The sequence below is a fragment of the Coffea arabica genome, chromosome 9e, assembly GCF_036785885.1.
Source record: "Coffea arabica cultivar ET-39 chromosome 9e, Coffea Arabica ET-39 HiFi, whole genome shotgun sequence".
Lineage (NCBI taxonomy): Eukaryota > Viridiplantae > Streptophyta > Magnoliopsida > Gentianales > Rubiaceae > Coffea > Coffea arabica.
In genome coordinates this window covers 2,391,822-2,463,910 of record NC_092327.1, presented here as the reverse complement: position 1 = coordinate 2,463,910, position 72,089 = coordinate 2,391,822, and the positions used below count along the sequence as shown (strand labels likewise).

Sequence of the window (72,089 nt, the reverse complement as noted above, 5' to 3'; positions counted from 1 at the left end):
TCGATTTCTCCTCCTTGCACGCCAGTTGATTTTTCTTTTTTTGCTTCCATTTTCCTTTCCTTCCATCCGTCCTTCAACTGACACCACCGACAAATGGCCATCGTCAGATCTAATTTTGCTATTCATGTTTCTATTGAATTTGGGATTAGTTTGAAGTTGATAGCATAGCCACTATGTGATTGATATGTTGAAGGCTTTTGGTGTTAGGTTGGGATCATTGATTGACAATTTTTCGTTAATATTTTGAGACTATTAGATTGAGAATTTTTGTTGTTATTTTGCGCTCTATCTAATTGGAAATTTTTTGGTGTTATTTTGGGATCATTGAGCGTTGAAATTAGTGATGATTGGTGATAGAGTTGCTGGTGATTCGTGGCGATGGTGGAGCTACTGGTGATCGGTGGTGGTACTGATGATGATTGGTATTCACCGGTGTCGTTGACCATTTTGGTGTTATTGACCAGTTTGGTAGTGAGCAGGGAAGAAATGGAGAAGGAAAATAAACCAAAAAAAGGAAATGACAAAAAACTGCAAAATACTAAATTGTCCTTGACAATGTCACTTGAAACTCACTTAATACACGCGTGTATCACAAACTCCGTTAGTTTGGATGCTTTCTATCCAAGTTCCAAAGAAGTCCAAAGTATAGGGAGGTTATGTGTGGGTTTTTAAATAATGAGGAAGTTTTATGTACAATAGGTAAACCACAGGGGGTTTTATGTATTTTACCCAAAAAGAAAAGGAGAAGCTAGCCAGAAAGACGTCGACAAGAGTAGAGGACTATGCCTATAATTTCCAGAAGGTAATGTCGCTGAAACAAAGAGAGGTGCATATGATTTTAATGCGGACTTCCTAAGATTTAGGAGATGCCACTTTCATTTACTCTTATCACCAGCCGTTTTCCTTCTTCCCTTGCCACTGCAGTTGCACCACCACCACCGCTACTCCCCCGACATGACTATCAATTCACGTATGTTTTACTTGTAATATGTAGTACTATTATATTTCACCATTCAGAACTTGATAATGCACCATGCATACACAGTTAATATGCCCAGAAAATAGTAGTACTGGTTATCTGTTTGAGATAGACCTCTGCATCTTATGGGCTTGTCGGTAGTTTTGCTGAATTCAACTTGTCTGCCATTCATGCAATATCTCCTACTGTGTGTAGTGGGTGTTCTGACTCAACTGGACCACAGCACTATATTGAGTGGCAAACATGATAGTGAATGTTAGCTAGTCCCAGCAATTTATAAGCAACACCAATGGCATTGGAGAGGGTGTCGGCAGGAAGGCAGGCAGGTAAACGTCTTCAACAGGGTTGGGATTTTGCTAGTGAAAGCAGCCCTTCACTCTGCTGGTGGGATTTCGTTTAGGGTTTGGAAAGATAGAGTTTTCAAGTGTGTTGTCCGAATTTGGAGAATAGGGATGAAATAGGTCCTCTATATTTGAAGTCAACAAAATAATTGATTTGCCAAATTTACTCGTAAAAATTGGCGCACGTATTAGGTCCATAGCTAATTGCAGATAGAATTGGCTGGAAAAGACATCGAAGGACTACAATATGAATCACTGTTTATGTGTGTCGAATTAAAATCGCTCGTTTTTTCATTCGGAAGGACTGAATTTTAACATCTGCAATATGTGAAGGAAGATTTATGCAATTTTTCCTATTTTTGATTTTGTTGGGAAATAAAAAGAATATCACAATTCTAAGACCCACATAAGACATCTCTCTTGCTAGTTCCTTTGGCGTATTCCAATTTTTTATTTTTTTCCTTTCACACACATGCAGTATGCGGGAAAATGGATTAGACTGAATCGAATTTGCTTTCGGGATTTCAAAACCATGAAATGATATTTGAAATTATTGGGTTCTATGAATTTGAATTTGGTGTTATCAATATGCAAATCTACCTTAATTTGCCAAATGGGTATTTGTAGTTGAATTTATTTATTTTTTTTTTTTTGGAATTTATTTATTTATTTGAGCATTGAACTTGGGCACCTTTTTGTTTTTGATATTGAGGTTTGTCATCTATCATACAAGGAAACAAAATATTAGATGAACAAAGACCAAGAATTATGGTGATGAATGCAGCAATTGCATGTCCCTTCGCTAGATTTCGTGATGGAGGATGATACCATGGCTAGATGTGGTCCTATATTGGTGTTAGCTAGGGAAAGAAGGAAGAAGAAGAGGTTTGGTTTTTTTGTGGGTAATTCAGGCCTTTCATTATAATCGTCAGCTAATATCATTCAACGTTATTAGGTCAACATTAAGTGACTAACGGTAAGGGTGTACTTGTTATGATGTTTTGAGATTTGAGAACTATTTCGTAGTTTAGCTGAATCTGAGGGTCTGACTTGTAATTTGGTCAGACCCTCAAGGGAGGTAAATATAAGTAACCCTCTTTCTTATCTAAGTTTTCAAGGATTATTTTGCTCATGTAATTTTTTTTTTTGATAAAACATTACAAGATATTTCATTCCCGTTGCGGATTTAAGGTGGGTGCACCGCCCCCCACTATCCCCCTTAAATTGCTATAGTATTTATAGAATTTTGATATAATTTCAAGTGTGTTCTCGAAACTTTCTTATAAAGGAAGTGAAAGAATTACGTGGTGTTCTAAATTGATTCATGAACTAATATTCTAAAAGCATATGTGAGTCACAAAATTCCATTTGAAGTGACCTAAAAAAAGACTTTTCATTTCAACTTGTTGGTGAATATTTTTTTTGCTTAAAAATTTAGAAAAAGAGTAGTTAAAAAATTTTAGTGTTGCTTTTACCCCCACTGAGAATTTTTTCTGGCTCCGCCAGTATTTCATTAATCCAAAAATTCAGAAAGTATAAATAAGGAAACAATAGAAGGTGAATTTCTCCACCATATCTCCAAGTCATCAACAAACTTAGGATATCTAGCCAACTTATGTGCCATGTTATTGCAAGATATTGGTACATAATCAAAGTGCAAAGAATGGAACTGATTCTTTGCAAACTGGATATCATCTGTCAGAGGACCCAAATCACAAAGATCTTCATTCTTCTCATTTAGCATCCTGGTAGTATTTAAAGAGTCACTTTCAAAAATGCATCTGCTTCAACCTTCTTACACACAGTCCAACTGATTTTGTGGCCTCCATAATCTCAACTACTTCTGGAGGTTGTAAACCATCAAATCTCTTCCACAAGCCAACTAGAAACTTTCCTTCATACTCCCTGACCACTGCTACCACACACAGGCATTTAACTATTTAAATAAAGCACCATTAAAATTTTTTCTGCTAATGTAATTTTGCTTTTTGAGTTGGAAAACATAATATATGCATTGAAATATTTTGTATGTGATGAAATCTATATAATCATAGCAAAGTTAAAATAGCTTGGACAAAGTTAAATCTTACATTATTTTAGTGTGGACAAAGTGGAAAAAGAAATACATACTTGACCTAATGGAGGTTTATTTGTAAGTTATTTTTTTTCCTTATTTCATAAGCTAATGTCCATTAGCTATTTTATTTTATTAGTCAATGGTATTAATTGTTGGTGTTCTATAAATTATCTTTATCAACCATTGATTAAAGTCCCCGTGTAAATTTTGTTTCTTTGTTAGCTAAAAGTTATAATATCTCCTTAGATCGACAAACAACTATGTTGCCTTCTTATTGTAGGCGATCTACTTCTTTTTTTTTTGTTGTTGATAAAATATAGTATTTCATTGCATATTATCTTTGCTTTAATCACGAAAAACACAATGAACATGTCACAGATACTACTAATATGAAAAATCATTGAATTTGACGGATCTAGAAAATACCAAAAATTACACCGTAAAATTCCAACGGATCAGATAAATCATGTGCAGCCCAACGAATATCTGTACAAATCAACACTATCAGATCTACTATTTAATTAGTTCAAACTCAAAATCAATGCTGAGATGTGACAAAATGACCGAAAAAACTTCAGATCTGACATATAGATCTGAAAAAAACATCTTAGATCTAGTAAACAAACAAAAAAACTCCCACCAAATGTTAATCTACTGGAAGAACAAACATGTTTTTAACATTTCTTTCAGCTCGTGCACTTTAGGATAGACAATTCGTAAACCAATTGTCTAAATCAAACATTTTATTATGCAGCCTGACAATTTAGTCCGGCTATAACGTACAGGAATTCAGAATCCCCTCCCAAACACGTAAATACTATTACATGATAAACAATCTAGGTTTCATGACTTTCTTCTTATCTCAAAACTATTTGGTAATGACTGAAAAATCTTATTAATATAACTGGAATGACTACTTACGTCATCATAGAACAACATACTGTGATTTATCTAAGACAAAAAATATACTGATAATTATTTGTGATTGTGATGGTCCAATCACTTTTTCCCAATTCTTTAGTCCGTACTAGTTTAAGATGACCAATTAACTTGTGTACGTAATTGGTTTGAGAATACATCGTCTTACTATCATTAAATTACTAAGTTCAAGTCTCCACATATTTGATTTTCCCAATTAAAGAAATTTGATTTTCTTTTATTTTGGAAAGGAAAGATCACTTTAATGTGGACTAACTGCACATTGCACCAACAATAATTTCAATGAATTCCACTTTGCATACTCAATTTTTATTTTGGACAACATTGCACCTTAAAAGTAATTAATTGCGGTCACATTGCACTTCACACTTCTATTTTGAAGACTTCAAACCTTTTAAGTTATCAATTCATCACAAATTTCAGTAATTTCATACATTACCATTTAAAAATATAAACAAATAATATGCGCCTATATACTATGACATTTTTCTTAATTCATTCTGAAAAAGGGTATGAATCCTTAAGAATCTCAAAAGATGTGTTAAGCCACATCATTATATCTAGTACTTTCAACAAGAAAAGAAGCAATTGAAGTGATTTACTGTGCTAATAAATGTTAGGGGTATAAAGTGGCCGCAGCAAATATTAGGGTGCAAACTGGAATTATTCCTTAAGGTTTTCTGAACTAAACTTGCAGTCTTGAATATGTGAGTTCTTTTTTTTTCAAATATGTGAAGTTGACTCCAATGTCTTCGAACATCAGGAAAGCAATTTTCAGAGGTTGGAACAAAGTCACTATTCTCTCCAAAGTATAAACAAAGAGTATACTAATATTTAAATTTATGAAGCAATATCAAACTGCAAAAACTTATAATTATTGTGTTTGGATAATCATGATTTGGCAAAAAATTATTTGTTTGCATTACAACCACAATTTTCAACACACCTTTTTATTCATATAAATCATATCACAAAACATATTACGGTAATTATTTCAAATAATCTCTTATCCAAACACATGCGAAATATCAAACTGCAAAAACTTAGTAAATCCAAGAGATTTGCCGACAAGAGGCACATTTCTAAGTACCATATGATCAATGAGGTGCGCCACCTTATTAGAATTCATGTAGCAAACAAGGATTTCAAGTGAAGACTGACATACGGCACGGTCCAAGAACACTAAAATGGTTTCTTCTCAACGAATTGCACATGTAAAAGAATAACTAGAAAGTGATAGATATAGAGGTTGTATGATTTCGAGTTTGGAATCCAGGTTATTCTGTCTTTTTGTTTTTGGAAGCCGGGGGACGTTCACATTGGCCTCAAAAAAATGCCTTGACCGAAAAACAATACAAACAAGAATAGGAACGAAACAAAGAAAGCCGAAAAGTACTCGCAAGCTTATGGTTTGAAGAAGCAATTAGTCAATCCATACAGAGATTCAGAAATGAGAGCCATGATTGTCTTATTTGGGGCCAATATATATTTAAGTAAAATTTCAGGCTTTTACAATTTTTTTCTTTCTTTGTTTTTTTGGGATTTTCTTTTGAGACCATAAAATCTGCATTAGCTGAAAACGTTATCCATCTTATTGAATGTATGGTTTCTTGTTGGAAAGGTTACAATAACATATTTTGTTAGTCGTCTGGTTTAGCCACTTGGCGCCTCACAGGTTCAAATTTTAAGCTTTTAGTTTTTTTTTTTTAAATGTACATTCAGATTTATATAGAACAAAACTTGAAAGTTATTTCAAAAGAAATAATCTAAACAGCAGCAGAATCCATTGCTTTAGTCCCATACTACATTAAACGTGAAATAGTCAGCTGGCTTGTCTTTCGTGCTATATTTGTCTGATATTTCCTGCACCAAAAGGTTCTAATATACCATCAGTTCGATGTTGAAAATATTTCTTGACCTTGCATCACCTTACTACATCGGATTGACATCGATTAGAACCTACTTTGACGAAGGGAGATGCAGAAAGTATACTGTATTTATGGTCCAATAGCGGGATCCTTGAAGATACATCATTCACACAAGAAATCCACAAGATAATACCTAATCCAACTGGCTATGAGCTGATCAATGAAGTTTCTGTCTTAACACAGAAAAATAAGGAAATGGACACACAAATAATATATTTGTTCTGTTTTTCTTTTGTGTTAGGTCAGTCGTATATATTTTACTGTTCTAGTATATATATATATAGTACGATAAAACGTTCTAATGGTAATAGCACTTTCTAATGGTAATAGCGCTGTAAAAACCTGAATAGAGAAATGCATATTATGCGAAATAGAGTAAAGGGCTAAATTTGAGTGGTGCAGTTCCTGCATTGAGTACTAGGGAAAAAGGGAAAACGGGAAAAGATAAGAAAAGAAAAGAATATTGCTGTTTAGTTAAACAATCTCGACAGTGGTTTTATTGCATGTTACTGATGTGTTATGAGTGATTTTCTTTTCTTTTTTTTAAATCCATGCCTGAAGAAAAACACAAACATACAAGTAAATCTGTTCAAAACAAACAAAACCAAGTGTTTCCATCAAACATATATATTAAGTCACATAAGCATAAAAAAGAATGTAAACAAGCCGGCATCTAAATACCAAGTAAACTGATTCATTACATAGAGGCAAAGTAACACTAGCTAGGTACATAAAATATCTGAAACTAATGGTGAAGATATTTGATGGGTGGACGCTTCACCTGGGCTTTTCATATCTCACATAATCTCCCGGTTACTAGGCGAATCGATGAAGTTAAAAAAAGAAGGATAAAAAAAAAAAGAAAATTAAAAATTGACCTTCATCCATAAACTACAGACAAGATATCAATGAGGGGTTAGATTCACCATTCAGGGCTCTTGTTTAAAAAACATAGAGGGAACTATGTCCTGAAGAAGCCCATAGTCATGAAACTGAAGCTGCTGAAGTGGGGTTAGATTTTGCTGATACATAGAGCTAGTATTGGCACTAGCCTGGCTGTAAAATTGAGGCATCTGAACAATCAGTTCTTGTGGAAAATTTGGTACCCCTAACGGCATCGGTGTTAGCATGGAAGGAGGCAACATTCCGGCCACATTTCCTCTTAGAGTTGCTGGAACATGGTGATTGTGTGTTCCTTCATATGTTGTGATCACAATTGCTGGATCTTGAAACGATCTTTCGACGCGCTTCTTGACCGGACATTTTTGTGTCGTGCAACGATAGTAACTCCTACAATGACAATGTGAACAAGAATAGACAAGCACCTGTTGTTAAAGCAGATTTTACACTTGCAATATAGTGCATTTAGACAATTGAGGAAGTCAACAAATACAATAGATTAGTAAAGGAGATGAATGTGAACATCGTGTTGGAATTTCACAAGCAAAGACTAAGTGTTTCCGTCTTGTTAGGCAACAAATACTGCGCCAAGTCTTTGCTAAGAAGAGCAGGAAACCAAAGACCAATCCTAAGAGAGCATGATTTTGAGGAGAATATTGTTAAAGAAAACAGAAAGTGAAGTATATGATTTTCAAATAATTGCCATGTTAATGAATTTGTCAAATTACTGGAGATTTTAACAAATGAAAGTACCTTGGATAAGGGCTATTCTTGACAGCCTTCTGTCCATATTTTCTCCATCTATATCCATCTTCTAGATGATCTACCTCACTTTTTGTCATGAAAGCAAAACGCGGCTGTCTTTCCTTCTTCTCCCCTTTCTTCTTAGGCTTGTTCCTGTTGTTATATGAAATCAATTTTGCACCCATACGAAACTAACAATTCCATATACATATCAAAAAAGAAAAGAAGAAAACAAATGATTCCATATATAAAAGGATTTTTTGTCTTGGGGCAAAGGAAATGACCATGGGAACATGCAAATGTTGACTATAATGGCTGATAATGAACATCTAACATGAAGATTATTCAACAACAAAATCAAATGCTGATTATGACCTAAGTATGTTGCTAAAAACACTTTTTGAATAGTTGAACAAATAGCAAAAGGAAATAGAAAAAAAATACCCGTGTTCTAAATAGTATAGAGTAGAACCAAAAGTAAAATAAGGAATTCAGAACTTACTCTTTCTTGGGGCTAAGAGCATCTTCCTCCTGTGTTTCCTTCAACTGCTTATCTTTCTTTCCCTTGTTTGAATCTTCATCACCGACCGCCTCAGTTGAAGAAGAGGAAATTGAAGAGTTGGGTGTAACTGGAGTTTCATGACTAGCACAGGCTTGATGGTCTCCTGCAACCTCAATAACAACTGGTTTTTGCTCATCTTTGACTAGAGAAAATGCCTCAGAAGATGATGGCGACAAGCCAAAAGCTCTGGCAAATGTGCCCTGATCAGATGATCCTTGCAACAAGCAGTCAGTGAAGCTCATGTATGCGGGATCAAGCATGTGTGAACTGTTTAATACTGAAGAATTATCAGTCAAGGAGGATGAAGCCATGTGATGAGGGAAAGGAAAATTAGCACTCATGTTTATGCTGCCATGTCTGTCATCTTGATAGGGTTGATGGTAGTAAAGATCTCTGAAATCTTCAGACATGGCCAAGAAATCAAGATTGAAGTGAAAGATGATGAAGAAGAAGTAAGTGAAGAGAGGAAGAGAAGAAGAAGAAGAAGGACAGGATTGACAAGAGCTTTGGTAATGTGTCTTTATTTAAGCTTTGACAAGCAGATTTGATGAGTTTTTTTTTTTTCACAATTTCTTTCATTGGAGAGAGATTGAAACACAACTGCCGACCCCACTTTGTAAAGAAGGTTTGAAAAAAAAGCTGAGATCAGTGTATTTTAGGTGGTGGCGTCTTTGTCACTACAAGAAGTACTTGTCATCACATTTTCCTTCTAATTTCCCTCTTCATATTTACAGCATGAAAATTCAATTTTTGGAGCTACTTTTGAGCCAAAAGTAGCTTATTATACGTAATCATCGAGACACAATTCTCTGGAAAGGTTTTCTTGCATTCAGACAAGTTTAGAGTCAATTTGAGATAATCTCCGGCCGGAAACAAAATTTTGAAAAAGATTAAGTGCTGTTTGACGTACAACAAAAAATAATTAGAGCGGTTGATTTTTGTCTAAATGTGTTAGTTACCATTTTTTTTGGCATTCGAAATGTTCTAACAATATAGATTACCAAAAGATTAATAAGACATAATTTCACTTGATGACCTTAAACTGACAGAACTAAGCTTAATATCTTGAAAAGAGAGACTTTTTAAGCATTTGGCTAATTTCTCCAAGTAGGGAGACAAGCGGCATCTTTTAGTTTAATCCAAGTTCAGTCCTAACAAAGGTCATTTGACTAACTAGGCAGGTTAGTTGAGTTCTCACTACTGATATTCAAGCAACCTAAATTATGGCTTTTGTTCTAAATGGTTTCTGCAAATCAAGATATTTTACTATAATATCAAGTTACTATTTGTCCCATTAAGGGCTTTTCTTTTTCTTTTTTTTTCTTTTTCAGTTACTCATCCTTTTAAGGATTAATAATAGTAGTAGTATAACCGAGAAAGTTTTATTTAGGGTGAAATTTTACCAAAACAAATTAAGAGGCTAAAGTCAGCTAAAGGCTTGCAGTAATACCACGGCTCAAAAATAAATGCCAAAGCAACTTCTCTATAAATGTCAACTCCGTTCTCTTAAAAATCCTAAGCCTACCCTTCAACCTTTGAGAGGATACGTAAATGTCTATATTTGAACAAAAAATAGTTCTAGCATTACAACTTGAACGGTGACAAAACTCAAAAAAAAAAAAAAAAAAAAAATTGAACGGTGACAACATCATTTGCGAATTTAGTAAATTGATTCAAGCCCCAAATACCACCGAAAAATAATAATGTGTTTGGATAGAAGGTTATTTGATAAAAAGATTGTGTAAAAATTTTCATACTATAGTACTTCAGATGACGTGATATACGTAAAATAGAAGATTGATTTAAAGATATATTTGCAATTTAACTGAATTTTATTTTTCAAAAATATTGACAACCCAAAACAACAAAAACTACTCCTATTTGTATTTAAGCGTGAGTTATCAAGCGACTAAAACCCTAATCAAAATAGAAATTTTTGGAGGAAAATATGTGTCAATATGTCCTAGTTGAGCTCTCAAGGTGCATGTTGTGGAATGGCAAAAGTCAACGATGACTGTGGGGCAAATAAAGGGTTCAGTCACAGGTCCTCTTTATCTCTCCCTCTCACATAGCCCGACATAGCCCGGTCAATGTTTCAAACTTTGCTAAATCCAATCCATCTTATTCTCTACGACTATAATGAGCGGGTATTTTGAATAGGATGGGCTTAACACGTGTCCCCACTCGGCACCGTCTTTTGACCGTAGCCGACACGAGACTTGGCACGTGGGAGATCCTCCGTGGTTAGCTGCTGCCTATCACCGCCCGGTCCTGCTGATAGAGAGCCGACGTCATGGGACTCTGGTCACGTGCATCGCACGTGTTAATAAAAAATTTCCTTTCTTTTTTCCCCTTATTTGTTAATGTTGGTAGCATATATATATATAAAATTTATTTCATCTATTGAGGAATATTTGTGTGGCAAGTGGGACTATATGAAAAATTGGTCATTCTATTATGGTAAGTGGGTACTGTGATTACTAGTCAAGCTATTGACATTTTCCACAAATTCTGTTTTATTACTCGTTAATTATTAACGAATTGATGGCAATATTGGTACTTTAATCTGGTTTGTCAAAATGATTTAAATATACAATCAAAAATGATATAAAATGACATTCAACGTTAAGTAATTGTTTGGTTACATAAAGAATTCTTTTATTGTCTTCAAGAAATTATGTTTTTGTATGTGATCTTGCCCCTCTTATTAATATTCCATGACTATGGTTATTTACTTTATCCCGAATCATTTGCAAATTTGTGCATTCAAAATTTTAATTTTACTTTGAGAGGTTGAATAAGAAAGTAAATAACATTAATTTGAATATTAAACACTATGTGAATTAGTGGATCATAGAGTCAGAGTCATGGAACATGTGTAATGAGAATTTTTTTTTTTTTTTTTTGGGTCTAAGGCTTAGGGAACGATCACTTTGGTGTTTCAAGAAACCTAAATGTCTCTCTATTAACTTGCTCAATATGAGACAATAAAATTAGTAGAATGATCAGCAATTATTGAAACAACATATTGAAATTTAAGGTCTAATGGCAAGCTAACTCAGAAAACAACCAAATGTGCTGTTGGCTAGTTAATCTCATTCTTTTTTTTCCTTCTTTTTTTTTTAAAAAAAAAATAAAGAGAATCGAATCCAGAACCTATTAATCACTTGTGAAATATCTTGCTAATTAAACTACATTCTTTATCAAAAAATTTCCCTTTCTCCAGTAGTATGTTCTAGTTTTTGGGAGGAAGGTTGGGTTGGATGGTAAAATTGGACAGATTATAAATAAGAGATTTCAAATTCAAAACCTTCCACTTAACCAAAAAAAAAAAAGGTTCTAGTTTTAAATTTTCAAATTCTTCTCCTTCCCCAAGTCAAATTTGATTTGTATTGTTTCTTTTTTTTATTATTATTATGAAGAAACCAAACAAATATATAGATATGCTTACAAATAAACCAAACATTATATATATATATTTGTTTACGTGTTCACCATTGTATATTTGTATCTTTGTATTATCTTGCTCTTGAGGCTAGCATTCATTCTATTGCATATCTTAAATGGAAATGCGAATGCTAAACTAAAAAATGGTCTGCCTTCATTAGTTTTACATCAATTCAATTCAACTTTTGCTATTCATTAGTCAAACAACACCTGTAGTCCGCAGTACATAGTACAATTTTGTACACTCTTTGAATTTAACATATAGAAGACTCTTGGGCTACTATTCAACCCCTTTTCAATTATTTCTCCATCAAATATCCTAAGACCTGGTTTTGATGAGAACTTTGTATTAGTGCTTTTTGCCTCGTTCTTAATTGGGGTGGTCTCAAATACGTACTTAATACATATTGCTTGTGTGTGCACGCAATGTACCATGATGTGCTAGACCTTTAAGAGATCTATACTAGTGCGATTTTGACCATTTATACCTATGCAGTCGTATTAATATATGTAACCTAAGTTAGGCAGGGCCTGTAACTAAAATATTTCGTAGACTAAGGTAGACCAAAAAGAATCTTTTCATATGTAACATACTCTAGATCAGATCTTGACTTTGGTGCAGTAGTCTCATTTTGAGACATTCTAGTCGGTAACTCTAGATCGCATTATTGTCGACAGAATATGAGTTCTTTAAGAAAACATAATAAAAATTTGTGACGTAATATGTTGTAATTCATGGTTCCTATGTGCATGTGAATTTTTTTTTTTTAATTTTATAGCTACAATCAAATGGAGGAAAGATACCAATTTTTTTTTTGTCAAACGTTCATATTAATTCTACATCTACTTCTATACTATAGGAGAAGGGAACAAGTCCAACAAAGTCATTGAAAACTCAGAAAGAGTAAATTTGTTTGGATAAAGTATTGTTTGAAATAATTACTGTAACACTTTTTGAAAGTCATTTTTTTTTTTTTTTATCTTTTCTTCATATGAACCATTTCAAGAAAATAATATACTGCAAACTCCTGATATTTTAGATGACCTGGCCAAGGTGCAACAATCTTTAGAGTAATATGTAGTTCCAAAGTAAAGAACATTACTGCTAAGATCCAATAACACAAGCAATTCTTATCTTCATCCAACATTTCATAGAAATGAAAGCTTCTATCATGTTATTCCATTTTTTTTTTTAAATAATCTTCTATCCAAACACATTAGATGGTATAAAGTATAACCATGTGACATATTGAGGATCAACTTCTCTGCCATTTTTCCTGCATTTTCATCTAAGTTAGATTTCTTAATTCAATTTCTTGTTAGCCATCGATTTATCGAAAAAATGAGAGTAATTTTTGCATTTTTTTTTATCAATCTCTTTGCCACTTTTGCTTACGGGTTGATTTTGTTACACTAGAGACTAAAATAAGGATGCAAGTATAATATTGAAAACCTTAAGAATGTTACGTGTGACTTTTAGAAACCTAAACGAGTGCTTTTAAAGTTTCAAAAGTATCCTATTTGAAATGCATCAAGCATACACAAGTAAATTGACCTACTGTTTTCTACTTTTTTTTTTTCCCTCTACTTCCTTCTTTTTCTGTTTTTTTTTTCCGTCAAAGCTATAGATGACAGTTCAAGAAAAACAGGCAAGGCAGGGAACACGCTTCAAAAGCAAAGAAATATAAATTGATCGAAGACTAGAAAAGGAGGACATAAGGCCTTACTTGCCTAACCAATTCTTAATAGTTGCATATCGTCTGTAAAACTCCAAAAAGGTTTCGAAGAGCAACGAAAACCATGTTGTTTTTGTACTGATCTTGAGAGAGATTCAAGTAGTACAACTCATATTTAAAACTCTTCTAATCATTGTCATGTTCACTGGAACCTCGGGCAAGAAAAATGGAACTTTACACAGAAACGGAAAAAGGAATGGAAAGAAGAACCAAAGAATTTTGCATAGTAGACAAAATTATTACAACATTCTCGTAGCTGTCCATGACCATTGCTTCATTTAAATTTCTACCTACCAAAGGAAAAGACAAATACAATGAGAGGAATGGTTTGAATATGTAGCACGCTTTTCGAGACTTGTTTTTTTTTATTATTATAAACATCAAAAATCCTTTTGAAATACGTGAAAAGAAAGATTAAAAAATTATCATTTCGAAAAAAAAAAGTGAAAAGAAAGATTAAAAAAAAAAAGAAAAAGAGGAAGCAGAAGTAGGGTAAAATGCTGTAGAAGTTCTTGGGAGTTCTTTAATGTTAGGTTAATTTTGCTATTTAGTCCTTGAACTTCTCATTATTGATTTGTAACATATTGTTACAAATCAGTTGGGCTTTATTCTGAAAATAATGAAATTTGATTATAAAGTTTCATATGAATACCAACTATAGCACACAAACTTTTATGAAGAAATTTTTTTACTATAGCTATGCATCATAGTAATAATTTAACATAACAAAGTGCATCACTATTTTAAATCATTAAAATGTTAGAAAGACTAATATTTGAGGGATGATAACATCGTACTCTACCCATTAATTTTTTTCACTGTGTAGTGGGCTAGGATGGTGACTTTCTATAAATTTCTCCCAATAGTGATATAATTCTATTCTAAAGGTTTTGTGGTTGGTAGGATCTTCTACCATTGACGGTCTAAAGGGAACTAGTAAATTAAAATAAAGTAAAATTAAATAATATCTATGATTTAGGAAAGCAATTTTAGTTCAAAAGTTATATAAGTTTTGTAATTATGTCAAAAAGGACCAAATTGATATATTTGTAAATATTATGGGATCTAATAGGACGTTCCGAAAGTTTGAAAACCACATACAATCTTTTGACAGAAGTTTATGGACTTCAAAATAAATTTCTCCAACTTGGAAGATAGTACTAGGGTGTAGGGCGTTTGCTTCTGCCTTCTTTGGCAAGATAACTAAGATTAGACAGAATCAATATAACACTTTTCACAACCTCTTACGTTCTTTATTCTCAATAATTTTCTCATTTACTTTATTGTGTTACATGACATTTTTCCTACTATCTTCATTATTAATTACTAAGCAACAAAAATTAGGCACCAGTTTTACCAATGGGCTGTCTTGTTTGCTAACCAAAAGAGATCAATCAGGATGATAGACAGCCACCAAACTTAGTTATCTTACCAAACATATGCCACAATAATTTTGACTGTACAATATTTAATTCTTTAAACGTTTCATATATATAAAAGTTTGTTATCTTGAAAGAAGCAATGTTTCACAGCTTAGACTTTCACATGGAGTCTTAGCTAGAGAGCGACTGAGAGTTGTTCAAAGGCAACCACAGTCCAATTCCTTAGTTTTGTCCATAGAGAAGCCCACTCATTTTCAACGAGGCATCAAATTACTTCAAGTGACAAGCAAGGCAGTATAAAAATATGAACTAGGGCAGAAAATCATAAGATACGAGAAGACTAACAAAATATTTTGTTCTGTTAATGATATAAAATTTCGAAAAAGATTGAAAGGTCAACAGAGATAGCAAAACAATAACATTATGGACAAGGGCTATGGAGCCGAGTCGAGCCTGCAAACTGTAACAACTAAAATTAAAAGGTAAAGTAAATGGGGTACCTAAGTCATCGAAGAGTTTTAGTCAAAATTCCATGAAAATTTTTTTTCTCATTGGAATTAGAAAAAGTCGGAAGAGTGATTGGAGGTGTCAAAATGGGAGTTAATTTATCACTTCTCAAAACATACTTCCATTTTAAGGTAAAGGTTTAAGTCTTTTACATCGCTTAATTATGTAGTCCAATTTATTTCTAAAACATCTATTTTATTTTGGAATTTGTTCTTGCCTCTCTAAATATCTAGAGACTTATTCGTGCCTCTTCATAGATGGTGTTTAGTTTTTGCCCCAAGATATATAACATTTCTGCCGACATACAAATTCTACACCAATGAGATCTAAAAGAATGTTAATTGGAACGTTTTAGCATGTTACATACGATATTACTATTGCCATATGAGTCGGCTATACAAAGTGAAAACAAGTCATTTTCGCGTGTAAAATGGACTAAAGTTAAACAAAAGACTCCAATTCTTGTTGCATAATGAGCTTGTTCTTGGACGATGTGTAGACTGACCAATGGTGGAGTTATATATGATGAGTTAATACTCTCAAGTATATAGAAAAAATTTACATAATAAGGATAATTGAATGAATAGGATACAATAATATTTTTTTAATAGAACTAGATTTGAGGAAATTGATTTAGCACCTTTGATATAAAAGTTAATAAATGTCTTTACCAACTTAACTAAATTGTCAAATACAAGGGTAGACCTTTGTACCTGCAAAACCTCTAGGGTGACTACGGTCGGTGTAGGTTTCTCTGGCAATTCTTCTCTCATCATGCAGCAAAAAAAAAAAAAAAAAAAAAAAGCTTTATTGCATCATGCACACATCATTTTCCTCTCTTCATCTACAAGACTACAAGAACAACAAATTCCAATGGCCACTATATTTCACATTTATTGGCATCTATCTATGGGGTTAATTAGTCTGACAAAGACTTGCTATCTAGAAGAATGGCATTTTTCTTATTTATGTGGCGACATATGTGAGGAAGGTATTAGGTATAGGAATATATGGTGTGAGGTAAAGCTTATGGATGCAAACTTGAGTAGGTTTTAGCTCAAGAGAACTGTTAAACCATAAATGAAGATGTAGAGAGAAATAGATCATTTTTTTTGAAGGGGGGGGGGGGGGGGGGGGAGGGGAGGTTGCTTAAACAGAAAGACTTTTGATGAAGTTGATAGAAATTAAAAGCAGGCTTGAGATTGTTGACCTTGCTTGTGTTTCCATTTTTTCATAATTATGTGTTTGTGAGTCTGAGCAAGACAATAAAAGTGTGTATTATGTGTGTGTCTCAGGCTCTAAGTTGGAAATGTTATTGGAGGTCTCCATCAATTTGGAAGAGGGCAGGTTAATTGTTAGGTACATTTACTGAAAAAAAAGAATCTTTCAGATGTTGACACAATAATTTGTGTATATATTATTGGCAAACCCTTGAATTGATGATAAAACCTAGTCTCTATGCAGTATGAAAAAGAAGCTTTCCATTTCCATAATTGTTGAGCGTGTATGTGATGCTGCTCAGAAAAAGGTATACCACTGATCATTCTAAGTCAGATGCCAAGACTATTTCAAATGTCACAATAGTTTCATCAATTTGCTGCTGCAAATATAAATGGCTTTGTAGGGCAGTGCCCACTAGTCAAAGCTATTTGGATAATCCACCTACTTCCGTAAAGCTACACTAACCTACATAATTTTATTAATGCTAATCTCAGTTTCTAACTTTCTTATAAAACTTGCAAATTCAAAGTTCTTAGATGATTCTTTAAATTCAATTGGCTTGTTTACTCCGCAAACCGAACTACCATTTAACACGATGACTCTCTCTCTCTCTCATGGACTTAAATTTAATTAAGTTACGAGGAGTCTCTTTCCCTCTTTCTTTCTTTTTTTTTTTCCAGTTTTTGTTTGATAAAAAGTGAATTGCATTAATGAAATTGATGGAAATTGTCCAGTACGATGTGATTTATATCATAGAAATTTGCATTATTGGCAAGGTAAACATGTATTAGAAATAACATATATGTGTCAATACAAGTTGGTTCAATTGGTAAGTACATACCATTTTCTCACAAAAAGTCATGTATTTGAATACCGTTATTGATGTGAGAGCTGTGTTGATGGGCAATCTGTAAAAATCTCTGTAGGTGACTGAAACTGAATCCACCCATACTTTTATTTATCAAAAATAAAAAATATATGCAATTTAATAGATAGAAAAATCTAAAAAATTATGCTAATCAACTAATTTAAACTCCAATAATAATGATGAGATCTATTTAGATAGATCCAAAATTCAAAAAATTTTCATATCTAATAATCAAATTTGAAATAAATTCAGATCTGATAACAAAATAATTAAGAGAAAACTAGAAAAAAATCTCACTAGTAACTCCTAAGAGAATAAAAAATTCGCACAAGGAACCTGTAGGAAAAACAAAGAATTCTCACTAAGAAATCTTAGAGAGATTTTATTAGAAAAAAAATAAAGTAAAAACAAAATCTAACATGGTGGTCTCCCTTCCGAAAAAGAAGGCCTTTTGAAAAGAGAAGAAGAAGTGGAGAGAAGTTAGAGAAAATGAGAGGAAGAGAGAATTTTTTTTTTTTTCTTTTCAGCGTTTTATAGCCTTGCCAATTGATTGGTTAGACTTGCAAGTAGCTTATTGCTATGAAGGTTATAAGGTATTTGAACAATTGAATAATTCATTTTACCGAGAACTTCAAGCCATTTTTTCGCCTCTTTGCCTCCCGGATATTCCTAAATCTAGAATTCTTAGCAATAGATATGTTGATTTTTCAAGCTGTATTAAAGATTCAACCAAATAATCTTAACTAGCTCGCTTGATTTTATTAGAGATGCATAAGACAATGCTTGAAACCGTTGAAGTTGATATTTTTCAAGGCAAAATGCATTAATAATCAATAAACTTTTATAGATGTTTAAACTTTTTTTCTTTTGGTCTCAATATCGTCATCAAACTTCATAAGTTCACATTCTACTTCCAACAAGTTTAATACAATCAACAGAAAGCCCTAATCCAACTACCAATTTTAGGGCATCTTTGTCTACTTGCATATCCCAGATGCTGATTTTTTAACAGTAGTGTGGTATAGGGATGAAGACTGGGTATCTAAGCGAAGTAAAAGGACAAAAATGCCCTGAAGAAGATACATAATTTACATATATAACCTTGAGTAAACGAAGCTAATGGATGAAATTGGGTAAAATATGGCATTTATTCATTGCTTGTGATGAATTTGAAGGGGAAATATACATATATGAAAGTTCAATTATCTTTGATGCATTTTATCCTATTTTTCAAGTAACATTGGGGTAGCAGTTTCCTTTCTATAGTCTATTAACAATGAGGGTGGAAAATTGTTCCCTTGTTTAGAGAAAGTATATTAAAAATGAAGCTGCAAATTTGTTCACTTACAGCTAAGAATAAAAAATATCCAAACCATGATCAATGTCCTTTTTCCTTGTTTTAGAAGGGGTTTCATTTCTACAATCGCAATTTGCTTCCAACTTTTTTACTATCTTCAAATGTTGAAAAATTTACAGCAACAAACAAAAAGAATAATAAAAACAATGTTTGCCTTGAGTCAACATATTACGATCATGTCAGATCAATGACTTAAGAAAACAACCTCCGATTTGCTATATTTGGTGGTTTCCTGTATTTTGATTGTCAATATTCATGACAATTATAGGAATCCAAGGTAATTCGACAATAGTTATTCTAAGACATTAAAGAAAACTAAAATTCCCATTATCCTGAATCAAGATAGCAATGTTTCCCACTAACCAAGAAAAGATTTCTATATAATGGATCAGCCTTTGCTTTTTTGTGTATTTTACTTAATTACAAAAAAAATTGCGCAAATGAAGTTTCTGGTATTGATATTGCACAATTGTGAACATAAGTAAAAAGTGAAATGAAAAAAAAAAAGGTAGTCTTACACAGACTCAGGAATAAGTTAAAAACCCATATTATTAAACTTTACTCCAAATTCTTCAATACAGAATTGAGTGTTAGAGACTTTGCATACTGAAAATTTAGCTTGAGAATACAAAAATATTTATCCTGTCTATCGAAAGGAATTTAACAGCTCTCTGCAAAATCTTTAAGGCACATCTTTAAGGCACATCTTTGGTCGATACTTGTGACAACTTGAAGATGATGCAGATCTATATTGGAAAAAATAATTGTAAACCCTCATACGTGGAATGACTCCACCAGTTATATATTTAGTCCGCCCTATCTCCCAAAAAAAAAGCACTAAGTCCTCCAGGAGGCTATGACTAGCTGCTTGTGTGCATATATGTATATAAAAACACTATGTATAATATTTGATGGTAAATTATGCAAAGGTTCTTCGAATTTAGGGACGGCATAAAAGGAAACAAAGATGGACTAAAAAAAAATTAATTGCAATTACAATCTATTTATACTATAGACTTGTTCTCAAATACTTCTAATTTTGTAAAAACTGATTTCGTAAAGTTGATTATTGAAAATTAGATTTCTCATAATGACTCACGTATTCTTTTTGGTCGTTAAAAGTGCCGTTCAAATAAATGCATCAGTGTTCTTAAAAAACCTAGAAAAGTTGATTTTGATTAGTTGATGATCAAATTGCCCTTATAAGCTGCATATCGGCAAATAGGTCAAGTATTACCTAGACTCAACCTAGATCCGTCTTATTTTTCTTGAGTTTCACCTAGGGCTATGGTCTAAATTTTATTTTAATTCTAGGTCTGGCCGTTAATAAATTTCATAAGTTTGGGAAGAATTTGGGGTCTGGATCAAGTGGATCCAATTCAGACCTTACTCATTGTTAGACATGTCAATGGATCAAGTATACCTAAATTGAATCCAAATCTATCATAATTTTTCTTAGGTTTGCTTTAATTTTTCAAATCTATTTTTTATCCATATCTAGACCATATGAAAAAATCATGGGTATGGATAGGATCCAATTTTGTATGATCCATTCTCGAATCCAATTTTGCAAGAGGTTTTTTGGTTTTTTGTTTTTGAGAAGGTTCAAACTATAAGTTCTAAATTCTAAGTACTTCCATGCGGTGGTGGCAGAGGGGAGGAGCAGGGCGGTCATTCATAGGATCCGTGGTTCTAATGGCGAATGGGTAGAGTCTGAGAAACTCATCAGTGGGGAGGCAATTTCCTTCTTCCAGCAGCTTTTCATAGCAGAGTCGTGTTCTTCCTCTTATGAGTTCTTAGACACTATCCCGAAGTTGGTGACGGACCAGGATACACCCGGCTTATGAAGCCCCCCACCATGGCTGAAGTCAAGAAGGTTGTTTTTTCGATGGATGGGGAGAGTACCGCTGGCCTAGATGGGTTTACAGGGAAGTTCTTCACGTTTGCTTGGGAAGTGGTTGCGGAGGACGTGTATAAGGCTGTCTTAAGTTTCTTCTGTGAGGCGGCGCTGCCACGAAGCATTACCGCCACTACTGCTGTTTTGATTCCTAAGGTTCAATGTCCCCAGGACTTCACACAATACCGTCCGATAAGCCTATGTAATTTTATCAATAAAGTGATTTCACGCATTCTTTCGGATCAGCTAGCTCAGATTTTACCCAGACTCGTCTCCGCCCAACAGAGTGGTTTTGTCAAAGGGCGACAGATCGCAGACAACTTTTTGCTGGCGCAGGAGTTGGTGTTCAATATCGGGAAGCCGTCCCGCGGAGGAAATGTTGTGATTAAGCTGGACATGATGAAAGCCTATGATAGGGTGTCATGGTGCTTTCTTTTGCAGGTGTTGTGGCGGGTTCGGATTTTCTGAGACATGGATCGATGCTGTTTGGCGGTTGGTTTCCAACGTTTGGTTCTCAGTACTGATCAATGGGGTGCCACAGGGGTTCTTCCGATCCACATGTGGGTTGAGGCAGGGCGACCCATTATCTCCAGCCTTGTTTGTCATTGGGGCTGAAGCCCTCTCTAGGGCTTTGAAGGCTTTGGTAAAGCAGCGCCAATTTCTCCCGCATAAGGTTCCGATTGGCTACCCGATTGTCACACATTTGTCTTTTGCCGACGACGTGGTCATTTTCACCAACTGGTTGAAGTCTTCTTTGTGTCTCTTAGTGAGCGTCCTAGAAGATTATTGTGTAGTCTCGGGTCAGAAGATTAATAAGCAAAAGAGCTGTTTTCTAGTGCATCCCCGGCTCTCCCGCACCGCTGCAGAATTATCAGGCATTTAACGGGATTTCAGAGGAGGGAGTTTCCGGTCAGATACCTGGGATGCCCGTTATTCACTGGTCGACGAAAGAAGGAGTACTTTGAGGAGATTTGCAAGTGCGTTGTCAATAGAATCTTATCTTGGAAGCAGCGAATTCTATCGCCGGGGGGAAGAGTAGTGCTACTCAAGCATGTTCTATCCTCTCTGCCGATTCACTTATTGGCGGCAGCGTCGCCTCCCAAGGGAGTCTTGTGGGAGATGGAGAGAGTTATGGCTGCGTTTCTGTGGGGTGTGTCAGAGTTTGGCCCGAGGTTTCATTGGATGAAATGGGTAGACCTGTGTCGGCCATATAGCGAAGGGGGGTTGGGCGTCCGGCGGCCAACTGAGGTTTTTCAAGCATTCTCCATGACGCTATGGTGGAGTTTCAGACAGGGTCGCTCTCTTTGGGCTTCCTTTCTTGGGGCCAAGTATTGTAGAGGTCGGCACCCTTGTCTGGTGGAGAAGAGGATAGGGAGTTCGTACACTTGGAGACGGATGTGTGCGGTCCAGGGTTTAGTGGAGGACAACATCGGTTGGATTGTTCGGTCAGGGACAATGGACTTATGTCCGGTTACTCTCACAAGTTCTGCAGCCGGAGTTGGTTCACTGGTGACGGCGATCACGCCTCTAACACTTCAGGGGGAGGATAGGATGGTGTGGATGTTAACCCCCAATGGGGAGTTCTCGGTTGCCTCAGTTCTGTCGCTTGTTCGCTCCCATTCTAATGGGTCTCTCGGCGCCGCTTGCATTTGGCACAAGTCCTTGCCAATAACAATCTCTTTTTTCATGCTTTGCCTACTTTCAGATAGGCTCCCCCTACTTGAGCAGTTACGACGCTTTGGAGTCCAGGGTCCTTCTCGATGCTGCTGCTACGCTGACCCCCAGGAGGAACGATTGAACCATGTGTTTTGCATAAGGGAAGCTGCTCGACAAGTGTGGAAGGCGTTCGAAATTCAGGAAGGGATGACTTCTCGTATCAGCTCGGCTCGCCATATGGCAATCGCGTGGTGGATACGCCCTGCTCCGAATCGGTATTTGGCTATCGCCTCTTGCCTTCTCTGATATGCTGGGAATTGTGGAGAGCAAGAACTAGTGCTTTAATGCAAGGGGGAGGTCAGATGAGGGAGTGGTGGTAGCCCGGACCTTGTCTCAGATTAGGGATCTATGGCACTTACAATTTCCTTCGCTATCATGGGCCCATGGCTCTTGGGGGAGCTTGCACGCGGACTTGGAAGTTCGGCCAAAACGGATGCTCATTTGGCTTGTAAAGTGGGTGGTCCCGACGGCAAGTTATAAGCTTAATACGGACGGGTGTTCGCTTGGCAATCCAAGGTTGAGTGGAGGGGGAGGGCTTTTGCGGGACTCCCAAGGGGGATTTCTCTTTGGCTTTTCCTGTTTCTTTGGTGTCACCACCAGCCTGCACGCCGAGTTACAGGCCTTGGTGTATGGGGTAAAACAGTGTGTAGTTCGGGGTTACATGGATTTGCACCTGGAGGTGAACTCCCTAACACTGGTTCAGATCATATCAGGGGATCATGCATACCCCTGGCGTTTGCAGGTGGAATTGGACGATCTATTGCGGTTTCAGAGTTTGTTTCGGTTAATAACACATTGCTTTAGAGAGGCAAATAAACCATCGGACAGGCTGGCCAAGATGGGTGCGAACTGGGGAAGTGATGCTTTGTTTGACTCCTTTGTAAAGCTACCCCCTATGGCTCGCGGTGATATATGGATGGATAGGTTAGGCTTTCCTAGCTTTCGGAGAAGGATCTTGTAGCTTGCACTTTTTGATGTAATTGCTTGTGGTGTGATTGAATGAATAAAATAGATCTTGATTAAAAAAAAAAACTTACTGAAATGAACAAACAAGTTTAAACACTAGATTTTTTTACTTGTTTAGCTTCATTTATATCGCTACTTATATTAGCTATTTTTGAGGTTTTTTTTTTTAATTTTGCTATACCTATATATATGAAAGGCTTTGCTATAAATGTTTGTGGAGGGTACTTTTAGGAGATTTTTCTGAATGTATTTTTGGGAATTTTTAGAATTTAAAATTTTTTGAGGTATTTTTTTAAAAAATTTATGCCACCTACAACTACCACCTACCGCAACCACACCCTACCTCCTCCTCTCTCCTCTCTCCTCTCTCTCCTCTCTCTCTCTTTCTCCTCCTCCTCCTCCCTCTCCTTGTCCTTCCTCCTCTCCCTTCTCTCTACTCTCTCCCTTCCTCCCCTCCCTTAGATTCCCCTCGCTCTATCACGGCCAAATCTAGTCACGACCAAAAAGGTCACAACCACCAGGGGGATTTGAGAGGCGAGGGGAGGTGGTGGTAGGGGAGGGGAGGGAAGGGGGAAGAAGAAGAAGAGGGAGGGAGGAGAGGGGAGGGGAAGGTGGTGGTGGTGCAATGGAGAGTGATTGGCTGTGGTAGTGCAATGGAGGGTGATGGATGTGGTGCCAATAGAGGGTGATGAAACAAGAAAGGTGGGAAATTTTTTTTGGATTATTTTTAGGTGTATTTGAGATATTGTATTTTTGGAGATGTTTTTGAAGTTATTGACTTGAAAGGCAAAATATAACTTTTCAAAAACACCTTAACCCAAACAGAGTACATGTATGTTCTTTTAGTCATTAGACACTCCCCCAAACTTTATCATTGTGCTTTGAATGATTGACTTCCTCCAAACTTTACCATTTGTTATAATTTTTATTTTTTTTAACTAGTGTATGTTCGATCATTCGACACATCTTACCCAAAAGGAAAAAAAAAAACTAAATTCCTGGTTTTGTCTATGTTCGAATTCTAGCAACAGGTTTGCTTTACTTGTCGATATATGAAACCCTACAATTAACTCCCAAAACTACCACATTACTTCCCATTAGTCCTTTGGTAAATGTGCTTTAAAGGTTCAGATTCATTTGGCCAATTTCAATAACGTCGAAAACTTTACGATAAAAAAGAAAAAAAGAAAAAAATTTCACGCTCTCATCTATGTCAATTTTCCTTCACTTTGATTTTATTTATAATTGACTGCGAATGCGAAAGTCAGCAACTCCAATCATCATTTGCCATCTACTCCACTTGGAATGTTTCAAGTTTAGTCAAAATTAGTATTAGTTTTATAACCCGTATATGTATATTATATTTACAAGACCAATAATTAGATACGCAAAAAGATAGCATCTGTAATTCGTCGCTTTCATTTATTAATTTGAACCTTCAAATGTGAATGATCTTGGCTTAATTTATTAGACTCCATCCATATAATTGACCAATTCTAACAACTGGATCATTCACTGTCCTATATGGTATATCCTAAAATATAGATTAATATAAGCTCTATTTATAGGGTCTTTCTAGATTGTAAAAATCTTTATTTTTTGTTATCAGTCCCACTATCTAGCAAGCAAAAGAAATTCACAAAGAAGAAGAAGAAGAAAGGCGTGGAAAGTTTTCACCTGACAATTAATTTATTGTATCCTAGTTGATTTACAGAATAAAAAATTAGAACTTGATCGGGATAAAAGTCTATTGGATTAATAGTGACATTATCAACTAGCACAATGTATGATAAAAATTTCCAGAGGTTGACGCGGTCATGCCGCAATGTATGCTTGCTTTTTCGTATTCTTAATTAGGGAATCTTTTCATCATGATGGACTACTTTTTTTACTCTTAACGTTTTGCACACAAGTCAAGTTTTGTGACGACCATCTATACCTCATCAAAAATTCCATTCTACAGAGTGCTTAATGATCAAATTGATCTATTATTAACGTAGGAGATTTGATCTAGTGACTAAGGCTGAGACTTTAGAAAATAGAGGTTTTGAATTCGAATTTTCCTCCTTCATTGATGTATTATTAATGTAGGAGATTTTGATCTACTGACTAAAGTTGAAACCTTAGAAAATAGAGATTTTGAAGTCAAAATTTTCTTCTTCCTTCCCATTTTTTTTAAATCTTACCCCTTCCTTCTCAGAAAAAAAGGAAAAAAAAATTCATGTATTGTCAATTTCACTGAGAAAGAGAGAGACATCATAGTGGGTTTTGTTGAGTTTGATCCTTCCTGTTTTTTAAATCTTACCCCTTCCTTTCCGGAAAAAAAGGAGAAAAAAAATTCATGTATTGTCAATTTCACTGAGAAAGAGAGAGACATCATAGTGGGTTTTGTTGAGTTTGATCAACCAATGCCATAATGATGGGATGAAAAGTTGGAACTTGACTAGGGTTTTGCTTGGTTGGACATATAACTTCTTCATAAGTAGTTTTCCTTCTAGACCATATAACAAATGAGAATTGCTTTGCTTTCATCTTTTATAAATACCCTTCTTTGCACGATTTTACGAAAAAATAGTATTTTTATAACCGCAGTTCTCAATCATTTCTTGTCGAAAGAAAGGAAAAAAGACTAATTTTGTGCACCATTAGACCCAAAAAACTTAGACAACTTCTCTAAAATACACTTGTGCCCCAACAAATGGAGCCATAAAAAAGGAGAAAATTGATTGCAATATTGGAGAGGAGCCTTGAGGATCACCAAGGGGGGGGAAAAAAGGTATCTTAGATGCGTATACCTCTTGGAAGTCTTTCTAGGTTTGTTGGTAGACTGAAGAGAAAGCTGATGAGACTTGACTTGGTCTAAAAACAAACTTTATGGATTCATTGTCATCGGATCATGGCACAATTGGACTTCTTGCTTATCTAGAACCGGCTTTAATTGAATTGATGAAGACTGCTGTGGCATTGTAACGCCAAGAAAAAATAAATAAAGTAGAAAAATTGATACCAAAACAAAGAGAAATGTAGCGAAAGAACCTTTTTGGGGCATTATTATACCTCAGGTATAATTTCACAAACCTTCCTTGAGATTTGACTTAATATCACTTAGCAATATAGTTTTAAAATTCTCATTTACCTCCCCATGTCAGATTTTTTTTTTTTTTTTTTTTTTGTCTATACAGGAGTGTCCGGGTCAATCCTTACGGGGCCCGACTAATCCCCATGTCAGATTGATAAGATAAGACGTCTCCATTATGGATGGTGAATTGACAATATTACTCTACTGAAAATCCTTAATATATTATCTGAAATTGCCAAAAAAAAAGAATTTGGAAAGCAAAAAAACGAGGAAAACGAATATCAAAATTGCAATTCAAATTGACTTTGCGCCATTGGCTGAGAACCTCATCACCTTCATTATATCATTGTAAATAGTTGCATCTTAAATAGCTAAATAGCTTGTTTGGATTCGTTTCTCTCTCCGATTTCCTGATTTTCGCCTTTCTATTGCAACCACAATATCGATTCTTTATAGTACCCTTTTGTTGGCAAATTATAAGAGTGCCCTTCTATGTTGGAACTTGCCATGATTTCTTCTCCCAATTCCTATTTTAAGACACCCCTTTTGTGCTAAACCTGTGTTCATTGTTTAATTGTCGAGCTGCCTTTATAATTCTAGAGTTGGGAAACTAATCATTTCAATGTGTACTGCGTTGTTGAACTATTGCAAGTTTTCAATCCCACAGTTAGAAGTAAAATGTTCTCTCTCCTCTGATATGAATTTTTTTAACGCTAATTGAACCCTCAAGCGCGGACAATCAATTAAGGGAGGTAAGCAAGATTTTTGAAACCACGGAGGTGCTAATTGATATTAACCCAAACCTCAAGGGAGGTTTGTGAGATTATCCATATACCTAATGTACTTGCAGACCATGGACAAATTGAGTGGAATCCTAAATTATCTTTTCCATTGTTAAAATGTTAGTTCTAATTCAGGAAACATATTAGGTGCTTTGACCAATTCATAGACGCACTCTCTCTTTAATCAATCAGGCAACCACCCGAACAGACTGTTGGAAATGTACAGAGTGTGAAGGTCAAGATTGTGATGGAGTTTGTCATTTTCTTGCTAAAATGTATAATTTGATTATTAATACCACTAAACTGTGAGCACATACAGGTGCACGCAGACAAACATGCCTTTCATGCTATTTTTCTTTCACAAAAATACATTGCAGCTAAAACAAGAAAAAGATTAAAAAAAAAAAAAAAAAAGTCATCCAATTCTCTTTTGTGTCGTCAAGGGCTGAGACCTTTAAATTCTGATATTTTCATTAGTTTTGTTATTTAATTACCTTCCAAACTCTACTAGGAGTCTTTACTGATCAGTCTTAACTCTTAAGTACTATGTTTAATTTGTCTTCAATAAAAAAAAAGTTAATATCTCAGTAATAAAAATCATGTTAAAACCCAGAAATTATGCTCTTGAACTTTATATCTAGAGATCAGAATTCTACTCTTCCATAATCAGTTTTCCAGGTTTAGCCACTTAAAAGTCGCCAGCACATGAGTTAGGCCTAATTCAGCCACCCGAACACTTTGGATGGAAATTAGCCCACTGAGGATAAAAATTCTTTCCAAAGAAACAAAACCAAACTTAGCGAGAAGCTATCACTTTCTACCGCAGATACCAAGCTTTTGGAACCAAAGACAAGAAGGCAAGGCTTAATCTTCAGGAAGGAACAGTATCAGCTAAAGGGTTCGAGATTGTGGAGAATAAGATGTACAGAGCATTTTGATTTCCAAAAAATATCCATCAAAAAATGTAATTTGAACATTGCTGCTTATTCGAAGAGCAGGCTTGAGCTGAAGCAGCAAAGTTACCATATCTGCAGCCAACAGAATAAAAGTGCCAAATATGAGAAAGCAGTGAAAAACAAGACCAGGTCACCTATTATCTGCATCGATGTATTTGCCAAAAAATGAAGTCACTTTCGTATGAACATGTTGGACCAGTTGGGTCACCATGCCAGTTCACAGCTACCAATCTAAGTCTATGTTATCAAGGAGATAATCTCGAATGGCTATAAGCAAAATCTTTGATAGACTGTTTCTAGCATGGGGTATCTGATTCTGCTAGCAATGAATATTTACAGACTTTGAGAACTTCTGTTGCATAGAGAATCTAGGATGATTGAATGGGGCTCAAACGGGAGCAGTTGTAGAGTTGGGCTTACACGGGAGCATCGATTTATAAGTGACTTTTGTCTTTCATCATCATGACAACGCACAATGTTTCCCGTGGGCGGGTCTAACAACATGAAATTTGCGTTCGAGTCGCACTGCTTTCTTGACAAATCAGTGATGATTTTCCATGAGATCTGCAAGAGTAATTTTCCCACAATTTCCCGTGTCTAGCCGTTCAAATTTTTTACATACCTGCAAGATATCCATCTCCGAAATTTTTCCCATCGCCTTGAGCTTGTATATTACAAACTCTGATTTGCTGCCGGATAATATAAAAGGAAAGAGAAATCAGGATAAAGATTATCATCGCTTCTATTGGCACAACTGGAAAAATATGCAAAAAGACAGCAGTCATTTGAATGCCATTAAAGCAGAATGCTTAAGACTAAAACCATAAGAAATTACGACGACCCTTTAATCACGAATCCAACTAGGATGTAGAATCTTACAAAAACAATGTTAAAACAACTCAAATATGCTCCAAGATATTAAAATCCTTTTTCTCTTTGTTATTCTTTTCAATCAGGTTTCTCCCCCATCAATCTTCCTCAGTAAAACTATTTTGACTCCGTATTATATAGGATGCCAATCCTTCCACCCATTAATCATTCTCCAAACTTGAATTGTGTAAACTAAGAAAAAGGGAGAGAAAATACTCTTCTTCATATTTTTGGACTACACAATATACAAATATATATACACAAGTGTAACCTAATTTAGATCCTAAAATCATGCTAATCTAAATCAATCTACTACCTAATTAATATATGATACTATAATCATATGATACTATAATCAAATCTTTCCTAATATTTACAATATCAAATCTTTCCATAATATCAGATCACATATCTTCAACAAATTGCAATGAACTACTACAATTGCCATGATCGTAGTTCTCTCCAGCATCGTGAGTATAAGATTACGATCTAGGAATTATTTAACTTTTGGCTCCACCAGCTCATCGACAAAGTATAGAGGTGGGTTCTCCCAGGGGTCAGAAAGATGACCTTCAACAAGTGGTCTAAATAACAAGTAGTGTGTTAAACTCAATCACTGTGCATCAAATTTAGTTGGCAGACACAGAATTTGGTTTTTACAGCTAAATCAAAGGACTCCAAGAAGAACCACAATCATACTCTTCATTGCTGTTAATCTACGCAAACACTTCCGCAATTGACACATTCTAAAAGTTTCATGGCATTAGGTTGCTTGCTAGTTCTTAATTTATCTATATTTTATATTTATCCAAGTCCAGTTGGCGGTTTCATTCACTAGCACTTATTCACCACTATAGTATGGATAATCACTTGAAAACTTTTGCCCTGTATCTCTGTTATTCCCATCAACTGCATTAGTCTTTTGACTTCCCTTAAACACTGCAACTGCAACATTAGTTCCATGAGAATAAGAAAATAATTATTAAACATGACCAAGGAATTTTCCTTCATCTATCTCAAATGAGCAGAGCTGAGCTCTCCACAATTCTTGTCTAGGAGACATCATATTTCAGGGAAAAATCGCTTCTCAACTACCTTTTGAGATGCTTGAAGACTCTTGGCAATCTACTTTAGTTAGCTTTTGGATCCCTGCCAGCTAGCATGATTGGCACTTGAAAGTCAATTATTGCAAACTAAAAAACAGATTGTCCTTGATCTAAACCCAATTATTGCAAACTAAAAAACAAGGGGAGAGCATAATTAACTTTCACATTTTTATAATTATAAATTAATTTACCCTTGGAGTTCCAGGATGCTACCAAAAGATTTAACCAGAAACAGGGGCTTGTTTCAGCACGACCACAATGTCTGTTGAGGGTAAGTTAACAGGTGGCAAGTTCTACTCCAAGTTGAACAGGGATACTACTAAAATGCAGAAACAAAGACTTCAGAAGTCTAAATCTAGATTAGATTAATTTGGAAACCTTATCCTGGGAGCACACAAAATAAATACTCCCTCGGTCCCATTTTATTAGTCTTGATTTCTATTTTGGTTTGTCCCAAATTATTTGTCATGGTCTTAAAAGGGAAATAAAAAAAGACTAACCTCCCCATTTTATCCTTAATTCAATTTTCAAAAAGAGCATTAAAGCTATTTTCCAACATTAAATGCTCTAACAAACTAATGTAAAATTCAAAAACAACTAACAAAATTTGAATTTAAGTTAATGGGTAATCATGGAAAGAGTTATTTGATGGTTGGTCAAAGATTAAATTTCTTAAACTCTGTGCAAAATTGACCATGACAAGTAAAATGGGTCGGAGGGAGCACAAAACAAAACAGTGCTGGAACCCTGAGCTAACATGAAAGAAAATAGGAGAGTATCAATCCTAAAAATATATAATTAATGGTGTAGGCATTTACAGCTAATTGCACTTTTATGAATAACAAATCATCCTCTTACTTCAGATTTTTAAATCATGTTTCAAACTGTCCCATAAGCTTTCACAAAAATCTGTTTGAATCAACAAACTCCAAAATCTTGAGCCTAATCAAATGTCACAGAAATTGTTAGAGCAAAACTGATTGAAATCAAATCCCTTACCAACAAAATTACCATGGAACAAGTTTGATAAAGACAGCATTTAATCCAAACTATTAGTCACTATACCAACACTGCATTTCAGTTCCCCTGTGTGCTATGTAGACTGAATATATCTATCATAATTAACTCATTCAGCCATCCCAAAAAAACAGACCCATATTCTGTATCCCCATTGTTTGAAATCAGTACAATAATGCCTAGAAAGTACAGAAGTTGGACTATATGCCTTCATTGTAGTCAGAAAAATAAACTAGGCAACAGTGTAACAGACTCAGATCACATGCTGTAGCATGACTTGTCCTAGAAATATTGCATTGTTCTAACACTTGTTTGGTAAACAAAGTACCCTAAAATTATTCTTAATTTTTCATACATTTGGAAACTTCTCCTTCTTTGCTTTAGATTAATTCTTATGGAGCTCATATTGTTTTCCCTCAATACCTGTTTCTGGATGCCAAAATGATGCAAATTTTACTACTTAAGGGGGGAAAAGCACAATGAAGAGGCTAAGGAACCCTAAAGAGTGATGTACAACATTTATGCTTAAGGGGGAAACATGTACAACAAAGAGGCTAAGGAACCCTAAGAGAATGTGCAACATATATACTTAACTGCCAATCCATTTTCAATTCTGTTAGTAAAATCTCCAGAAAAGAAACATGGCAACTGGATAGAAGAAAAGATCTTACCAACATTCTTTTCTACTAACTTCCAAATTTATAAGATACATGTTAACCTCCACAAATTCAGTAGAATTCTGCCACTCTAATTCATGTTTGACATGCATTATAGCTTTTGTAATTTAAATGTTCAGTAGAAAAGGAACTTGGAATGTCTAATACCTGTCTTTACACCTGGATTTATCATGCTTCCTTTTTAAACGAGTCAGTACTATATCTTCCAATGTTATAAAAGACAAGTCTGTCCATTTCTCTTCTGTTAATTATATTTTTTCTTTTTAGCACTGATACAAATGAGTATGCAACACCAAAAAAGCTATCCTTGTCCATAAGAGACTGTCAATTTTGAAGTTAATTCAATGACTCCAGAATATATATGTCAAACTCATATGTAAAAGATATTCACACAGTAAACATGAATAGATATTCTTTAAAGAGATACACACCTCATGCATGACAAGTCATGCGAAAGTTTCTGCTTAAGGTGCAGAGAGGAAAATAGAAGCCAACATCTTCAATATCACACAATAAAGCCTATCCACTGCTCATTTGTTTTCCTCACATCTCCAACTATATTTTGGTATTGAAAACGTTCTGAATTTATTCCTCACGTAAAATTGCTCTTATTCATACAGTCCACTTTTTTACAAGTAAAATTTACCTATTTCATTCAATTCATCATCACCAAATGCCAATAGATGTCGAAGTAAGATCCAGTCACTGGTAAGCCCAGACACCTAAGTTTTAGGGGAATAAGAGTATACACCCAAAATAGCTGTCTTGACCATGGGAATCCAATATAGTCAATAGCTAAGGATTTTGTTCACTCATTTTAGATCAACATTTAAAGTCTGATGTTCCCATGCCTTGTTCCTCTTTCTCTTCCTCTCCCTCCGCTAAAAACAAAACAAGAAAAAAGGGATAACTTGTTTCAATCCCATATTAGTGTCATCTTTTCTTCATTAAAAAGTCAAATTCTTGTAAGGTTTTTTTAATTTACTAAACACCTAAGAAAATAAGATTGTTTAAAGGTCTATGAAATTTACAATGGACGAGGGATTAACTAATAAAGTCAGATCACACTACTGAACTAACAAATTGAATCTACCATTCAAACAAAAAAAAAAAAGTTATTTGGCTTGAACATATGAAAACTCAGAGAACCTCAGCAACTCATTAAATAAAGAAAACGATCAACATATCCATTTTATTCATTTAAAATAAGGTGCTAAATCTTTAAAGGTCTGCCATTTGATCCATATAAAGAGGAGACACCCAATACCTACTCAACATTTAGCACTCTTGCAGCTTAAAAGGAAGAGTCATTTATCACAAAATAATCAGAGTAAAACACATAGGTTCCAGAGTCCGATAATCATAAAACTCAGTGGATAGATTGATGATCAAAACAAAAAAAAAAAATTCTTGCAGCAAAGACACAGATAACAAGCAACTTATCTGCCTTTCAGTATGAATCTATACAAAGAATAGAAGATCTTCTATGCAGGTTTTTCACCACAAACTCAGAAATACTCGGAGCCAAAGACTTTTGTGCAGGTTGATCATAGCTTATCTGCTAGCAAAACTATGGCCGCTAACTTCTTCAAACTAGTTAAATATCATGATGAATTAAACATCAGCAGTGGTCCACAGACCAAACTTGGCTTATATATCAACAACTTTCACAATGACACAAATCGTTGTATGTAACATAAATTGGTCAATAAGATATTTAAATATTGAGAAAAGGCACATGATCTTACGTCACAAAGCCATTGTTATCAATATCAGCAGCAAGAAACTGTGCCACAGTCATATCCTGTCCAAGTACCCATTTTGCCATGCTTCTATGCCGCTTATCCACCCTTGCCTCAGCCAAGTAAAGAAATGCACGAGCCACAGCAAGTGTAGACACAAGCAACCAAATGGATGCAAAAATCCGACCAGGCAAGGAAGTAAATGCCCTATCCCCATATCCAACAGTAGTGACAGACATAACTGACAAATAGAAGGAATCTAACCAGCCAAGCCTCTCAACATAATGCATAACAGCAACTCCAATTCCAATACAAAGAATCACAACCCCCAAAGCTAATGCCACCTTCATTCGAATTCTCATCCTCCCCTTCTTAACATCAATTACAAACCGCCCGGGATCATGAGCTCCCCCATTCTTAAGTGTCCTCAACAGATAATTTTCTTGCAAATCAAGAACATAACTAACCATCCCAGTAAGCAAAATATCAACAAACCCAAAGCCCACAAGCACGAACATGATAGAGAACAGCTTAGTAGAAGCACTATCAGGGGTTATATCACCATATCCAATAGTACACATAGTAACAATGCAGAAGTACAAAGCATCAACAACAGGGTGTGTTTCAGTGGCCTTGAAATGATCCGTATTAAAAGCATAAATAACAACACCGAGAGACAAATATATGATCAATAGAACCACAGCTTGTCTTACAATTGACTGAGAACCGAACACGGGTGGCTTGGGAGTTGATGAATGATCAAAATCATTGATAACAGCCATAGCAGGGGCAGTCTTGGACCTGTGCAAATTCCCTTTGGTCCATGGAATATTGGGATCGGTCAACCAAGACTGCTGACTATTTTGCTGGTCAAGATTGCATTTTTCTCCAACAATATTGGATTTTAGGTCCTCAGACGAAGTTTTTCTTGGAGAATTGATGCTTAAAGCCAATGCATCAACAAGAGTTGAGGAAGAGGAGTCCATTAAAGGGGTGGAAGAGGATGAAGGAGATGTGCCAAAGATAAGCCTATCTTTGAATTCTGATGGAGTGAGACAACCATTGGGTGGTGGGATTGTGATTTCATCGTTTTCCGGTAAAGGGCACAGAGAAAGTGGGGGTGGTGGTGGAGGCTGAGGGGAATAGGGCTGTCTTCTGGTGTTGACATAAGTGAGGAGAGGCTCTTTCTCCATTTGGGTTCGCCGGAAAACCAGGTTTTGGATGGCCGGAATACCAGGAAACGGGTGGGGTTCGGTTTCTGTTTCATAAGGCGGCCAATGATTGAGGTGCGTGTTTTATCTTTTATGAATTAGGCTGAGATCAGTCTGAAATTTATATATTACCAAAATGGGAACAAATTACAAACAGAGCGGAAGAAGCTATTATGATTTGAGGAGATGAAGAACCAACTTTGTACATCCACATATGAATATGATAGAGAGAACTATAGGGAATGTTTGTCTTGGCTGCTTCATTGTGGCAAGGCAGGAAACCCAAATTAAATTTGTTAAATTTGGAGTGGGGGCCACCTTTTGATGAAACTTTTGATATTTTTTCTTTTAATGCTCCTTTTCTAGGAAAGCATGAGGCCTCGAAAGTGCTAGAATATTTGTACGAGTAATTTTGATAATGATCAGTATTTGGTTTGACATATTTTCAAGAATACGTCTTCTTCTTTGTGTTTTAAACACGAATTGAATATGGATATTTTTATAATATCATACAAAATGTCTCTCACACTATACTAAAAGATTTTTCACGTCTCCTGCAATTGAAATACTAATTTTATGTCCCTCACAAAAGCAAGTTAGTCTAATTTGGCCAAAACCTCTAATTGCAATCTATTTTTTGGCTTTGAAATCAACACGTGATTAATTTTAAAGGAGCAAAAGAGTCATATCAGAGAGAGTAATTAGAAATTTTTTCAAAAAAACTACTTAGAAAAAATTACAAAATTACAAAATTCAAGGAGAAATATTGAGGTCTCCTGGGAAAGAGAAGGGATTCGAGTTACGGGGAAAGGAGAGGAAAAGGGCTAAGGATTAGAGGACAAGAATGGTGGAGGGTGAAGGGGGTTAGAAGCAAGACTTATTTGGAATAAAAGTCGAATTATAAAAATTGTAAATTGTAAATTTTGTTTGTCACTTTTCTTTCCTTCTATTTTGTCTTTTTCAGGAGATTTTGTAGTTTTTGAATTTGTCCTCTAGTAGATTGTTTGAAAAGGTTTTAAATTAGTAATTAAGATATGACATTTTTGCCCCTTTAAAATTGTTCACATATGGCTATTTCAGGAAAAAAAAAGTAGTGGAATTAGAGTTTCGAACCAAATTGAATAGATTTGTTTTTGTGAGTGATATAAAATCAGCATTTGAAATATAACGGACATGAAAGTTCTTTTGGCAACAAGTGAGAGACATTTTGTGTAATTTTCTTATAGTTTAATGGTCAATTTTATCTTAAAATTAGTTAAAAGCACTAATCTCTATTGTGTGCTAAAAATATTTTGGATACTAAAAATTCTACTCTTAGATTTGTGAAACGAAATAGATCACAAAAACATCTCTAAAGTGCTTTTATTGCACAAAAATTGTAATTTTTTTTTGGTAGAAATAGGTAATTTTGAAAGGGGCCTTAGTACAACTAAAAATCTAAAGTGTGGGATCTTTTTGTAGGGACCCCTTGACAAAATTTGTAAATTCTTTAGATTCATAAGAGAGAAATGATACTCTCATTGAATTTCAACATCCTAAAGGTGTAACGTCTGATTTATCTTTTTCCTCACTTAAATATAGTCACTTGCAAGCTAAATCACATGCCATAGAATTCTATTCAAACTGTTAGAGTTCAGGATGTACATCAAGATTCATCTAAAAATGTCACAATTTCTTTTATCTCAAATTTGTGGAAATTTACGAAGTTTGAAAAATTCCCATCCATAAAACCTTGTCTAAAATTCTTCCTCTTTTGCAAAACAACTTCTTCCTCCTCGAAAGGACACCCTGTCTCCTTTGCTATAGTATTCTTTTCCTATATAAATGTTTAAATTAAAGTCTCTTTTCGGTTTTCCTAATGAGTGTTTCGTCTCTCCTAAAATGTTTTAACAAGAGTTTCTTCTCTGTTATATTCTTCTAGTGAAAATTCTTTTCTCCTCTCTTAGGATTTCTTTATAATAGTTTCTTTTTATTTCTTTTGGTTAGATATGAGAAATCTAACTTTTTAAATTTAGCAATTTTGAGACCTCTTTTGTCACATTTAAGTTTCCTTTTTGAATTTGAAACAGTTACACATCAGAGTGTGAAACTTGAAAAATATAAAATAATTATGATATCATGCTGATAACAGCGAGTTTTTCTGAACAGTCCGAAACGACCCGATCAGTTGACCTGTGATCCACTAATTTAGTCAAATCGCTATACGGTCCCGAGTTTAATAACATTGTATAATATGAAGATCCGACTACTGAAACCCATTTTCTTGTTCAAGCGCCAAACGCACCTTTAGTGATAAGGCGCCAATAGTCGTTGGTGTCTGACTGGTAGAGAGAATCTACGAGTTGCCGTTTTCCAACTAAAAAAAAAAAAAGACTAGTGGCTGGCATCTGAATCTGAATGGTTGGATAAAGGTCGTTTATTTTGCGTTTTGATTTGGTCACAGGTATTTCATTATGACCTCCTGCCCTTTTTGTACTTTCCTTACATCCGATTCCCATAAGTGCTGTCTACCGTCAATATTTTATTGTGAATGGTGACGGCGCCAGTTCTCCTGATTCCGCCCCACATTTTGCTTCATAAAGTACAAGGAAAAGAGAAATGTAACTGCTGGAATTTGGGGCCACCGGGTTTGGGCAAGTTGGGGTATTTTAATTTCCAGATTTGCGCAGTAAGCGAAAGTTGTCGACACGTTTTTAACAAATGTCGTGCCAAACCGACGACATATGCGGGTAGTATTAATTTTTATTTATTGTAGTCCTAGGTAATGAAAATTCGTATCATATCGATATAATACACGTTTTTAAGAAGATTTAGAAAAATCTTTGAATTTTGCATATTTAAAAGTATTCTGGATGATATTCGTACTATTCAACTAATCCCATAAATTAAGTAATGAATTTTTGGCGTATTATACTTCATGAATAATACTTCAACTTTTGAAACAGCTTATAATTTTGTGGAAGGATGGTAGCATATCTTCTGAGTTATATACAATTAGCAACAATGTATATCATGATTTTTTTTTATAAATTTATACATATAAAACAAATACGATCATAAAGTGTTAATCAATTTAATGTCTTATATTGATTTGTGATAATTGCTAAAACATATTTCTAAACTTTTAGTTCTGTAAATTTTAAAATGTATTCGCACTATTTAGGTATAGATATTATAGCAGCAACTTTTAGTCATTCTTCTGAAAAAAAAAAATTCGTATAGTATGTGAACTGATAATACGCTGTGTTATGCACATACTTATTTTACTATGTTTTGAATTTGTAGTATAACTTTATGCTTCATTTTCGTGGATGCCTTGTGAGGTGTTATTTATGAAATTGTAACGATGATACTTTTATATGTACATGGATAAATGTGAGACAAAAAAATTGATTAAAAACACGTTTAAAATTTATCACAAAGATGGCCTTGTTTGGCAACCAAGCTTTTTGCCAAGTTTATCCGCTACAAGTTTTTTAAAAACTTTAGCTATAGTAACCTCAAAAAACTTCTCAAAGTTTTTAAACTATACACTTCAAAAATTTTTAAAAAAACTTCTATAGTAAGCTACAGTAAAGTTTTAGACAAACACCCAAAAAACTCACTTGCCAAATAAAAAACTTAGCCATTCAAACAAAGCCTAATTTTTCCTCTTATCCCCAAACTAGTATCGTTATATACTGAGTGGAAACTAGACAAGCAACTTTTCGTACTAGAAAAAACATGTAGATTCAACACCTAAAACTTATTCATGTAGATTTGATAATTTTCTATGTTACGCGATACGAGAAATTGTTAACATTTCACTTCATCATAGCCTAGCTTTGCATGCACATATATTTCTAAGATATAGAATTGTAAATTATTCAAATATAAGTTTTTTAATTCAATAAGCGAATTAATGATCATGAAAGTAGTCATTATGTCATTATTACGCGCCTTTAGAAAATTAGCATTTTTTCTTTGTAATTAATTATGGCATGCACACATATTAATTGTTACAATATGCACATTATTGCTGCTTTTATATATTTTCTAATAAAATAATTATTCTAATGTTGGACTTGCTAGCAAGTTGAATGATGAATTTGTCAAGTCTGGGATGATCCGAGTTGAACGCCGATGAATGATGGTGATAATGCGGTGTTGATGTTGATGCAAATCCAATTCTTGATTTGCCCATGGGACAATTTGCTTTGTCATTGTCAAAACACTAGAAAATTCAAGAATACTTGTGATCAGAAATTTTTCAAGAGTCACAAGTCCATTTCACAGGAAAAGATTTCTTGGATGGTTGTCCACTTCTTACATAGCATTATTGCACACAAAATATTTTTCGTGGCACACAGTTTACCTACATGGAAAAGTGACCTCTCTAATTAGTGATCAGCTTAATTTCATTATTAATGTACTAGCAAAATCAGCCGTGGAATGCGGGTGTAAAGTATAACGAGGATTATGCTCCTCTCCATTGATTGGAGAAGATTTTCTCTCCATCATACCTAAATAAACATAATTATAATATTATTTTTGAAAATAAAAACCATTCATATTATATTTCTCTAGTTGTTTAAAGAATATGCAAAAAAATGAAATTAAATTGAGTAAATTTTACATTTGGATCAAATTTTACAACTTTCATCATAATTTTGACCTATTTTGCAGTCTAGGGTTCCCACTCTTATTATATTTTGTTCTCTCCAAAAAAAAATCTCTCTCGCCTCGCTTCTCCTGCTTTCTTCTTATCATAATTCTCATTTTTTTTTCCTGTTGGCCTGGCCTCGAGTCCATCAACGACATCTCAGGTAGGGGTGAGGAAATTCGGTTCGAACCGAATTCATAACCGATTTCAAATTCAATTCGGTAATTTGAAATCGGGTATTTGGTAATTCGGTACCAATTCGGTACATACCGAATTCACCGAATTCTAATATGGTATGAAATAGGTAATGAGATTATGAATTTGGTAATAACCGATTTCGAATTCAAATTCGGTAATTGAAATCGGGTACCGCATTACTGCATTCGAATACCAAATTGGTATATAAAATTATATAATATATAGATAAATGCTATTTAGTATTAGTATATACTACTAATACTTTATTATATTATATAGGTAAATGCTATTAATAATAATTAGTATATGGTATTATCATCATATCATGTACTTATAATAATAATAATATATAATAATGTACAATATATTATTTTAGTATTTGTTAATTGTTATATGACTATAATAATGCAAATATATAGTAATACATAACAATATAAGATAACTATAATACTTATTATTTTATACATGAGTAACATGACTAGAATTAGATAATAATTAATTCATTAATGTATAATACTAAATATTAAACAATAAACATAATTAGTAATTAGAATTTAGATATTGGTAATTTGATACATCATTCATGTTTGAATTATTGAATATTTGAATGCGTAATCTGTGACTTGCAAGTGTTAGTGTGCTCTAAATTTACATTACATATTTAACATAAAAATTTACATTATCTATTCACTAATCTTAAGGTTTTAAGTATAGATAAGACAACTAAGCAGTTAGCAGTGTAAGTGAATGCATATGAATTGCAAATCAATATATTAGTGTATTGAAGTTCACAATAACATATGTAAGTAAATACGTTTTATTTTGATTTGAAATAAATTATAAGTTTATAACTAACATAACTTATCACTGATCATTGTAATTTGTAAGTTTGTAACTAATATTACTTATTATTAATCATTGTAAATTATAAATTCATAAATTATTACTAATCATTGTACAGTCTAAGGTTTATTCTAGTTTAAATTAATCACTTTTTATGTGTTCCTTAAATCATAGGCTAAGGATTGTAGGTATAAGTGATCAAATAAGTTAAAATTCATATTATCTATTTACTAATCTTAAGACTTTAAATATAGACAAGACAACTAAGCAGTGCAAGTGAATGCATGTGAGTTGCAAATCAAGTAAATAAGTTTTATTTCGATTTGAAATAAATTATAAGTTTGTAACTAATATAACTTATCACTAATCATTGTAATTTGTAAGTTTGTAACTAATATTACTTATTATTAATCATTGTAAATTATAAATTCATTGTAACTACTAACTAATATTACTTATTATCAATCATTGTAAATTATAAATTCATAAATTATCACCAATCATTGTATAGTCTAAGGTTTATTCTAATTTAAATTAATCACTTTTTATGTGTTTCTTAAATCATAGACTAAGGATTTTAGGTATAAGTGATCAAATAAATGCCAATTAAACCACAAAATGATTAGAACATAAGGAATGTGTTAAATTATGAATAAATTTGGGGATCAAATTAGTAATAATTTTTAAATCATTGAGGAGCATAATAAATGTATTATAATTTAGGAGCCCCAATTTGTAAATTAAAAATTACAAAATCACTTCCTTTGGGAAAAGTCGGATTTCATTTTCAGCTGACAATTTCAACAACCATTGCAATATTGCATAGTGCCTTAACCTCCGGCTTTCACAGTACTAACACTCCCTAGTCCCAAGTCCCAAGTCCCAAGTCCCAAATCCCAAATCGAAGCTGCTCTCTGCCTCTCCGGCCTCCGCCAGTCCGCCGCACTCTACGTCTCCTATCGGCTGTCTCCATCTCAATCCTCATTCGACCTCATTTCTCACTTCATCAGTTCATCACTGCCGTGCTGGTTTATCGCTGCCGAGTGTCGAAGACGAAGCACCAATCACTGCTCATCTCTGGCTCGCTTAGGTAAGTGCTCCTCTCTGGCAGTAAAATGGCCAAGATCGACGAAATCTGAGCTTCCAATTGCAAACTCTAACTGTTGTAGTAGTTTAGATTAGATGGGAAGTTTTAGCAGCCAAAAATTGGTAATCTTACTAGTGGTTAAAGAGAGAAGAGCATTGATATTTGGTCACTTAAAAGTGCAGAGTTATTCTTAACTTGGATGCCTTCCTTTTCAATGGAAATATATATTCCTTGCTTGGCATCTTCACTTTAAGTTTCTGGCTTGGGATTTTCCCTGTAACTTTCTTGTTGGGGCCTTCATCATTATTCCATTAAGGGCTGACAATTATATTTTCTGTTTACTTAACATATATTTCATTCGTTAATCCTTGAAAGATGAACTTAATTTGTTAAAGAGAGAATACTGGATTGATTACAGATGAATTCGGGAAAAGCAGCGTTGCAAACTTAATTTGCTTCAGGGTATTTTTTTTATTTTAAATAATAGATGAATTCGGTCTAACCGAATTCATTACCGTTTTAGAATTTGAAATCGGTTACCGAATGAATTCGGTTATCCCCAATTCGAAATTGAAAACGGTTTAGATTTCTATAGGTGCAATAACCGAATTCATCGAATTCAGTGCACCGAATTGCCGCATTTGCACCGAATGCTCACCCCTGTCGTGCGGCCTAAGGCCAACCGCCTAGCCATGAGGGGCACCGTCGTGCGTTTTTCTTGCCGTCGGTGTGGCCGTCGTGCCCATTCCTTAGCCAATGCAAGGCAACGGCTGTCCTGCCCATGCCATGGCCAACGCAAGGCAATGGCCGTCGTACGGCCTAAGGCCCACCGCCTAGCCATGAGGGGGACCGTCGTGCGTTTTTCTTGCCGTCGGTGTGGCATCGTGCCCATGCCTTGGCCGATGCAAGGCAACGGCCGTCGTTAAATTGAGTAAATTTTACATTTGGATCAAATTTTACAACTGTCATCATAATTTTGACCTATTTTGCAGTCTAGGGTTCCCACTCTTATTATATTTTGTTCTCTCCAAAAAAAAATCTCTCTCGCCTCGCTTCTCCTGCTTTCTTCTTATCATAATTCTCATTTTTTTTCCTGTTGGCCTGGCCTCGAGTCCATCAACGACATCTCAGGTATGAGTTTGATCCAATCTCACCTTCTTCTTCATTTATCTATCGCTGTTTTTATGTTCATTCCTGCTCGTTGGTTGAAGAAAGATTGGAATTTTCTTTTATTGGTTTGGAATATGTTTTAGTATTTGGATTGTTTTTGGGTTTCTTGACACGGGTTTTGTGAATTAGAATGTGGGTTGCTTTTATTTTTTCGGTTTAAAATTTTTTTTTTTTGGGAAATTAATGTTGCTATGCATTTTTTGTAGCTGGGTGATGGTTTAGTTGAGAAAGTTCTAATTTTTTGAGTTTTGTATTTTTTTAAATTTGGTAGGGGCTTATGTGTATGCTGGTGGTATTGAATGGCGATTGAGAAGAATAACTTTAAGGTTTCGAGATTTGATTCAGAGTTTTCGCAGCTGAATTAACCCCAAAAAGTATCAAAATAGTCAAATTCCAATGAAGACCGTCACAGGCCAAGTGGTATCAACAAAGCCAGTCTCTCTATCTTCAGCAGCCAAAAACCTCTCCGCCTTCGCCTCCCTGGAAGAGGAGAACGGAGCTTCCGATGCCGTCCGTGTGTATCTGAAACGCGCTTCTGATGCCTTCAACAACTTGGTTCAATTCCACAAGGAGCTAAAAGCGCCCCATTCGAATCGCAAACGTAAGGCATTTCAACCTCTTGTTGTTGATACAAAGATTGAAACTTTAGCCACCGTTGACAAAAACCCAGATGAAGAAAAGATCAAGAATGTGAAAAGTAAGGGCAAGCGGAAGAAAAATCGCGAATTAGAGGTAAATGATGAAGAACCGTTAAAGATTGAGAAGGATAAAGGAAGGATTGATGAAGTTAACGCCGTGAAAAGGTCGGAAAAGAAGGAAAAACATAAGAAAAATCGCGAATTTGAGCCTAGCACTGAAGGCTTGTTGAAGATTGGCCAAGAAGCAGATAGGCTTGACAAAGTTAAGGTACAGAGAAGTTCGGACAAGAACAGAAAAGATAAGAGAGCTGGCCAATCGGAGTTAAGGAATGAGGAGAGAGAACAAATTGAGCAAAGCCCTGATGGGGTTGGGGAGGAAAGGAAAAAGAAGAAACATGACAAGATTGTGAGAGGTGAAGATACAGAGGAAAGAGATGAGGGTAGGAATAAGGCTAAGCAAGAGATTGTGGAAGTTGAAAGGAACATTATTGATGGAGTTGAAGGTGAAAGTGTGAAGAGGAAGGATAAGAAGAAGAAAAAGAAGGATGAGGGTGAGGAGGATGGAGAAAATGTTGGCAAAAAAGGAAAGAAAAACAGCCAATCGGAGGTGAGGAGTGAGCAGAGAGAACAGATTGAGTGAAGCCCTGACAGTGGGGTTGGGGAGGAAAGGAAAAAGAAAAAAACAGGAGAAGATTGGGAGAGGTGAAGATAGAGAGGAAATAGATAAGGTTAAGAATAATACTAAGCAAGAGATTGTGGAAATTGAAAGAGACATGGATGGAGTTGAAGGTGTCAAGAGTAAGGATAAGAAGAAGAAGAGAAAAAAGAATGAGGGTGGAGATGATGGAGAAAATCTTAGCAGCGAAAAAGGGAAGAAGAGGAAGAGCAGGGAGGTTGATGGTGGAGAGAGGTGATTCTGCAGAGCAGAGTGGAAAGAAGAAGAGGAAAAAGAGGAAAACTGAAGGGTTTGATGAATTATGAGCGATGGTATTGGTTTTACTTTCATTTTCTTCTTCTTGTGATTCATAGGTGACTGAGGGAAATTTTGCCTGTGCTACAATTCATGGGTCGAGATTTTGCAGCCTGACTTTGATTGTAATACCTGTTATTCATGTAATAGTAGAAAATTTTAAGTTAATTGCAATAGAAGAGTAATTTGCATTTCAGGTTATATGATGATATTTTGAGTAACAACACAAAGGACTTAAGTCCTGGCTATATTGTGTTGATTGTCCAACTGAAAATTTATTCAATAAGATCTCATTTTGTGCTTTTGTCTGGTGCTGGATAACGTAATAAACAATAATCAGACAATAACACAAAAGCAATAGCATAACAGAGCCTGGCATTGCTATTGGTGGAGTTAGATATCTTGTTGAAGTTCTCAACTCGAGAAAGTTGTTTCAACTTCTACGTGAATCTTAGATGTATTTTACCCGTTTCTTTCCATATTTTTCGCTTATATTGTGATTGAGATCTTGGAAGAATCAAGACAACATTGTTTGTTTCTGCAGATTGTCTATATTATTTGGAACTATTAGACAATTATGAGGTCGTTCAAATCACATACCAAGGATCATACTGTGTTTGAATGGTTAAACATGGACTCCCGTTTTGAGAAAGCTAGAGTCCGCTAAACTCTTATGAAGTCTACTATTCTATAATCCTCAATCTTTTCTGTTTAAGAGGAGAAAAATGGGCCAAAGAACATGCGCAGCAATCCGCGAGGTTAATGCTCGCTCAGAAAATTTTCTGTCCAGTTCCTTCAACATTGACGTCGTCTTGAGAAATTACGATCATTTTTGCACATTTGTAGCACAACAAACTGGTCTCACCACGAAAACAAGTTTAGGACAGGATTGGGTCCAGCCCATAATTCAGCTCCACCTGCTGCACTCTGCAAGCAATGTAAAATTAAAGAAATTTAAGAAAAGGGGAACAAAAAGAGACGCATGTCTGAGGCTGGTAGAGAATACACAAGGCTCAATTCAGAATATCACGTGGCACAAAGTTTCCTTTCATAGAGGTTCGGAAACTATCAGCAACAATGAAACTACATAAATAAGTTAGAAGGTGAGAAAGAAGTACCATCAAGTCAAAAGAGAAACACATACTTAACAACACCAGATAGTAAGAGTCAGGGTTCCAAACGAACCAAGCTGCTTGCATAGAGCTTTAAAAGAAACCTTAATTGGATAAAATTTTCTTAGCTCAGGCTTGAGGTGCTCATGTAATAATTTGCATTGAACTCAAATTCGATAGTAATAGCAAAAATCAAGGATGTACGAATCAAGCTTGTATTTGAATCAATAAGCGAACAACATGCACTCTATTTCCAAGTTACAAACTTGTTTTGCTCTTTCCTTTTGCACTCCTCATTGTTGTCATGTTGTAGCTTAGTACCGCCATTGACTACAATTAAAGTATTTAGTATAAAGTCAACCTAGATTCTTACTCAAAAGTCAACATTTTTCATCATTATACCACCTAAACACTTCCCTGGCAGATACTATTCTCCCCCTCAAATTCATTACCATCATAACAGTAACTGTTAAGTTCTCTAAGTTTAACAAGCTCAGTCAAATATCATAAAAACTCAGCAGACCATAGCTGAATATCTGTGGCATTCATCTTTATGATTTTCTACCACCCAGAAGATAAGCCACATGCATTAAGGGTTAAAGACAAACTTATTAAACCCAAAAAAAAAAAAAAAATCAATTCAAATGACAGCCAATTGCCAAGCATGTACCTTTGCCTCACTTTAAGCATCCCAGTGCCTAACTGCATTGGTATTCCCATAATGATGCATTCACTTACTCCTTCAATCTTATCATCCCGTCCATTTACAGAAGCATTGAAAAGGTGATCTGCTGTCTTCTCAAAAGAAGCCAGCATTAGCACACTATCTTTCATTTTCTGAACACCATGTCTTGTAATACCAAGAACTTCGCCCTGGCATCAATGCGATAGTACATAAAATTAGCATCTGATGGTAAATGCCACACTTAGTGTTGGAACATGAATATGTCCATGATGCAAGTCTGAAACGATCACTATAGACTTATGAAGAAGGAACTACCTTAAATGTCATCAGATCTGCCAGAAGCATCATATGACGTATGTCTATAGTCATTCCATGACTAGACATGGTATGCTTAATTTCATCAATTATCGAACTTCTTGCAGCTTCAATTCCAAGCGTCTGCTGCACTTCCATGATGTGATTGCTTTTGGTTTCATAGCCATTTACTCCTTCAGTGCCCATTACACCTAGGAGACCTGTCCTGCAAGAAGCAGATATGCATAACTTGTGAATACAGCTTGAAAATTTTGAATATCATATCCATCAATAGTAGTTTGACAATTTTCCATGTCAAGTAGAAACCAATCACCACAAAGACCATCAATTGAAGTAATTAATTACACCATTGTCATTGATATCTGATAGGATAAATGAAGTTGCTTCTTCTGCTTTGTCATTTGAAAGTACCTGTACAAATTATCTGCTTATAGTAATACAATTGAAAAGCTACGCATATTACTACACAACAATATTATAACTAGAAGAACATATTTATTTCAACCAGAAAGGCACAGAAGGATGACATATTTGATAAACAAGAGGACCATCATTTACTTCAATACCAAAACTTTCTGCAAAAGATCACCATAACAGAACTTACCCTTCTGCAAACAAGAGGTACTTGGGACCTCCTCCAGAATCCTTCTTCTCTTCACTATTAATTACGACACGTTCAATAGTGGTGATTCCCTGTCATTTCCAAAGATAATGGACAAACTTAGAGTGACACAAGTTTCAACATTCCATAGTGCAAGAAAAATACCCTTGCACTTTCTTACATTATATGATGACTTTCAAAACTAGATGTCTTGTCTTACTGTGACAACCACTGAAGGAAGCTTGTTCTTGAGTGTGTGGAGCTCAAAGTGAAGTTTACTTCTGTCAGTCTGGGGAACTACTTCCAGCTTTCTGGAATTCAAGACCTTAACATGCTGCAGAAACCGTACATTTTTTTTTTGAGCAAATATATGAGAAAGTAGATGATCTAAATGAGAAAATGATAGTACACCTGATCCTTCAGTTTGATCCTTGGTGTCTGCAGAATCGATTCTTTCACTCTATAAGCATCTGTACAAAGCCGAGATGCTTGTATTATTTCCATATCAAGTGTAATTACTATGGATGCTAACCTTGCCGACATGACAATCTTTATACTTTTGGCTACCTACACGTTAAAGAGAAAGTCAGAATGATACAAACAGAATAAAGCCATATCTTAGACAATCTTTTGGATACAAGCAGAATAAACAATCTTTTGGATACAAACAGCATGATATCTTAGCTGCAGATTAAAGCCATATGCCATTTTTTTCAAAAAAAAAAAACACAGAGAGAGAAGATTGGAATAGGTTCTTTAGGAGAGATGATTTAAAAGCCTTAAATATGGCCATTTCGTCAAGACTGTGTCACCCCATGTCTACATTAAAATGCTGTCACTATTACAAATAAAACACCAATGCATCCCTTATTACACGCTTGGTAGATCACTAAGTTGAAGGTAGTCAGAAACAGCTGACCTGCCCTAAAAGTGTTTTCTCTATACGAGCTTTTGCAAGGCTAGCCTCCTTTGCATTGTCCTCATGCTCCAGTTTTGCAGAAATGATTGGAGTACTAATCCTTTTAGCTGCATTTATAATTTCTTTTATACGTGGGACTCCAAGTGTAACATCTAAGGCAGAGTTAAGGTAACATATGAAACACCTGTAAGACGAATATCACACCAAAAATTATACTAAGCAACTAGTGAGGATACTCATGCTTGCAACTCCAGCAAAGTGAAAAGTTTTTAGCGTCATCTGTGTGCCTGGTTCTCCAATACTCTGAGCTCCAATTGCACCAATTGCAGTTCCAGCTTCTACCCTTTTGGTATGATAACGTGAGATGCAGACTCTTAAAAACACCTAACACATTAACAAAATACAAGTCCTGTTACATTATGAAAACTTGTTTAACTTCTGGAAACTACATGCCTAATGAGAACAACTTAGACACAAGCTCACAACCTTTCATAACATGCTCAATAGTTTGTGAACAATGAGATCTGAAAATTTTTTGCTCAAGAAAAGAAAAAGTGAATAAAAATCTAAACTTCAGAATGCTTTATTACACACACACAAAAAAAGGCAGAAACAAACATTAGACGTCTACCAGGTATATACCCGAAACTAGAAAACAGTAATCTTACAAGCTAAGAAGATTTTTGTGGCGTTAATATATATACATGCTTTGTTCACTAGAACAAGCAAATGCAAGAGAACATGAATCATAATTTACCCAATCAGAAGAAACAAGAATTTATCCACATAATGTCAAATTTTTAGAACAATTAGTGACAGTTCATACAAAATTCTGTGTATGATGGGACCAAAAATAAATCAAGCAATTGAAATGATCGTCAACATCCCAAGATCACCCAAACAGAGACAGCCCTTTCGTGCACTTGATGGTAATTCACTAAGAGAAACTTCCAGTTTTGAAGCCAAAACACATGTCCTGGCTGTAGCAAGTGACCTAATAATGATAGCATCATGATGATATCAATTAATGATTATTGCAACAATAAAAAATTTAGAAAAATAATGAACACATTGAAAGGTTAATAATGCAAGCAGGACGGCCAGCAAGAATGCACAGAAATGTATTCAGGTAGTTGAATTGTAAGATGTATATCAGAAAAGAACATTTAGTATCAGGTTTCACCTCCAGCTGCCTAGAAGTAAAGCCGGATATATTTGAAGAGATATTTTCGAAAGAGCTGTTATGGTCTTCTTCCTGTTGATCTTCCTGGGCTTTCAAACTTTCAATTGTTTTTTCCAAGTTTTGAACACATTTGACTTTAAGGAACTTGGACAAAGAGTCTCTGAAAGCCTCTGAGCACCCGCCTTCGGGAGTCGTATCACGTTCTGAGAGCCTTTCATCAGTCTTTTTGCAGATATCCGATGGGGACAAGCTCTTCTGATCACCGGCAGGACAGGTGGCCTGTCAATGGAAATAAACGAGTATAAGAGGATCTGGTTTTACTTTCATGGCACCAGGTATAAGAGATCTCAAGATGTGAATACACAACCTTCACTTTCATAAGTAATCTGTCAAAGTTCAGAGGATGTCCACTCTTCTCTTCCATTTGTGAGGGATCCATGCCATCATCACCATAAACAAATTGAACTATACAAGAACTAGCATTTCGGACAGTGTTGTCATATTGAATTGAAAGGTCCTCCAAAGCTTTCATGAGTCTACGAGACATGTATCCAGTATCAGCAGTTTTAACCTATAATAATATAAAATTGAAGCCCAAGCATCATAATTTTGCAGACTACAAGATTTTGAAGGATCACATTAGTTGAAGAATTTTGCCAAATTATCATATTGTATTCAAAGAAAATCCCAAAATCAACAGTTTAATCAGTGACAAGATATGACATTGTAGAACATCTCAGAACTGCAAAAACGGATAAGAGTTCTAAAGTGAGAAGAGTAAGGAAACATGTAAGCAAGACAAATGTTCAAAACCCTATGATATTTAACTTCATGTGCCTTCAAGATTGTCCAGAGGAAGCCTACAATCAATACTAAACAACCTTTTCTAGATTTTCAACAATTATCCTGAAACAACGTACATAAAATTTAACTTCGACAGATTTTCTAGAAATCTGATTGTGAATCTGCAGTCCATTTCACACCGAAAATAGAAGATGTAGCAGTAGACATTTATACACTAATTCCCCAAAACAAACTAACCAAAAGACACTAAATCAAAGTATAAACACTCAGCAATTATCCTTTTTTCTAAGCACGATAAAGAGTTATCAAACTGTTTTAGAACACAAAACAAAGAGTACCATGCTTTTGAGTGCCACAAATAGTTCTGAAAAACTTTATCATTTACTTGAGTAAGTGAAAAGGATGTAAATAAGCAGAAAAGATAGAAAATAGTACTTTTGCTTATGGAAGAAAAAGAAAGGAATTAACAATCCAACCGAGATCATGGAAAGAATAAATTTCAAAAAGTTATGTGGCTGAAAAACTCAGAACAACCAGAATTGAGGATGCAGTATTAGACAATAAGATGAAGGGAAAATCTCAGGCTGCACTAACAGGAATATAAACGCATTACAAATAAAGCTTCTGTGTACAGCACAAAAACCTCTGGAACAAAACCTTGGCAGGAAAGAAAGACAACCAGAAGGTCTTCAGGAAAAAGACAAAATATATATATATATATATATATAGTACTAGCAGATCAATACTAACCTCTACAACATTGCTAAGTCAATACTTTTGCAAGTTCAATACATAATTAAATGGAAAAGAAAAAATGAAACAAGGAAATCGCAATCAAGGACCCAAAAAATAAACAAACACATAAATAAAGAAAAGGTGTAAACATTTGTAATTTAACTAGGCAACTGTGTAAAGGGAAAAAAAAAAGATCATACATACCGCTGTATCCACAAGGCCTTCCCTTCCTCCCATTGTGTGAAAAAAGAATTCTGTAGCACTTAAACCACTATAAAATGAATTTGCCACAAACCCTCTCGCCTGAAAGAAATATTAGATGAACTTAAGTATTAGATTCAAAGTGGAACACCAAATGAGAAAATGTAAGAATAGAATAAAAATGCATCTTTTCAAGTAATCAATGGTAGTAACTCATCAAGACATCTTTAGGATAACACCCAACACGCAAATTTTAGATTTTGATGATCAATTAACAAAACATTAATGAGAAGCATAAAATCTCAAGAGATAAATAGACAACTATGATGAGTTTTATCCGACACTTATAATTATTCCACATTATGACAATTCTTATGACTGTTGATCGTGTTAGGAAAGGACACAAGATAAACCCAGAATGAACAAGACTGAAACATAGTCTGCAGATCAGCAGCTCAAACAACAATAGGACAGGTAATGGAGACTATGCAATAATTAAAAAAGGCACGAAAAGAACTACATAGTATTATTTATCCAAGTCTCACTCCACATTGTAACATGCACAATCCAACATAACTGGTTAAACTAAGTGCAATTGACTTGTGGACAATTTTATATTGGCTATCAATAAAATTTAAAGCTTTAAATACTTGTGGCAATCACCAGAAAAGACATTTAATTTATCTTAAGACAGACACAAATTTCAATCGGCTCAAAAGTTACATATCGCCAAAAGAAAATGCCCAGGATAAAAAAGCCAGAAAGCTACCACAGGAACCAACCAATCATTTCAACAAAAAAGACGTGATCCCAATCTTTACCCCAATGAAATCTATGGCCCTAATCCTATTCAAAATTCAACAATATATGAAAGAACTCTCAAGACTTCATAAACTAAGCTGCAAAATGATATGATATCATTTGTAAACTAACAATGATATCACCACTCCTCCCGCAGATTCTAAAGTATTAAACCATATGCTGATACACATAATAAATGATACATGAAAGATTCTTAATCACAAGGTAAGAGAAATTAAGTTATGTTGCAGAATGTATTTCAGATCTCTAAACACTAAATCAATTTTTCCCCCTCAAATGCATACCCCTTTCTCTTCCCACTACATGATATTCCCCGTTAAATCCACACAGAGTCATCCATCCATGACTCCACCTTCAATCCCTTCTTCTTTTTCCCCTCTTCCTAGTCCAAGACTTCTGCTGACAGATGAACTTTGGTGCAGACCAGAAAAATTTATCCAGATGAAATAAATGAACAAACCTTCGGGATCTTTGACTTTCTGGGAAAATGAGGAAGGCTGCGATCAATGAAACCATTTGGAGCCCGACGACCCCCGACAGATTGTTGTCCAACACATGCAACCATCTGACTGATATTTATAGGAGATCCCTTTGAACCACATTGTGACATAATTAGAGGACTATTCCTCCACTGCAGACACGTCAAACATTCCTACAAAAAGTTTCAAATCATTAAAAAGGCTTGATCATTATATGGAGAAACAATACATAAAATCTAAAGGGGAAATAAGAAGTCACAAAAGGCAATACATTAGAAAAATATAAATCTATCACAGATAATCATAGTGACTTCAACCTGTGTGAGATCCATAACCAAGTCAGTAGAACAGTACAAAAATAAGAAAGAGCTGCAGCAGAAGAGAGACTAATATCCTTTGACAAGACACAGAACCACATTTTATCATTGATCTCTAGCCAGATTCCTTTCTGACCCCCTAATGTTCTTCCATCATGTAGTCTAACTTATGTAATGTTCTGACTTGTCCAGTCATTTCCTTCATTTAACCTTTTACACAGACAGCTATTGCAGATAATGGCTCTTTCCCCAAAGGCAAACAAGACAGAAACAGTACATATGCATGTGCACATATTCAATGCAGAAAGAAAGATATTTGGTGACGACTTAAAGTTTGATATTTTCTATCAGTTTGTCCAACTCTGCCAATTTAAGTTACTACTCAGATGACCCAGCCAATGATAAATTCTAGAATAGTAATTAAAAATAAGGAGCTGATAATGGCATAAAGAAGTTTGTGTTGAAATGCACAAGGTAATCATGGACAACTGGCAATTAAATCCTCCTCAACATTGGGGGAAGAAAACGGATGCCTTCACTTCACTTCTATTTGTGCCTTGTTGGTCTTAGCTAGTCAGTCTGTAAGTTATAAGATGTCTCTGGAGGGTTAAGTTAGAGGAAAGTAAAGAAGACCAGTAAGAGAGGTTTGCTGCCAATGGCAAAAGCTGGACAATCTATGCCACCCATAAAGCAGGATAAGGTCAGGGACAAGGTCACAGGCTGGCAAAAGAATGAGGAATCACTTGGTATATCTTCCCTGACCCATTCTTAGTTGTTCACTGGTACTTTCAGATCAGAGATATGCAAGCAGTGCTACAACAGGGTAAAAACAGGAAGTACCTTGGCAGCAATATCTCGAATGTCATTTAGAACTTTTGTTATTTTAGCTTCAAGTGTCAGTGCAGCATCATGACCTGGCTGCAGCTCAAGCGCACCCTTGTTATACTTCTCTATTAATTCATCACACATTGCATATCCTGTGGAAATTTTTTCATCCCTTGCAGTAATTAGACGATCAGGTGGTTGCACATCATCAATGCCGATAGAAAATCCATGATTCCCTATCCATCTTGCACTGCAAATGACATTTTAAATGAAAAATGAATATAATACTCATTGCGTAGAGCTACTTTGAATCTGTGACAGAAATTTAAGTCCTGAGAAAGTGTCCAGATAAAGAAGCAAATATAATAGACTTCAAGAGCAATTGTATCACACAATAAGCTGTCAGCCTCACATGAAAGACACTAAAATCCATCTTAACAACCCAAAATAGCATTGTTCATCAATTAGCATAGCAATGAATACAAGTACAAAAGGTAAATTAAAATCCAGCATATCGAACCATAAAGCACTCAACATATATGGGCAAAACAAAGTACAGGAATTGCAAAATAATTTTCCAAAGAACCTAAAAGATCAGTAAGTGGGCAATAGCTATCCTTAAGCAGTAGACAAGATGAAAAGACTCTAAAGTTCTGTTAGAATAGGCAGATCGAAATTTATGCGAGGATTTAAAAGAAATGGACTTGAAATCCAGCGTGCTCAAATTCGTATTCCACAAAGAACCTAAAATTAATGTCCAAACTCGGTATGATAAATAACTTCAGTTTCAGGTTCAAGTAATTCAATCAAATTAGATATTGCCTTCTTTTTTTATTTTTGGGGTTGGGGTTGGTTTTGGGGCTTGGGCGTGTAAAAGAGTGGCTAAAATATTGCTGATGGTGGTTGACTAGGGAAGTAAAGAAAAGACTGGCCTTCATTGGACAACATGATTTTGAATTCCAAGAGCCAGTCGCGCAAGATGTATGAAAAGATCTCTGAACATCCCCCCAAAAGAAAGACAAGAATATTAAGGATGTTTAACTTCCAAGTTAAAAAAAAAAAAAAAAAACTGCCACCAAGAGATCATAAAGAGGGTTAAAAGTGAACAGATACATAGAAAAATATGAAGCCCGTCTAGAGTAGGGGGTTAAGTAAATTTAAGATAGAGATACATTCAGCAGTTATGGAGCTCCAGTATGCCCATCGTCGATGCAATATTTAGTTACAGATCTCATTTTGTTCTGGAGAAGCACAAGGAGCTTGGTTCAAAGTACTTTTTAAGTGGTAGATTTTCATTAGATCATGAGGCTAAAGATGGAAGTTATCCTGATCAGGTACTGTGCAGGAAGGTATCCTGATCACTTGTATCCAATAGAATTTGAAAATAACAAGACACGATTTATAGTTACTACAAAATTTTGCAGAGGTCAGGTAAGCCTGACCATAGAAAAACTATATGGATAAGAGTCCGGACAACTGACAAGTTTACTAGGAATCCATTGCTCAACACCTGGAAATTTAATAGTAAACCATATACAACAATCAATAGTTGAAAAGCATTGGATTATACAATCTTCTTAATAAATGAGCTTATAAATATTAAACTCTCTGAATTTTTTTTTTCAACAAAAACTGCAACTACCTATTATATTACTTGTAAGATATGGCAGAGAGTATACAGAGGAATATATGAAAAATTACAGGAGGTTTGCTTCTTAACAATTACATTATCAAAACAAAGTTCAAATTACATACATCAATAATTTAAAACAAATACCAAAATGAGTGGTTGGAAAGTATATGACACACTAATGTGTCTGTTCAATGAGAAACCTTATTAACAGACAATGTTGAGACACGAGGAAAAGGTTGGTTGCCAGTCAAAAGCCACTACTAACATACCTCAACTTTGCTAAGCGATTCATACATACTGAAGCAGCATGTGATTTATAGTCCCTTAGGAGGACCGAATAAAGACCATCCTTGTTCCCATTCCCTGTTCCAATCACAAACATAAGTACTTCTTGTTCTGAGCTTTACATTTTAAGGCATCCAAAGCTACCAATAAACACAAAAAACAGCATATTGCAGAAATTAGAACTTAAATCTTTTCCAGCACACAAATGCTGAGCTACATTGTGCTTAAATACACTCAAGTTTCTTATCCTAATGAATTAAATTATTCTAGTGTGCTCTTTCTAAAGCCAAAAACATGAGGCAAAAGATGGATATACTAGCACAAATTGCATATACGGGACAAACAAATAATGTGATGCCACCCTCAGATAGCATATAAAGTTGTGATGCCACACTCTAAGTAGAATTTCTTTCTTTCTTTCTATCTTTGTTTTTAGATTATTACGTTAAGGAACATGAGAAGGTTAACAGACACTTTACACAGTAAAGTAACTTTTTTTTGACCTCTATCAGTATGAAAATAGAATGCAAGTTTAATTATTGCAATCTGATAGGAGCTAACTGAAATGTCATAAATCTCGGGAGAGGTTGTGAAATCATCCCTATTTTTTTCATTAACATATTAGACTATCTATTTGAGGATTAGAATCTATTCAGAAACTACTTGCTTTAGGATGGAATATCAAATGAAAACTGAGCTAAAATGAACATGATGCCCATTAAAGCCAGCTCTAAAAATCACATTTCATACTTTTTTGGTGAAAGTATGGGTTTTCTCGCTCACAGTATGAAAAGTTATAACAAACAGAAGAACATGCATAAACTTGATAAGGATTCCATTTTGTGTTTCAATCTTCTACATTCATATTTTTTGTGGAACTTTTCTTAAAAACATGATAAAGTAATAGTTCTCCAAAAAAAGCTTCATGACAACTTAATACATTTCAAGACAAAAAGATGACTTTCAGAATCATCCCTTCAAAAAGAAGGCATCAACCTTAAAACAATAAACCCAATCTTAGCCTTCAACTCTTCCACAACATGATATCAGCTCAAAAAAATCCAATAAAAGACCACAGATTAAATTAGAGGGACTTTTGTAAAATCTAAAGGCAAGTCTCATGATCACAAATTCATGCATAGGTCAAAGTTTGTGGGTCATTTAGTATGCAAAGCTGAAAATGCATCTCAACATAAAAGCCTGAATCTGAGGCAAAAAGTGGTATACTTTGACTCTGCAACATACTCTAATTAGGCTAAATAAGAAAACTTGGCAATTAACTTACAGGTTGCTCCTCATAAAACAAGTGCAAGAGAGAGAAAACATTAACAGCAGAAGCAACCCAAAATTCATAAAGTAGGCACGCATTATATTTTTGGAGTAAAGGAAAGAATCTCACCTAATGTAGCTTTTCCCAATTGTCCACTGATCAGCTCACTATTACGGAAGCAAACAAATCCATCATTCGGGCACATGGTTTCTTTGGGCTTTTGGTAATTCTTTTCAGCAACAGTTAGATTCACATAGACTTTCATTTTTGCAAATGGACGCAGTAGTACAGTGAACAATTGTTTACCGGTCCAAAGTTCAACTGGCTGCACAGGCAAAAATCATATATACAGTAACAGCACCAAGTGCAAGTAACAATACAACACCGTCCCCCCCCCCCCCCCCCCCCACCAAAAACAACAAAAAAAAAGGCATAAAGAACCAACACTATAATTTCCCAAATCCTCCTACTTTCCAAACAGGGCACCTTATAATTTGAACAAGAAACTACAAGAACTAGCATGGTACCCACTTGACAGGGAAAAACTAGGCCTCCAACTTGGAACTGAATATAAGAAGATCAACTACATTCTCTACCACTTTAGGGTTACTATTAGGCCATGATCATTTTTCAACCTAAAAGGTCTAAAGTAGTTAAGAATATTAACTTCATGCACATTATAGGCAATTCATGAAATATGACTTAGTAAAAGAAAAAATGGTGTATTAAGAAACTTAAAGGTAAAAGGATCTGCTATTCCATCCAAAAGAATAAGAGGTGAATATATAGGTCAAAATAATAATAAAAAAGACATTATCAATCAAGTAGCAATTAGAGAATATAATTACATCAGTTTAACTAACCTTAAGTAGTGCAGGAGTTGGCAAATCAATCTGATCCATCCCATCCCCCATGTATGAACACATAAGTGAAAAAGAAGCACGATCATAAAATGTGTCCTTCCTTGTAATGAGAAATGAAGATGTCAAAAAGTCCTGTGTGGAAGCAACCAAAATCTCTCCATTTTTTGGAGTGCATAAATTGTTTTGCACCTGCAGAATTGTCAATAACATTTCAAAGAGAAAAGAAAATCACATACAAAACAAAAAGCTGAAAATGCAGCGATGAAATTCTACTAGCAATCGCGAGAAAAGATGTTCTAAAACTTGGTGCTAAATTAAATCTATAAATAAGGCATGAATAACTACTTACTCCCATCAACATTAGCGCCTCTGTGCGAGCCTCCTCTGTTTGAGGCACATGCATATTCATCTCATCACCATCAAAATCAGCATTATATGGGTTACAGACGGACTCATTAAATCTCAATGTTCGCCATGGCATTATTCTTGCCTGCCAATAAAAAAGGACAAATAAATTAAAAACTAAATAAGGACACTCTAATGCTTCAGTATTTATACTGCAGTAATTACCCTGTGACACATGATGGACATTCTATGCAGACTCGGTTGTCTGTTAAAGAGAATAACATCTCCATCTTCTAGATGACGATCAACTATGTAACCAAATTTCAATTCATCAGCATGACGCTTTCTAGAACTAAACTTCAATGATCTGCAGCATAATGGACAACAACATTTGTGAAATAAGGAAACATAAGACCTAGCCAACAAACAAAAAGGCCCCAACATACACACTCCTTACATCTCGGTACCATCTGGCTGCCTGATGTATTTTGCTCCAGGATACTTTTTAGGCCCATTTCGCACGCATTGCCTCAACTTCTCTATATTATGATAGGACACTCGCTCAGGATACGTTAAAATCTGAGCCATCAATATAGGAACCGCAACCTGGAAAAGAAAGCCTGTTAGATGAAATCAATCAAAAGGGACACAAACTGGTGTGGCTCTCACGCTGTAAGAAGGGCTAAATTACTTTTACCTTAATCACCTAGACAGGATATTCTCATGGTGTAAACCATCATCTTAAGTCAGAAATGAGTTAACTCAAACAACATACCTCCGTGATTTTCAAATTTGGGTCAGGAGATATAACAGTTCTTCCTGTATACTCAACACGTTTTCCTGATAGATTTCCACGAAATCTTCCTTGCTTCCCTTTCAGACGCTGGACAAAACCACTTAAAGGTTTGGTAGCTGGTGCAGATAAGGGAACTCCACGTACATCACTATTTATATATTGTGCAACCTCCACTTGCAGATCAATCCAACCATTCTAAACCAGGTGAAGAACAAATCACTAGAAGTGCATTAGAAGATATACTCAAAGACAGAAGTGATGTTACATTTGCAATGGCACAATACAATTAATTTTGTGACGTATTCCTGGACATTGAAAAAGAGAAGCAATGGAAGACCAAGAAACAATTTCATTTAGATTTATCCAAAAATACCACTATCACAGGAATGTAGTACACGATTCCCAGGAAATTTTGTAAATTCAAGTCTATATAAACAGTTCCATAACATGCAGTTAAATATTTACCCGACAAACCAAGAATTAGTTGCAGATGAAGAGATATCAAAGGGGCTTTAGAAGATGTAGGAGTGAAATCTTGCTATAATTCTCTATTTCAGGTATTCAGGGTGACCTTCTTAATAGATGAAATATTACTATTATGTCAATGCCAATTAAATCAATGATACTAGCTGCAAATTTTAACTTTTTGGCATTTTCAGTTTTTTCAGAAGGTATGATGGGCTTTGCTGGGAAGGAACTTGTTACACCATCGGACAGGGAAAGCAAGAAGCTGTGGTGTCGGTATAACCATGGGAATGAATGCAAACCACACAAAACAGGATAAAAGGCCCATAAATCTCTCAAAATGCATGGTAATACAAAATGATGAAATCCACAGATAGCATAGCACCCCCACATAACCAATAGGCATTGGAGATTTCAGTGAGATACACCCAATGCATTCAACTACAGTCAAGGGCATGCAGCAAAATGTTGACATCCCGAACAATAGTATCCACAATACAAGAATATAAATTAGCATATGATGGATTGGGTCAATGTAATCACTGAAACATGACAACATCCCCACGAAACATGCTTTGCCAAACACGAGGACAAATGAGCAATCAGATTTTCCAGTTGGGAGCAAAGAAAAGCATGTATAGTCTTTGTTTTCTTATGTTTCCTTTCGTTGATAGGGTTGGAGCAGTGCCTGTCATCTCATTGTGCAATTTTTCTTAATTTGAAGCACTTTTCTTTTCAAATTACACAACAATAAGAGAATCAATCAGAGTCAAAGATGATACTGCAGCCAGTCCTCTTTCTTTTCATCCTATTTTATGTAAGGAAAAAAAAGTTATTTGTGTTTACATTTCTAACAATCATTAGCATGCAGATTCAGAATTAAGAAAGACACAATAAAAACTCAAAAAGAAAAGTAAGCATAGAGAATAGTTATCAAAGATGTGTGACACAAATCTAGCAGACAAATAATTACAAAATGGATATGGAAGTAAATAACAAACCAAAGTCAGAGAATATAGAACTTGGGAAACAAAAATCATACCAAGCTTTTGGATGGAAGGCTTGTGTCTGATATTTCTTGACGAAGACTAGCATTAGCTTGGATAATGCGTTTTAGTCTCTCTGTAGTGTCATTCTCGTTACTGCACATATTAGTGATGTACAATGTCAATGTGCAGGCATTTAGCAGGATCCAAAAGATTTTTAATCCTCTTTTTTCGAAGAACCATAAATACATCTCCCAGAATATCATATAGAATTTTCCTCAAACATGCCAGCCATAAAATTTAATTGCATAAATTCTTCCACAACACTCCAAACTATGTGGCTCGAGCAGGAAAAAGAAAAATTCAATGCATCACTCTAGCTAGGTTTTTATGCCAGCTCAACTATCAAAGTTCAAGTTTTCAACATTTGGTTTGTATACCAAGCCAAGATTCCTTGAAGCTTTTCAAGATCGATACTCCATGTTAGCATCCATATAGTACCAATTTTTTCATAATGCAACTAAGCTGATATAATAAACCTAGAACATAAGCCCAGAATATAAAGCTACATTATATACACTTAGTTAATTTAATAATTATGATTGACGACGCCTATGTTAATCAGTGACTTAAGTGAACTTAAAATCCCCGAGTGAGCAGGCCTCAGGTCTTAAAAAAAAAACATACATCAGTACAAGGCAATAGAGAAATTCCAGTATAACAATTTCTTTCCATTGCATTGCTTCTCCTTGCATGCCTTGCCCTCCACTCCTGTCTTAGACACAGATCCATAAAGGATTTGAGTCGATGAGGATTGTTCTAATACCTTTTCATTCCAAATTTAAGTTATAAAACTATAAAATCACAAGTTACCCTAATTCAGCTGTGAAACTAAAATTTCAAGAGGATTAACAATAATTCGAAACCTATTGAGTATGATTCAATTTGGTTTCCGTTAAACATCTTGCAATATGATCCACTCAAGAGGGTTTCACTAATATTTAGTACATAAACAAGCATATCAACAGTTCAGTTGACCACATAAACCTATCACTCAAGTACCAGTTAACATTCTTCCTATCTATTCAAGGAAGAAATGCCACCAAAAAAAAAAAGCAAAACTGAAACCAGTACGTTTTGCTCCTGAAAAGAAATCTATTCATTCCCTCCCAATTGATTGGACAACAGGTGCAATGACAAAAAATAGCACATGTGTTTCTGACATTACCTCTGCATACCACCATCCACAAAAACTGATGGACGAATAGCTATTGGAGGCACAGGAATGGTTGAAATCATGAGTTTCTCAGGTCTATCATTTAGATACAGCAACTCGCAGTCCTGTAGAGAAGAGTCAAGATGGAAATCAAAGGAAACACAATTGCATAAATGTGAGCCAAACTCAGATAAGTAATCTGTAGATGATCTAAGCTACAGAGCAGATAAATTTTGTATCACAGAAGAGATAATACCTCATCCAGCATTCTCTTGAGAAGGGAATAAACCACTTTAGGGTCAATTTCATCGGGAACACTAAAATTGGATGTGTTAGACTCTTTCGTGTGTGAAATTGCAGAACCATATTCATTTAAGAAACTGTCATTGACTTTTGTCCTTTCATGCATGATGCCTAACATCTTAGTATTCTTTTTCACCATACCTGCAATGAAACCACGTTGAGAAGATGTCAGTAAATTTACAGCACTGAAACAGGTAAAACTCCAACTGCCCACAAACTTGTAACCTAATTTCTCTAAGCCTTTTCCAAGGGACACACTTTTCCAGCATGTTGGAAGTACGAAATTAGAAACATAGCTGCACTTAATAAAAAGAATAATATGTATATTATTGAAGGACAAAGGTTTCAGCTCAGGATGCAAATGCTCTTCATAGATGGAAACAAAGAATATTCTTAATTTAAAGATAATAAACTTAATTTGGTTATTCAGGGAAAAAATATGCCTGTAATTAGTAAGTTTATCTCAATCAAATAAAAATGAAATCTCTCTCCAAACACTGAAACATGATCAAGAAAAGCTCAGGAATAAGCTTCTTAATGTAACAGCAACATGGAAAAGTTGAACAAAATTCACGGTACAGACCTCCCCCTCCCTAGTTTTTGATAAGTTGAACGGACCTTGCCCTCAAGTAATTTGTATAAATTACCCATTCGATTGTGACATGATAAACTTCCCCTCTTGATTGTCTTTACAAGTGTAATGACCAACTAAATTAAACTGCAGGGATGTTGGCTAACTTCGAAACACTTTGTGGAGGTCCTATGACGAGTGTGGCAGGAGGAGGAGACCAGCAGGGACAAACTGAAAACAATTTTATAATGTATAGTTGTGTACAAAGATGTCCCCTCTTTGTCTCATTATCACACTACGCCCGCAAAAATAACCTACCAAAGCTTTACAACTGCTCCACTATCAAAACAAATTTCAGCCCTACTTTTGCAAAAATAAGTTGCTCTGTGACTTGAGGAAATTCAACCAGAGTACCAAAAAGAATATGAACTACAACTTTTGCCTTTTTGGTTTTTCATTCTTATCAGTGACCGTAACAGCAACTCACCCACCAAAAATAAGCTCTCACCAGGACGTTTAGCATCCCCAATCATCTCTCTTCAGAGGTCTCATTCTGCATCCACACCCAAATGAAGTTCCTAAGAATCGAAGCTTAAAGCAGAATCATGTTCAGGGATTGTGGATATTACTTCTTGTCTCATTGATCTTGTGAATACAAATATCCACACACTATATTCTCATGCTTGACTTATTATTTATGTCTTACATTTTCAAAGCTTTAACCAAAAGGGATGACTTTAAGAAGATAAAAGCAAAACACTTGGCTCACATTCATATCACTAAAACAGAGAAATATACAGTGCAAACATGTATCTCCACTTATATATGCACATACACATGAAATTTCCTCATATATATACACATACATATGAAAACATACACTGCAGGAAAGGGACTCATACTGCTTCTTAAACAAATAGCCCCCAATAACATGCCTAAACCTCTCATTCATGCAGTAAGTACATCCTGAAGTTTTACAAACCCTTATCCAGAAAATGTATTAAGGTGAATGAGCAAACAGATTTTTTATTTTTAAGAGTAACCTTACATTATCTTCACAACCCAAAGTAATACAAAATTTGATGTGAAAGTACACAGCAAAAAAGCATTTATTTATTTTAACTTTGCATGCCCACTACTTTATCTTTTTTTTTCCTATTTTCTCTCTTTTCTATACACTTACTTTGTATCATTTTCTTCCCTTTCCCTATTCCCACCTTGCTTTTGGAGTACTAAAGGGAAATTAGTGGTAGTTTTAGGACTATACATTGCTAAACAAACACCATATCTAAACTTGATTGAATCGTTAACCAAACACCATATTGGACTTAATTGACTATAATATTGAAAGAAAGTACAAGCACAAACCATTTACATAGCCGCATCTAGAACAAGTAGCTGCTTTTCTGCTACTTGCTAGGGCATTACACCTCTTCACTACCATTTTTTGTAGCTCGCTCTTCCTCAAGGGCTCCATTTTGGGATTTCTCATCTTCTTTAGAAAGTTAAGGCGTTCTTTCTCCCCGAGAAGCACATGTGAACATTGCTGTTTGAAGAAGAGAAAATCATCCAAAACTAGAAAGCATAGTAGGAGAAAAATAAATGAATAAGCTCAAAATTTAACTCTGATAAAGCATTCAACACGCCCAGCACCATTCACCAAAATATGTGTGTGTGAGAGAGAGAGGAGGCAACTAAGAAATGACAACGTGGGAAAAATTATTCATCTCATGTGCTTTGACTCCCAGTAATGGAAGGAAACTTCCGAAAGAAACTTTATCTCAAAAATTCAGATGAAATTTTCATTAGAAGAACTTACCAAATACCATATCACTAGCTACAATCCCAACAGAAAAATGAGAGAAGGCCATTTTAACCTCTTAACATTCCAAGATGATAGTCTTAAACTATTCAGAGCTGCTTCTACAGATGACTCCCATTAGCAAATTTAGCATTTCCCACGTGCAGAAGTAGTCGCTTCTAGAAACAGCACCTCTTTGCATGTTCTGAGTGCAAGGAGAAGGGGATTTTTTTTTTTTTTGGGCACATGAGGACACAAGTGGCAAATAGAAGGCAGATTGGTAAAAGAATTTTTTTTTCAGACAAAAGAATGTCATCCTAGCACTCCCATAATTATTCAAGTCAGTCCTACGTACAAAATGATGAACCAACAGCAAATAAGAAGTATACTTTGCATCAACTTGAATCCAGAAGAGAGAGAGAGAGAGATTTGCAGGTCAAAGTAAACACTATGCACAAACATATAAGTAGAACTATAAGCATCTACCTTGCAAATGCACTTCAAGATGTCGAGGACAGTAATCAAGTATCCAACATTGTAAACTGGAAGAGCAAGAGTCAAATATCCATAGTGCCCTGGACATTCCCTAAAGTTCCCATGGCATGTTTCACAAATTCCATTCTTGTTTGCGGGGCCCTGGACCAAACAGCACCTTTCAGAAGATTTCTAAAATCAATTCCAGAAACCCAAAAATGTAACCAATAAATTAATACACTTCTGAACTATAAATAAATTGGAAACAACAGCAGTACCTACATTCAAAAACAACATTGATTTAGCTTGTTAGAAAATTAGAAAGTCACTGGAAGTGATCCCCTTATCAATAGACTATTACAAGTAATTTACTGAACAAAGCAATTCCTATCGCATAATTTGACAGATTAAACAAACTCTAGCCGCACAAAAGAGACCTAAAAGATAACTGATGCATCATCAGTTCCCCAGAAAATGCTATTTATTCGAACTCCCCTTCTCTTCTTCTTTTAAATGTGAAATAACAACAGCAGATACGTTTTCTTCTCCATCAGATAGAAAATATGGAAAATGAATCACGGCTATCAGTTCATCGTACGCAAAAATAGTTCACCACTGTTAAAAGAAACAATGAACGTTAAATAAGATACCATATGAGGGTCTAATAAGCCATTCTCCCAAGGCTTTTTCGCAGAATCATAATATACACCGCGGTATACTTGTACTTCAGCTGCTTTCAGAATCTCGGATTCTCCGAATGTAGAAAACTGAATACTTTCTCTGTTCACAAATTTCCACAAAAAAAAAGTAAAGAAATTATCAAACACGTTGGAATTTCACTTATTTAAGATTTAACCCAAAAAAAAAAAACAGAGCAATAGCAGTAGAGATCAGTTACATTTTGCGGGGGCCGACATCTTCAATGTAGGGCTGTTTTGTGAATTGAATCGGAGCTTGCGCTATCCTCGTCATTTTTCCTAATGTTTGCTAATTTACGCAGAAAAACTGAGGTTTAAGAATTAGGCGGGAGGGTTTTAGAGTTTCTCAGCGGGTGCAGAACTGATAAATAAGGCTTAGTTTGGGAGTAGACGAAGGAAGAGAAGAGAAGAGAAAATATAACTTAGAAAAGAAAGGAAAAGAAGAGAAAAGATGAATATTTCGTTTGGGAGTTCAATGAAAGAAAAGAAAAGAAAAGAAACATCTTTCCCTTGTTTGAGAGTTGGAGAGATACGGAAAGGAAGAATTTTCTCAGAATGTAACTTTACGTATTTGCCCTTTCATTTTTTATTTTTTTTGGGATGCAAAACCGAAGAAATCTCTTATTACCCTTGAATACATTCTGCTTGTCCTTTGGAGCTATCACAATTTAACTCAATTATCCTTGCAATATCTAAAATCATAAATTTGAGGAGGAGTTTCTCATGATTTAGGCTGCTGAATGGCAGAAACAACTTCACCAATGCTCTTGAACCTTCGCCTTTCTTTCAGAAGCAGTTTTGCAAAGGTGAGAGCTTGCTGTTCACAATTCGCACGTTTCTCTGGCTCAGCTATTCATTCGAAGTCTTCAACGTGAGCCACCCCAACAATTAGTCTAGAAGAATTAACAAACATTACACAAAAGTTTACATGGCCACACTTTGACAAATATTGACATCAGCCAAACACTCTGTATTCATCATTATACAATATTTTGAAGCTTACACAGACAAATAAACAAACAGAATGTATGCATTTAAATTTCATATTCATGTATCACCACTGAAACTTACATTTACCATAACCATGCAAGATATAATCACAAATCAATAATATAAAAATCAAGATTTCTCGTGGACAAGAATTTTATGACAGAAAATGAACAAAAAAATTTAGAATATAAACAATAACAATCTACACAAAAAATCCTTTTTTCATAATTCTTGAGAAGATTGAACAAAGAAAGAAAGAAAGAAGAGATTGAGTTAAAGAAATACCTTTTGTATTGAATTGTCGGTGTTGAACGGAAGAAAGCCAGGTGAATCTAGTTGCAAGGATTGAAATTTGAAAGTAAGAGCTGAGAAAGCCTTGCACCGGTGGTTTACAAATGAACTTTAGGATATAATGGGTATAATTAGGGGTGGGCGCGGGTCGGGTACCCGGCCCATTCACCATTTAGCTGACCCGACCCGCACATTGCGGGTCAACCATTTTTTGACTCTTACCCGCCCCGTATATCAGCGGGTACCCTATAATCGGGTATCCGCTGAGATAGGGTCGGGTCAACGGGTACCCGTCCCGCCCCGCCCCATTTATTATTTAATTTTTAAAAAAATAATTTATACCAATTTAATTTTATATTTTACACATTCATCTAAGATTTAAGAAATTTTTTTTTCTAAAAAAGGTTTCCCACCAAGAAACAAACATGTGAAGAAAATATAAGATAAAGGAAAAAAATTAAAAGAATTCGAAATCAATAAAAGTTTGAAATTAAGTAGCACATTTTTTAATATATATGTTCCACATTAATTAAACTTTTTTCTATAAAATATAAGATCATGGCCTCTACAAATGAATCTTGTAAATAAACTATAGTCTCTCATATTTGTAATACAATTTATTCAATAAAATTACTTATTTAGTTCTTATTATTTTATAGTGTGTGTATAAAAATAAAAATAAAACAAATATATATGCGGGGCGGATCGGGTACCCACGGGTTTTTAATTATGTGATCCTAACCCGTCTCGCATCTTAGCGGGTACCCGACCCTTTTTTGACCCGATCAAATAATAAAAATCGGATATCCTAATTTTCGGATTGGATCGGATCGGATATGACGGGTTTTCGGGTTAGCGGATAATTTTGCCCACCCCTAGGTATAATGAATTTTTGTATCAACTTTTAAAGGACAAAATTGTCATATTAGAAATGTCTTTTGGCGCCCAAGTTGTTTCCGTCCTTTTCTTCCCACTTTTGGGCGGAAAAATTTTCACCAGTTGGAGGGACTCTTATCCGTTCTTTCCTTTTTTCTTTTGTCCATCTTAGAACTCCCAAATGAATGAAACGGTACGGGTTTCTCTCAGAATCATTTCTTTTCTGTCCTTTTCTTTCTATCCAAATGAAGCCTAAAGCTGGCAGAGGCAGCATATAAAGTTAATAGCTGAACCAAAAATTTGTGCAAATGGTTGACCTAGTTTTCAAGACGATGTGCTGGTGGAGTGAGAACGTTGCGGGTTCGATTAGCTCTGTTTTCCTCCGTCGAAGGCGGTTGCGGGATCGAGTCTAACAAACGGAATTGCCTTAAATATATTATTCTTATTTTCCTCACCCCCCTTTTAAGCAAATAGAAAGATAAAAGGACTTTGTACCACAAATAGCTAATGGATTTTCTAAATTTTTGTGTTCATTTTAATCTTTGATATTGAAATTTTATGGAAGTTTAATATGTAAGGAGTTTAGATGCCTTCTAACCCTCCAAAGAGTAAATCTAATGCTCGCTTTCTTTAGAGAAAATAACAGGAATATTAAGAGGAGAAAAAAATAAGAATTCAAGATGAAAATCGAGGAGGAAGTTTTCTAATAGTAGCTTTCTTTAGATAAAATAATAAGAATTTCAAGATGAAAAGAGATGAGAAAGCTATCAATGTAAGATTTTGAGTAAATGGAAAACATGAAACAAGATAAATGTGTAATTTAAAGTAAATATACACAAGCATACACCTTTGTATTTTTTTAAAACTTTGTGTAAGTAAGATATACAACTTTATTTTCAAAACTTCTCATTCATAATCTCTTCTATCTTATCATTCAACCAAACATTCCCTTCATACGTTGTATATTCAGTCCATTCATAACTACAAAATTAACGTTGTTACATTAAGAATAGGAGAAAAGGAATAACATTTTTTAAGATACATGTTATCTATTATTTTGTAAGAAAGTTGAAAACAGTTTTATATTTATTATTGAGAAGAATGACCAATTGACATGATATAATTGAAAATTTTCCCTTTCTCCCCCTTTGGTTTGTGTTTTAATTTTTCTCCATTTTGTAAGGGTGAAGTTTAGAAGATAATTCAACATAAATTTATATTTTATTCTGTATCTTATAATATGTGATGCTAACATGAAATTAAGCAAGATATCAGTATTACTTGTTATTACTCAAGTGTATTCCATCAAGAGAATCCTAAATCAATTGTTATATGTAAATATGTATCATATTCATGTTTGTACGTATGACAACGTATACTTTTTTTTTTTTTGAGGAAGACCGAAGATCTCGTGTACATTTCAATGGTCTTATCAAACTTGTACATGCTATTGACTCCTAAGTTTCCTATTTCCTATTTTTGCAGCGGGAAATTTATTTTAACGTGTTACATTTTCATTCAGAAAAATTTTTGCCCTACTTTAGCAGTTCTTGTTTTATTGGGTCTAATCCGTTTGAGATTCCGGTCTTGGCTGAGGGTCTGAGAAACCAAATGTCATTGTCTTCGACCCCGTTTGACTTCACCTCCGAAAACCTAGCGATGGCAATTTTTGACACGACACATGAATTTAACGCGAAATTAATGGATTTTAATTGAGGTCTCGCGGGTTCGAATCAAAATCAGGTCAAACCCGATGAATCCTGAAAAGAAAACGAGTCGAATTCGAATCAACCCGTAGGTGATCCGATAATCCGTTTATGAATTAAAAATAATTTGATAAACATAAAAATTATTTTATCTAACTAAACTAAGTTATTCTTTTTTTTCAAAGACATTAATCACTTAATCTTAAATGAATTTATTTAACCTGTGTGAAGTTGAAATTATTACATTTGAATAAATATTGTATTATATTATTTTTTACTTTTATATTATTTTTATTTATTTTATATTTGATTTGAAATTATTTATTTAAAATTTTATTACTTGATTATGTAATTAATCTTGTGTGAAATTGGTTTTATAAAAAAATACAGTGATAAATTAATAAATTAAAATTAAATTTTGAATTATTTCATATCGACTCGCTAATCCAATCCAAAATTTTCGAGTTCGAGTCAGCGGGATTTTCTGTTATATCCAAGTCTCAACCCGACCTGCCAACCCGATTTGAACTGATCGCCACCCCGACGAAAACCCCTTAAACCCTAAATCGCAGCTGAATTAACCCCAAAAAGTATCAAAATAGTCAAATTCCAATGAAGACTGTCACAGGCCAAGTGGTATCAACAAAGCCAGTCTCTCTATCTTCAGCAGCCAAAAACCTCTCCGTCTTTGCCTCCCTAGAAGAGGAGAACGGAGCTTCCGATGCCGTCCGCGTGTATCTGAAACGCGCTTCTGATGCCTTCAACAACTTGGTTCAATTCCACAAGGAGCTAAAAGCTCCCCATTCGAATCGCAAACGTAAGGCATCTCAACCTCTTGTTGTTGATACAAAGATTGAAACTTTAGCCACCGTTGACAAAAACCCAGATGAAGAAAAGATCAAGAATGTGAAAAGTAAGGGCAAGCGGAAGAAAAATCGCGAATTAGAGGTAAATGATGAAGAACCGTTAAAGATTGAGAAGGATAAAGGAAGGATTGATGAAGTTAACGCCGTGAAAAGGTCGGAAAAGAAGGAAAAACATAAGAAAAATCGCGAATTTGAGCCTAGCACTGAAGGCTTGTTGAAGATTGGCCAAGAAGCAGATAGGCTTGACAAAGTTAAGGTACAGAGAAGTTCGGACAAGAACAGAAAAGATAAGAGAGCTGGCCAATCGGAGTTAAGGAATGAGGAGAGAGAACAAATTGAGCACAGCCCTGATGGGGTTGGGGAGGAAAGGAAAAAGAAGAAACATGACAAGATTGTGAGAGGTGAAGATACAGAGGAAAGAGATGAGGGTAGGAATAAGGCTAAGCAAGAGATTGTGGAAGTTGAAAGGAACATTATTGATGGAGTTGAAGGTGAAAGTGTGAAGAGGAAGGATAAGAAGAAGAAAAAGAAGGATGAGGGTGAGGAGGATGGAGAAAATGTTGGCAAAAAAGGAAAGAAAAATAGCCAATCGGAGGTGAGGAGTGAGCAGAGAGAACAGATTGAGCGAAGCCCTGACAGTGGGGTTGGGGAGGAAAGGAAAAAGAAGAAACAGGAGAAGATTGGGAGAGGTGAAGATAGAGAGGAAATAGATAAGGTTAAGAATAATACTAAGCAAGAGATTGTGGAAATTGAAAGAGACATGGATGGAGTTGAAGGTGTCAAGAGAGAGATACGGGAGAAACTTGGTCTGCAAAAATGTAGTTCTTTCATCTTTTTAGTGTAGGTTAGTTTAGCTAGTATAGTTCATCCTACTTGTTTATTAGCTAGGCAAAGATGAAGATGGAGATGAAGAAAGTAAGGGAAGAGCTTATGTGACAAGGGTTACCTTTCTTTCCAACTCTTTATCTTTTGTTTTTGATTCTAAGTTTAGTTAATATACAAGTTCTGGATTTTGTATTTAATATGTGTTTCTAAAATTTATGCCTTGGGTTTGGTTGAACTTTCTATGATTTTTAGTGTTTATTATTTGGTTATTTGATTGCTATGATTTGAGCAAGTTATTTAGCATTTTGGCTCTTTAAATCATGATTAATCGGGTACCATTAGTTGTGATTATCTAAGATGTTGTTTCTGTAATGAAAATTGAGATATAACACTGGTTCAAGAAGTGTTAAGCATAGGGAGTACACTCACGAAAGTAGAGGTGCACCTATGTGGTTTTAAGTAATTCATTTCATGTAATTTCACTGAAAAAATGAACTTGTAACTAATTTCATAACTATGAGAATATGTATGGATTAGTTATGAGTATAGTTGATTCACTACGAAAGTAGTTTTTGTGAGGGTCTCAAAATTTCATTAATTTCTGAAAATTAAAATAAATATTATTTAAACTTTGAAAATTATTAAATAATATGAATTTATATTTAAAAATGTGTATTTATATTATTAATGATGTTGTCACTTATATAAATGTTATATTTTTATTTACATGAATTTTCAAAATTTATTTGACGGTTCGCGTTCGGCTAAACATTAAGTTGGATTTTCGTACTCCCATACGCAATATAGCTCTAAGTTGAACTGTATGATATGTAGAGGTTATAAAAATGTATAATTCAGTTGAGAAAATGCTAGATGAGGAATTTCTACTAGTAGATAAGAATTTCGCGCTTAAACGCGATTCAAATTCGAAATTGTCACCATTAATGGCATGCCCAAAAAGTCTTCAAACCTATACCTCTAGCTTACCTTCATTTTCAACCCATCTTATCACCAACTACCAGCCGTTTCTCTTCTCTTCAAGCTCGTTCCTCTGGTGCAAGAAGAAGCAGAGACCGCTGCCATTCCAAGCTTCTAACAGCCTTCCATCCTCAGCCATTCACACCCCAATCTTCAAGCTTCCATTTCCAGCTTCCACCTCCATTCTTGGCTGCTGTCTCGACCAAGCAAGGAGGAGGAAGATCGCTGCTGCTGCTGCCGGCGTTGCGTCGGACCAGGGGAGAAGGAGAAACCAGCTGCCATTTTTCTTTCCTCCAAC

General features: G+C 35.0%; 4 protein-coding genes across 13 annotated transcripts; 1 reads left to right on the top strand and 3 right to left on the bottom strand.

Moving 5' to 3' along the window:
* Positions 1-6,875: 6,875 nt before the first annotated feature.
* Positions 6,876-9,101, bottom strand: LOC113709456 (WRKY transcription factor 28). The gene is made up of 3 exons (XM_027232227.2): positions 8,411-9,101; positions 7,918-8,061; positions 6,876-7,554 (listed from the first exon to the last, which is right to left on the bottom strand). Exons 1-3 carry the CDS (start codon positions 8,878-8,880, stop codon positions 7,194-7,196), a joined length of 975 nt encoding a protein of 324 aa, XP_027088028.1. The 5' UTR covers positions 8,881-9,101; the 3' UTR covers positions 6,876-7,193.
* A 19,413-nt stretch (positions 9,102-28,514) lies between these two features.
* Positions 28,515-35,313, bottom strand: LOC140003978 (two-pore potassium channel 3-like). 2 transcript variants are annotated; one of them, XM_072066077.1, is made up of 2 exons: positions 33,803-35,307; positions 28,515-29,073 (listed from the first exon to the last, which is right to left on the bottom strand). In XM_072066077.1, exons 1-2 carry the CDS (start codon positions 34,987-34,989, stop codon positions 28,926-28,928), a joined length of 1,335 nt encoding a protein of 444 aa, XP_071922178.1. In that variant the 5' UTR covers positions 34,990-35,307; the 3' UTR covers positions 28,515-28,925. The 2 variants fall into 2 exon arrangements, with proteins under 2 accessions (XP_071922178.1, XP_071922179.1); XM_072066078.1 differs by having other exon boundaries at positions 29,039-33,647; positions 33,803-35,313.
* Positions 35,314-41,536: 6,223 nt separating this feature from the next.
* On the top strand, positions 41,537-44,347 carry LOC113708405 (uncharacterized). The gene is made up of 2 exons (XM_072065968.1): positions 41,537-41,780; positions 43,219-44,347. The coding sequence occupies exon 2, from the start codon at positions 43,344-43,346 to the stop codon at positions 44,223-44,225; it is 882 nt and encodes a 293-aa protein (XP_071922069.1). The 5' UTR covers positions 41,537-41,780; positions 43,219-43,343; the 3' UTR covers positions 44,226-44,347.
* Positions 44,348-45,069: 722 nt separating this feature from the next.
* LOC113710186 (DNA-directed RNA polymerase III subunit 1) lies at positions 45,070-66,640 on the bottom strand. 9 transcript variants are annotated; one of them, XM_072065963.1, is made up of 28 exons: positions 66,535-66,640; positions 65,460-66,152; positions 65,212-65,341; positions 64,574-64,739; positions 63,655-63,832; positions 61,669-61,856; positions 61,425-61,537; positions 60,253-60,352; positions 58,725-58,940; positions 58,407-58,555; positions 58,175-58,316; positions 57,954-58,094; positions 57,605-57,793; positions 56,871-57,066; positions 55,456-55,549; positions 53,569-53,803; positions 52,393-52,584; positions 51,114-51,212; positions 49,738-49,941; positions 49,371-49,649; positions 48,424-48,571; positions 48,188-48,339; positions 47,680-47,835; positions 47,489-47,602; positions 47,272-47,360; positions 46,668-46,872; positions 46,338-46,540; positions 45,070-45,482 (listed from the first exon to the last, which is right to left on the bottom strand). In XM_072065963.1, the coding sequence occupies exons 5-28, from the start codon at positions 63,776-63,778 to the stop codon at positions 45,434-45,436; spliced, it is 3,777 nt and encodes a 1,258-aa protein (XP_071922064.1). In that variant the 5' UTR covers positions 63,779-63,832; positions 64,574-64,739; positions 65,212-65,341; positions 65,460-66,152; positions 66,535-66,640; the 3' UTR covers positions 45,070-45,433. The 9 variants fall into 9 exon arrangements, 8 of the variants coding, with proteins under 8 accessions (XP_071922064.1, XP_071922061.1, XP_071922062.1 ...); XM_072065960.1 differs by having other exon boundaries at positions 64,574-64,723; XM_072065961.1 differs by lacking the exon at positions 66,535-66,640 and having other exon boundaries at positions 63,655-63,861; positions 64,574-64,723.
* Between the last annotated feature and the right edge of the window lie 5,449 nt (positions 66,641-72,089).

What these genes read in the sequence shown, in the direction of transcription:
- LOC113709456 (XM_027232227.2), bottom strand. Translation starts at nt 8,880, where the DNA reads ATGTCTGAAGATTTCAGAGATCTTTACTACCATCAACCCTATCAAGAT. An exon ending in GCTCTTAGCCCCAAGAAAGA is followed by an intron (nt 8,062 to 8,410) that starts GTAAGTTCTGAA and finishes ATATAACAACAG; the next exon opens with GAACAAGCCTAAGAAGAAAG. An exon ending in AAGAATAGCCCTTATCCAAG is followed by an intron (nt 7,555 to 7,917) that starts GTACTTTCATTT and finishes TTGTCATTGTAG; the next exon opens with GAGTTACTATCGTTGCACGA.
- LOC113708405 (XM_072065968.1), top strand. Translation starts at nt 43,344, where the DNA reads ATGAAGACCGTCACAGGCCAAGTGGTATCAACAAAGCCAGTCTCTCTA.
- LOC140003978 (XM_072066077.1), bottom strand. Translation starts at nt 34,989, where the DNA reads ATGGAGAAAGAGCCTCTCCTCACTTATGTCAACACCAGAAGACAGCCC. An exon ending in GATAACAATGGCTTTGTGAC is followed by an intron (nt 29,074 to 33,802) that starts GTAAGATCATGT and finishes ATTATCCGGCAG; the next exon opens with CAAATCAGAGTTTGTAATAT.
- LOC113710186 (XM_072065960.1), bottom strand. Translation starts at nt 65,533, where the DNA reads ATGACGAGGATAGCGCAAGCTCCGATTCAATTCACAAAACAGCCCTAC. An exon ending in TGCTGGAGTTGCAAGCATGA is followed by an intron (nt 48,340 to 48,423) that starts GTATCCTCACTA and finishes ACTCTGCCTTAG; the next exon opens with ATGTTACACTTGGAGTCCCA. An exon ending in TACCTCTTGTTTGCAGAAGG is followed by an intron (nt 46,873 to 47,271) that starts GTAAGTTCTGTT and finishes TGCTTCTTGCAG; the next exon opens with GACAGGTCTCCTAGGTGTAA.